The 72,089-nt window shown below is 40.0% G+C and overlaps 2 protein-coding genes across 2 annotated transcripts; one reads left to right on the top strand and one right to left on the bottom strand.

Annotated features, from left to right (window-relative positions):
• The first annotated feature begins 4,252 nt into the window (after positions 1–4,252).
• On the top strand, positions 4,253–42,616 carry LOC131677127 (protein Skeletor, isoforms B/C). The gene is made up of 8 exons (XM_058956748.1): positions 4,253–4,864; positions 29,144–29,299; positions 29,366–29,713; positions 29,797–30,056; positions 38,318–38,417; positions 39,331–39,999; positions 40,091–40,284; positions 40,344–42,616. Exons 1-8 carry the CDS (start codon positions 4,816–4,818, stop codon positions 42,480–42,482), a joined length of 3,915 nt encoding a protein of 1,304 aa, XP_058812731.1. The 5' UTR covers positions 4,253–4,815; the 3' UTR covers positions 42,483–42,616.
• On the bottom strand, positions 42,542–43,636 carry LOC131677130 (putative ankyrin repeat protein RF_0381). Its single transcript, XM_058956754.1, has 2 exons — positions 43,038–43,636; positions 42,542–42,981 (listed from the first exon to the last, which is right to left on the bottom strand). Exons 1-2 carry the CDS (start codon positions 43,602–43,604, stop codon positions 42,619–42,621), a joined length of 930 nt encoding a protein of 309 aa, XP_058812737.1. The 5' UTR covers positions 43,605–43,636; the 3' UTR covers positions 42,542–42,618.
• Between the last annotated feature and the right edge of the window lie 28,453 nt (positions 43,637–72,089).

A 72,089-nucleotide genomic window follows, 5' to 3' on the forward strand; every position in this document is an offset into this window, starting at 1 on the left:
CTGTGTTTTAGATGCATTTTCTGGTGTGTACTTCTAGTGAATCTGGCTGGATGTTGTTGGCTCGAATCAAAACTTGTCAAAAGTAAACAAAGTTCATTTCATATCGTCAACATGGCGCCCAGGAATTCAACGGGGTGCTGGAGCGTTGCCAGAAAATTTTTATTTCCAGATTAAATTTTACTAAACTTCCCAGTTGAGTTCAGCCGGAACGCTGGCTGGTTCTAATTCGTATTCCGGCTCTGGTGACACAACTGATTCTAGTTAGAATGTTTAAGGGGTACCATTTCGATGCGGCTTAGCCGCATAACCAGCGATGCCAGATTTACAGACATGTCTGTATTTTACAGACTTTTGATGTCTCCTACAGACGTAGCCAGAGATCTACAGACTTTTAAAATGGTAATAGTGTTTAGTAAAATTGCACTAGAATAACTATTTTCGAATACGAGTGATTCCTTTACAATAGAATTCTTCTTTCAATCTATTTTTAAAGTAAAAGTTTAGCGTAACTACAATTTACACAACCATCTACAGACTTTTACAGACATTTTAGTTATTTTTCTACAGACATTTCAAAAAAACATGTGGCATCGCTGCGCATAACCGAGGCCTAGGAACCGAAGCGGCGCAAAGCCGCTGATGATCCGCCGGGCGAGGTGAACACCGACCCGCCGTCGGAAGCAAGCGAACCTGTGATCCACTCGCTTGCCCGGCTTACTCAAATATAGGGGCTATCCTTAGTTTAACGGACAGCACGCGTAAAAGCGATGTGGTGTAGCCACATTGGGTGGTGGACACAAAATAAAATTGGCAACGCTAACAAAATGTAAACACAAATGAACACTCCGGATGAACCTATCGTCAATTGACATTTCGACGAGTTTTGATTCGAGCCAATAATATGGGCCCATGAGCGCTTCGCCGAAAATGGGGTTCGTTGGAATACTAATATCACTCATTGGGGCAAAGAAAAGGTGATTCTTTTTCAACTAAATATAAAGTCATGAATAGAGGTAGAATAGGTCAAAAAATGGCGAGTACGCTATTTTGTAAAATTTCACGAAATTGATAAAAAAAATTAATTTTTGATGCCATAAGTACTTATATCTTTTGAGTAATAGAAGCTAGATTGTTGATGAAATATAAAAAAAATGTTTCTATTCAAAAACTCATCTAGAGGATATGTTAGAAAAATAAATGCAAAAGTGTTATTAAAAATTTGATTTTTTACTAATTGACCCTCGGTAGTATGTTTAAATTACTTTTACGGTGGACAATATAAAAGATATAGCTTCGTTTTCATGATAAAATTTTGCACTTTACATGACTGTTCTATTATTTTAAATAGTGGTTTGGGGAGGTTCTAATTTATTTAAAACCATAAAATTAACTTTCTTATGGTTCGAGATACAGTTTTGTAATATTCCAGAAAATTGAAGAAACTCTAATTTAAAAAAAAACTTTGTCGAAGAACTTTGTCTTGTATTTTTCATTTTACAAGAAATTTAAGGAAAAAAATTATGGTGTTTCTTTAAATAAAACGGTGTTATTTATACAACTTTTGCAGTTGAGAACCGTTTGTCTTGATATACTAAATCTCTAGCTTCTTTTGTTATAAAGTTACATAGACTTTCTACTAAAAATAAATTACTTTTTAAGTAATTATTACAAGATATACAAAAATATCGCATTGGCCATTTTTTGGTAATTTGTACTACAAATTATGATATTACATATGACGGTATTTAATGTTAAGCGCCCTAATTGAAGATAATGCTATTTGAAAAAGTTATTATGTAAAAGTTCTTATAACTTTGAACGGAAAAAGTTTAGTAGTTGGTGAATATGAACAAATTATGCACCCTAAAATAATTTTTAAGTTGTCCAAGGGTTACTTTAGTGTAAAATAAAAACTACAAGAGTTATAGAAATAAAACCGTTTTTTCCAAGGAACACCCTAAAGCTTACATTTGGATTTGTCGTGCAATGGAAAGTATAAAAGAATTTTTTTTCTTCAATGTGTTATTCTACAACTTTACCGAAAACACTTCAGCTCTATCTCGAATCGTTAAAAAGTTAAATTTTAAATCTTGCTGAATTTAGAAACACCCTAGCCTCTCTTTAAACGAAAAGCACAACAACTTTCCCAAACATATTGCAAGGCTAGGTCATTTAGTTTTAGCAAAACGCTAAAATTCCTGCTAAATTTCTTTCTGGACAACTTTGCACTGCGGGGAGACTTGACCAAAAGATTTTTGAAATATTAGAACAAAACAAAATGGCATAAAAGATGCTGTAATTATTTTTTCCATATTATCTAGGTCTTTAAATAATAGTAAAAATTATAAAAATAGTTTTTCATAAATTTTTATTTTTTTTATTTTATTTTGTTATAGGGCTATATATTGCTTGTAGCATTAAAAACTGGATTCTATCCGCAATGCGCACTTACCATTCTTCTTGTATATTCTTATCCTAGATTGGTTCGTTCAACCAGTCTGTCAATGAAAACACCATCTCTATTATTTGAAATACACTCAGGTTTTTTTTTACGCGGGGGATACGAACCGCGTAAATGAAAACCGCGTAAATTTCAAAATCCGCGTAAATGAAAACCGCGTAAATTTCAAAATCCGCGTAAATGAAAACCGCGTAAATTTCAAAATCCGCGTAAATGAAAACCGCGTAAATTTCAAAAACCGCGTAAATGAAAACCGCGTAAATTTCAAAAACCGCGTAAATTTCAAAATCCGCGTAAATGAAAACCGCGTAAATTTCAAAATCCGCGTAAAAAAAACCGCGTAAAAAAATACCGCGCAAAAAAAAACCGCGTAAAAAAAACTTGAGTGTACATGTGTTTTGACAGCTCGCAGTTTTAAGATCACTGGCATTTTGAAAGTGCGGAGTCTAGGTTAATTTTCTACGCGGTCATTTTTCAACCGATTTTAAATTTTTTGAGTGTTCTGGAAAGAAGAGAGACCGTAACCTTGAAAGTTCATGCGAGCAGGTTTCTAATTTGAAAAAAAATATAACTTTGCCAATCTTCAACCGATTTTGATAATAAATAGGTCGTTGGATGCGGAATTAAATGTTCTTCTTAAATTTCTATTAAAAATAGACGCCTCCTAATAGAAATGTAATAATATTCGTAATTTTTAATGAAAAAAATCGTGAAATAAAAGATACTTTCAGATTGTTGTCCCAAAATCGCATAGTATTTTTAACAAAAGATCATATGTTAGCAAATCGTTGGAAAGGTCTGTTTTTTTTCTTTTCAGAACAAAAATCGGTTGAAAAATGACCGCGCCAAAAAGTTTCTGTGCCGAAAGTAGTTTTTTGCTATAAATCAAGATTTTAAGGGTATATGGTCGGTGTTAGGTCAGACCGGACTAAGTGACAAAATATTGATTTCGAAAAAAACGAGTTTAAAGTTTGAATCGCAGCATCCTTTACAGTATGATTGTAAATTAATTTTTGCCATAATTCTTGTTTATTGTTACATATTTCAAATCTGGCAGTAGTTGAATGTAGCTGACGATATTCTTTATCCAGTGCTATCATTATCTAATTTTTTGATGTTTTGCGACTTAGTCCGGTCTGACTTAACACCGACCATATGAAATTGATCAAACGTAGTTTTGTGTTGTATTTGACTAGATCCACAACCTTTAACAGATCACTTAAAAAGTATATTTTTTTTTATTTTGTGGCACCGTGTTGAATCTCGCGCTTGGACAAGTATTCTCCTAAATTGTTAGAATATTATACATTAAAACACGAATAACGTCATATAAAATGCAAATAACACTTTAGGTACTTAGGTTAGTATGGATATAGTGCAAAAAATATCCATCCCAAATAAGCTGAAGAGACATCACGCACATTATTTGCTTTGCCTTGTATATTTCCACAGCACCTGTGACTAGCATTTCTTTTCCCCCTACATGATGCTCATTTTTTTAGCTCCAGTAAAGGTCACTAGCAGGTCTTGTTACTTCATTCAAAGTTGCGTGTGTTTTTTTTGTTCTTATCGCTCGTTTCAAGTACAGAACTCCACTCCCGATAGAATGACTCCGACGTCAGCGACGAACCCGTCGCCCAGTGAGATAACCACTGCGTTGCGCGGTGCAGCTTCAACAGCACCGAGAGAGAGAGAGAGCCGCAATGATGATCGGAGCTTTCGGGGAGCCCGATTGATCAGCAGCGCGATCCCAACGCAGCTCGGCCGCACACGAATGTGTACATATTTTCCTGCAACCCGTTGGTAGGAGTTAGTCTGTTGTGAGCTTTTGAACGGTGCGGATCATCAACCTTCCCTGAAGTGAATCTCCGATCGAAGGGAGATCTTTTGGATTTGGTGCGTTGCATTGGACCCGAGACATATTGAGTTGGAAGTAAGCGCGCGCGGGGTAATTTTCCAACGGGACTTGAAGGGGCCCCACCAGGAGCTGGGTCCGTTCCGTTTCGGTGTGAACGACATAGGAAACTAGTGCGTAAACGATTGGTTGATTTGGCAGAGGGAAAAGTGACAAATTTGTGAAGGCCCCGGGAACGACCGGAGTGGAAAGTGAAGTTCTGCCTTGCGGGCAAAGAATGTGAATTGTCGCAGTTATCTTTCGGTCGGTCAAAGTAGCAAGTAGTAGGAAAGTGACAGTGAAAGAAGTTACGGCTGGTACTGCGTCGAAGTGAATGTGGTTTGGTTTGAGTGCTGCTGCCGTAGGAGAAGACGGTTGACCAGTGAAGCACTAATTGTGGGATTAACAAACGTTCCCCTAGAAGAACTGGAGTAGGACGGACCAGCGGAGAACCGTTAAGATGCTGTCGAGACGAGAGTTTATCGTTGTGGCTGGAGCAGTTGCGATATGTAAGTTGTTGAATGATTGGACTTTATAGCATACGCGCGAGTGTGTGTTTTGTCGGGATCGACCATTATTCATAGCCATGGGATTTGAACGGAATGGTGTCACTGAAAAAGAGAATCCACACTTATTTGGGTCAATTGCGACTTAAGCTGTAATGCACTGGCAGGGGGGCAAACACCGGGACGGCACACATTCGTACTGCGTTGCAGGGGAAATCACTATTTCAATTTCTCCGATGAGTTAAAGCAGCGGCCGATTGCTCTGCTGTCGGAAGCAAAACCGAGAAGGCAAGCAATTTTGCCCCGTGGCTCGCGCGAGATGGTGTCAAGGTAATTAATAGACTAACCGGGAGCTGGTGTTGTCCCTTTCCCCCTATTTTGTTAGCTACTTTGTTGAACATCACGTTGCTTTCGAGCCGTAAATCATGAAAGATATGAGCCTGGCCGAAATTATGGTAGTAAGGCGGGACCATCAAATAAACTAATTGAATCAAAAAAACGTAAGGCGGAATCACAAAATTTTAGAAATTAAAACATAAATCACTCCAGAGCAAAAATGCAAATCAAAAACTACAACCCTGCTATCGAAAGCGACCGGCTGCTTTTCGACGGACAGCGCGCGTAGAGAAAATTTGAATTAAACATTGGTTTTCTTAAATTTGAAGCTATTATCACCTGCTTTTCGGGTCTGCTGCTTAATTTTAACGATCTCGCCGCTGATCGCGGAGTTTTAATGCTAACACTGTACACAGCCGGCCGCGATAGAAAGGAAAATTATTGACCCATATTTTGCTGTCGGTAAACCATTTTACTCACGCGGGTTTTTCTGTGCGATTTTTAAGTCTTGGTGAGTTTTGAAGTTGAATAGGAATTGCATACTATTTGATGCTCAGTTGAAACAGAGCAATCGTATTCATTCGACAAATGTTTCTAAGCCAGGAGAAATTTCTTTTAGTCAATCTTCACTATTCTCAAGCATTACTCAAGCATGCTAAGACAAAAGGCATCAATTCATAAAGACTGTGTACTAAAATACTTCATTCTAAACAAATCAAACAGGACGTCTCTAAGTTGAAGTGTGTATCCGACGGTCGATGATAGTGTGTAGTACTCTCATCGACAAATTAATCTTTAGCGTAAACGTACAGTAAATTTGATTAAACGTGCCTTCTAAAATAAGGAAAAGCTTAGATTCAAGAACCGTTTGGCATGAACTTCTATGTTGGCCTCATCGTATATCCGACCGCACAACTCGCAATATTACAGTCTAAAAGGCGGCTGACGTAAACAGGGAACTCAGTTTTTGGACAAAACAATAAGACCGCTGCGGAATTAACATTTGACTTATCGCCACTAACCTGTACGTAATGATTAAGATGACACCATCTAGCAGCGGGCTCTGGTACTGATGCGTAAATGTGCGTTATCATCTTTGTGGAATGAAATATAATGTGATGCAAACGAGGATATCAATTTAATGAGAAGAAGAACTCAATATTCAACGAAACGTAAAATTACATCAAGTGATCCTAAGAGTAAGTGAGAGTCTCTATTTGATTACTTTCTCTTTCAGTATAGGTATATCGAAATACTCTGATCTCGACTAGCATATTATCGAAGACTGCGCATCCAGAAGACTGGCAACTCTGTCCAGAATCTGGAGACAGTAACAGCAACGCCATTTGCGGGTAAATGTGGTACTTCCCATAGTGATGCACACATACACACACACATATATATCAGGAGCGGATCCAGAAAAAAAATTCGGGAGGGGTCCGAAATTTTGATTTTGGAATGAACATTGTACAATAAATTATACGTCAAAAGCTCATTTAATGAAAATCAGTTTTGGTGGTAAAATTTGGTTTCAACTGATTTTATGTTTAAAACTAGTATAAAATTAAAACTAATTTAAAATTTCTCAAAAGGTTAAAAAATTTCGGAGGGGGTCCGGACCCCCAGGACCCTCCCCCTGGATCCGCCACTGATATATATATATATACACTTGTGCATTGAGCTTCCTACCTTCATACAATAGAGGTACTAGGTTTGTTCCAGTACATGGAAGTTACTCCCTGTTGCTCCGGAGCAAAAAATTCTTGCTCCTTTTCACTCCGGTTTGCTACCAGAAGAAGAAATAAGAGAAGAAGATAGTACAGGAACGATTTTCTCCCTGTTTGCTCCGGAGTACTTCCAGTTTCTCCTGGTACTGGAACAAACCTACTGTAACCTCTGTCGCTTCTCGTTTGTATGGGGGGGAAGGAAAGAGATATCAGTCTTCTTAATATGTAGTCTTCGATAGAACCGAACTGATGCCAAGTTCACGGCTTAGTGGTTACTGGGGAAATTTTGTATTTGGAATATGCCAATTAAACTTGCCCAAAAAACTTCTTTAATTACGTAAAAACTAAAATAAAATCGGATTATTTCCCAACAGAAATGCATCTTGATGGAAAGGTAGGCGATAACTCAGAGGAAATCTGCAATCTTTTTGCAACATTCTTCCAGGAAGTTTACACTACATTTTCAGAGAAGGATCGAGAGCGTGAATACTTTTCATTCCTCCCAGAACTTTCAAGAGATATTAACATTAAACAGATAAAAGTACATACAATCATGGATGCCTTAAAAAACTTGGATAGCTCTAAAAGCCCTGGACCTGATGGCGTTCCACCGGTGTTTTTAAAAACTTTGTCAATAGAACTAACCGCTCCTTTATTTTGGTTTTTTAACATGTCTCTAGAATCAGGTTGTTTTCCTAAAACATGGAAAAGCTCTTTCCTAGTTCCAATTTTTAAAAATGGTAACAAATCCGATGTGCGTAACTATCGTGGAATAGCTATCATCTCGTGCATTCCCAAGATTTTCGAGGCGATTGTTAATGAAAATTTATTCCACCAAATCAAGAACAGAATTACCCATGTGCAACATGGTTTTTTCAAAGGGCGTTCTACAAGTACAAACCTACTCGAATTCATTAACTACACATTAACAGCAATGGATAACGGAAACCACGTTGAAGCTCTTTATACAGATTTTAGCAAAGCATTTGATCGCATCGACATATCCATGCTACTTTTTAAATTAGAAAAAATGAGGTTTGAGCCAGGACTTCTTACATGGGTACAATCATATCTTACAAATCGTGAACAAGCTGTTAGATTTAAAGGGATAAAATCAATCCCAATTCAAGTTACATCAGGAGTCCCTCAAGGGTCTCATTTGGGCCCGCTATGCTTTATTTTATTTGTTAACGACATTTCCTTCATTCTAAAAAATGTAAAAGTTCTTATATATGCTGATGATATGAAACTGTTTCTAGAAATAAGAAATGGTGAAGACTTTCAGACATTTCAAAACGAAGTAAATATATTTTATACATGGTGTAATAAAAGCCTGCTGAAACTGAATGTAAAAAAATGTAATTCCATAACATTGAGTAGAAAGAATAATATACAGAACAATAGAATCTTATTGGGAAATCAACAAGTAGAAAAGTGTGACAGAATAAGAGACCTAGGAGTTATTATAGATTCCAAAATAACATTCATAGATCATTATAACACAATAATTAACAAAGCAAACAGCACACTAGGTTTTATTAAACGCTTCAGCTATAATTTCCAAGATCCCTACACAATAAAAACATTATATGTAGCCTATGTGCGTTCAACACTAGAATATTGTAGTATAGTTTGGTCGCCTTTTTCAGCAACGCATGCAAACCGGATAGAATCAGTACAAAAGCAGTTTTTGATGTTCGCTCTTCGTAAACTAGGTTGGACTGGACTACATTTGCCATCTTATGAAGCACGGTGCATGCTAATTGACATTCAAACCTTGAAAGATCGTCGTGAATTTTCTATGGTATCATTTGTAAACGACATTGTATCACATCGTATTGATTCAATCGAACTTTTATCGAAACTAAATTTTTATGCTCCTTCTCGACAACTACGTAACCGCAGCATCTTTTGTACAATTCGCCATCGCACTAATTATGCCAAGTTTGGCCCTTTAAACCAAATGATGAATATTTACAACAAACATTGCGAAAGCATTGACTTCACTATGTCGAAAACAAAATTTAAGCAGCAGTTTAAAGTAAACCAAAATTTCAACTAGTGTTAAGTTAGTTTAATAATTATTGTAAGAAACCGGTCTACATCTGATTGACGACTTGAAATAAATAAATAAAATAAATAAACGTTTTATAAAAAAGTTTTGAAAAAAAAGTTTGTTTATAGTATAATATGGACTTAATTTTTTTTGTGTGCTATAGAAAATAACACTAAATGCTCAAAAAACAATATCGCCCACAACTTCTATAAAACAAAATGTTAAGCAACGTAATCTCGTTGAAGAATGCATTTCACATTTCTTGGGCAACACAATGAGAGATAGCGTCTAACGGAAACGGAGAAAAGGGAGTCCGCCAACTTACTCCAACCACCAACTAGTCTTTTCTTATTCTTTTAGTTCTAGTTATTTTCCGTCTTCCTATTTCCGCTACGGGGCCAAACACCGACGCCAGAGAGGTGACTCCCACACTCTCTGGACTAGATATCGTCCAATCAACACATGGTCCAGGACCAACGGCTTTACTTCCCTTCCGAAGGAAGGTGAGACCACAGAATTTTATCATCTCAGAAAAATATCAACGACCTCGGCTGGGATTGAACCCAGACCAACTGGGGTGAGTGGCGGTCTCGCTTACCACTCAACCACCGGCACCGTCACCAACTAGCCTCGGGCTGCCCTAATTTCAACACAATGCAACGTCTCCCGGTCGAAAAAAAAAAGATGGGTGGGTAATGTCTGCGACATAACCGGAGAGATGTAGAATACATAAGGAACACGTTCTTCAAATATGTTGATACTCATTAGGATTTTCGGACAAAAGCTGATTTGGGCGAGGAATATTTCAAATTATTCTTTACAAAAATGATGGTGGTCCTGAAAAGGACCGGTTTTGTTGGCGTTGTTGGCCTTGGTGAGGGAGATGGCTAACGATGAAATTAATTGTTAGCATGAGGAAGTCGCGTAGTACTGGCCAATGGAAGAACAGATAATAATTGATTCCTGAAAATCAATTTTTCTTTATTCATGTAAATTATACATACTTACAAATCTAACAGAAGATTCCTGATCATATTTCTGTATCATTAGTGCGAACATTGTGTAATTTGGTTAAGTACAATGAAAGTTACAAACTTTCCAAACTCGACCTTCTGTTCCTTCAGAAATATTGAAATGGGGTGTCTATATTAAACCGTTAGTCGTGGTCACAATAAAAAAAGATGAGTGGGTAATGTCTGTCACATAACCGGAGCGTCGTGATTTCAATTCGAGACGTTAATTTAAATCTAATAATATTCAACAGAATCACGTTTGAATGGGAAATTTTCAAATAATTCTCTATGGTAATAATGGTGATTCTGAAAAGAACCTTTGGTATCGGCGTTGGTGTTGATGGTGATGCGCTGGATCGTTGGATATTTTTGGCATGATAGTTACGTGCCTGGCGAACTGTTTTGTAGCCTCGAACAAAACGACAAGACTGGCTTCTTCGGGTACCATTACGGCTGAACTTTATAAGCTTAGCTCGACTTTGAAATCCGGCACAATCTCACGAATCAGACACTGGTAGGGCCATTTTGTTTGCTACTAGCACGGAGCTGCACAAAAAAATCATTTAATGCAGTTAGTTCACGGGGGCTGCCAAAAAGCTTGAATAGAAGCATGCGACTTCAACGTTTCTCTTAAACACATGCAACAACACATTCGTTTTGGTAATACTTATAACAGTAGAAAGGAATGGAAAAGCAGTGCACGAAACGAGCGAGAGGATAATTTAAATTTTTGTTCCGTGTGCAAGCTACTTCTTTCCACCCAACGTATTATGTTGCTTGTTGAAAATTTGCTACACACCTTAAAATGAAAGTTTCAGTTTAACTCTCACTAGAACACAATTGATTGGTCCTGAAAAGAACCGTTGCTTTTATTGTAATTTACGCCCACTCCCACAAACCGACCAAGTAGGCACTGGCTTCATTACGGCTGAGTTTTGTAAGCGTAGCTCGACTTTGAAGTAATACACAACCTTACGAACCAGGCGCTGGAATGTTAGCCAGCGGATTAGTTGCTCCGTTGCCCTTTAGTTGGGGCGAAATACTAGCATGGCGACAGTTCCTGATCGGTAGTTGGTTGCGATGGGCCACCAGTAGCTGGGGCACTTTTGCGGACCGTCATCATCGCCAACTGCTTTCCTCCGGTGGACTGGCTGCTTGCTAGTGCTTGAACGAATACGAATGATGAGAAAAACCGACCGACCAATATTCATATATGAAAACACGAGAAAGCACTACTATCGCTCTCCCGCTCGTTTTCGTGCCATTCCTGTGCCTTTCCTTTCCGTTCGGCTACCAATACTAGCATAACCAAAACGAATATTCTGTCTTTCCATCGCCTTCAATCTAGTGGCCAGTGCTAGCAAACTTGCATGTTCAGTTTTTCAATAACAACATTCCAACAATATTTTCAAAGAATGTTGCAGATTTGAAAAGAAGGAAGGAGAAGATTTTCACAAATTTAAATTCTTTCGTGTTATTTGTTAGCGCTGATAAAGGCTATTTAGTTTAATCAACGGAGGCTTCCAAAAAGTTCGAATAAAAGCATGCGACTAGTGTACTTTGCACGTTCTATATTTTATCAATACTAGAGAGGATCAATAAAATAATTCAAATTGTAATAGCGACATGCAATTGTGGCAACACTGGTCATGAGATGGTGGGGGAACACGCACATTCCTTTTAGTTATGATGGTATTAGCAGCAGAAAGGAATGGAAAAGCAGTGCACGAAAACGAGCGAGAGAGGATAATTTAAATTCTCTTTCTTTCCACACATCGTATTTCTTATATTGCTTTCTGAAAATTATTTGTTATACACCATAAAATGTAAATTACAGTTTAACTCTTATTAGAACACAATTAATTGGTCCTGTAAAGAACCGTTTATTGTTTTATTGCGGGAGCATAATTCAGATGCACTCCCCGCGGACACGGTGAGCTAGAACGCACTATTTTGCATTCTCGAACAAACCGACCAAGTAGGCATCGTTGGCTTCTCGGGGCATCATTACGACTGAGCTTTGTAAGCGTAGCTCGACTTTGCAGTCCTGCACAATCTCACGACCCAGACGCTGGAACGATAGCCTACTCTGTTGCCCTTTAGTTGGGGCGAAATTCTTGCAGGGCGACAGTTCCTGATCGGGTTGCGATGAGTCACCAGTAGCTGGGGCACTTTTTCCGCCGTCGTCATCGCCAACTGCTTTTCTTCGGACTGCCTGCTTGCTAGTGCTTGAACGAATATGAATGATGAGAAAAACCGACCGACAGATATTTATATAATCGCGCTAATATGCACTACTATCGCTTTCTCGCTCGTTCTCGTGCCGTGCATGAGCCTTTCCTTTCCGTCCGGCTTCTAATGGCCTAACCAAAGGAATATGCCGTCTTTCCCCCACCAAGTGCTCTCGTCAAGCAACCCAATGCGAATAACCATACGAACAAACATGTAATGGACCTATATATAAACTTTTCATTATTTTATTGTTCGGTTGGTCTACCATAACGACGGCTCTGTGCGGGATGGGCTGAAAATTTTCACTTTTCCGAGTCGTTTTCGAAAGATTTTTCAAAACACATTTTTTTGTTATTAGTACATGTTATACATACTTCAAATTTTAATACAGCATAGAGGAACATATTTGCAACAAATTGGTCTAAAAATCAAATCATTCTGTTAAGTATGATAAAAGTTATTAACGTTCAAAATCTGACGCGGCGCCGCAGCCGATATTTTGAAACGGGACCCCTATATTGAAACCTTAAATGTATTCTACATTAAAAGAATGCGGACGAACATGGTCAGGCGATTTAAAAAGTTTGACTAATTGCCCCCAGGAACAAATGCAATTTGCGGATGCGATTTAAAGGCAATTTCAATACTCAGACAAATTTTCTGGCGGCTGAAATGGACTTTCGGTTGTTTTTCGCGTTTTTCCAACATGGCGGTTCATGTTTGGCTTAAGCTTAAATTTTTTTAACAATTGGCATGTTCTCGCATGAATTTTGTTTGTCTAGTGCACTTCATTAAGCCAACGTATGTGGGAAATTGTGAAATCATGTGTAAGTATAGTAGAACAAGATCTTTGATCTAAATTCCTAATGAACTTCAGATTGTGGTAAGTTTTGGTGTGCAATATCATATTCACCATTAATTCTTCATATAGTTTGGTGGTGTTTAAGTGAGTAGATAATGAACCCGAAAATAAGTATTATTTGTAATTTTCAAATAAGGCAACTAAAAGCGATGAAAAAGCGCGTTCCGTGGGCGATTTGGGGGCGATTTAAAGGCGAGTAGGTCGGCAAAAAAATGACGGCGGCAAATCACCCAAATGTTGCATTTGAAATAGCCCCCAAATTGCCAGCAATTTGCTGGCAAATTGAAGGGCAATTAGCGCATCCGAGTTGGCAAATTGCCCCCCGTTAGCCAGCAACTAGCCCTTTTTGACTGGGCTTATGCAGCCGGAGGGAACTGTCAGATGCAGACAGTTCGAAGATGCGAAACAGAATAAGAGGCTATGCGAGACGAAAGATAAAATGAACATGAAAAAAGAAAAAAAAATCTATCTGCGATTCCCGTTCCACAGCTGCTTACTACAGACTCTTTACACACAGACTAGCGAAGTGGCAAAAATTGCAGGCTAACGGACTGTCATAAATTTTAGCCAAAAGAGCATGATGTGGTTCTGTGAATGGCATTGTGCACACAAAAATAAAACAACCCAAATACTAAGTTCTTTTAACTTAAATTTTGGTACTTTTGAGATTTGCAGTATCTTTCGCACTTATTTGTGTTGTCAAAACCAAAATGAGAGAATCAACTCAGTCGAGTTATTCCGTGGAATAAAGTACCTTTGAGTTGTTTTCGGTAAGTTCAAAGTTTGGTAAATTTAACTTAAATTTAAGTATACTTAACTCAAGGTTGAGTATTAAAAAATCTATCATTGAGTGGTAATTATAGCCGTAGTTAAGTAGCAACCACCTTTAACGGGGTTCACCTAAATTTACCTTATTTATCGATTAAGTCAAAAGAACTCATTTTTAGCTAGTTTTAAGAACGATTTAAGAATATGCAAATCTTACACTGAGAAACTGAACTATTCGGAATTTGCAAATTTTCTATTTCCGTCTCGTTTATTCTGTTATCATTTTTATGCATTTTTCGGCATATGCTTCGAGCGTGCTTTCAACAAATGGAGAGCCGAATTATGTTCAATACATACATTTTACAGCAGTGGAGATGAGAGTAGTAATAGTAATGTCCGATTTTTGCAAATACTCACAGTTAATTTTTTCTGTCGAATCTCAGATTTTTTCGCATCTTTTGCCGAAATCTCAACAGCTGAGATCTCAATAAACAATTTTTTGCTCAGTGACGTTTCATCACTGAGACTCGGAAAATATTTCACAAAAAATCAGAAAACAAATCTTACCTAAATTTACTGACTTCACGGTTGCTGGGAAATTACCGAAACGAACCATAACTGTTGAGCAGAATAATAAAATTGCACGTGCCTTCGGTGCATTTTGCATATTTGTTTGTGTGCATCTACATGCATCTAAGCAACATGTAAAATATGTTTTCTAAATACACCTTGTATATTACGATCAGCCCTGGGACAACTTGTAAGGTCCCATATATTGAACTCATAAGCAAATTTTGTGGTGATTTGGTGATGTCATGGCGGCTCAAATGGAGCAAAATTTGAAAAAGGCGTATCCCATTTATTATTTTCCATATTTGCAAAAAATAAACAAGCATTTCTATCATCAAATTTATTTCGCTGTTGAAATTAGAAACTCTCCTCATTCCACCATACCTAAACAGAAACATAAATTCCATTTTTGAATGTAAAAAATCCAAAATAAAATAAATTGTTTATCGGAAATACAAGAAGATGACTTTCAAAATCATGCCACTTCCACTTATATTAAGATTTCCGAAAATCTTCCGGATCGAATCAACATCTCCTCAGGCATGAAATCGTCCGGTAGATGCCGCTCCGTTAAGTTTCTATCAGACTTGGGTCGAGTAAAACGCCAGAATAATTCCGGGATCCGTACCAAAACCATCGCAATATCTTCCGGACAGAATTATTGCAATAGTCTAAAAAAAACTCTGTCAGTAGTCGAACAAAGTTGTACATTTCTGGCAGCATTCTTGCTGAAACCGAGCACTACCAGTTTGCTGGCCAGAATTCCGATAAAAGCACACAAATTCTATTCAAAACCAATTTTGCTAAATGTGTCGAAAATCCTACATATACTGTTTATTTTTCCGATCAAAATACTAGAATTCTTGACGTTCTTAATGAACCTGAAACAAGGCCGTAGGTTTCATTGGCCAAAATGTTTTTTTTTATATTTCTTGAGAAATAAAATCACCAACGATTAACCGATTACAAACTTCACACAACAAGAAAACCAAAATATTTTTAGGAAGGAAGAGAGCCGGTTGCTAAAAACAACGACTGCCAGCAAAATTTATAGTAAGATTTATATAACTTTGCTGACGGTTTCCAGTTAGGGATAAATTTATTATCTAATAATAGTTTTCTTTATCTACATTCTGGAATACGCATTTTCTAAATGTTGTTCTAGCCACATTGACGGCGTTCATAACACACGTAACGAAACACGCTTTTCTCTTGAAACTTTTTCGTTTCGTTGTTCGTGGTACTTGTACAGACAATGCAGCGCCACCATCAAGTCGGTGGTACATATATGAAACAAGCACTACCTGTCAAGTTGTCCATGGGCTGATTACGATACTACCCAGACACTGTCCATTTCAAGAAAATGAAAATCGCCAAGAAAGGTCCGGTTCGCAATGACAGGCCATTGCCGGTTCGCGGTGACAGTTACTTTTTTTTCACTTTACACGTCCCGTCCCAGGTTGACACTATCGATCACTTCCAACTATCACAGCTCATATACCGGAATATTGTCCTTTAAAGCGTCATTCTCATGCCCATAAGTAAAAGTAGACAAATTGCTGACAGCACGCTAACAGTGATCTTTCCAAGTCGACCGATTTGTATCCTAAAACACTTGCAGAGCTTTAGTAACACAAACAATTACGGCTTGGACATTTTTCTCTGAAAACGTTTTTGAAAAAATTAAAACTAAGTTATAACTCTAAGAGAAGAGAAGACAATCGCGTAGCCAATTTAATCCAGTCCTAACCTCAATATTGAACCAGCTTCTGATTGGTGGTTTTGCCCAAAGAGAATAGTGAAAGAGACGAAGAGTGAAAATCAGTCAAAACGGCAACACTCCCTTTATGATGATTTCAACACTAGAATTTTGGCAACCGCTTCTACAGGCAGCACTTTAAATGACTCCTATTATATTTTGAAAACAAACCGTATGTCGATCGATGGATTTGTTTATCAAACGATGTGCATTTCGAAACAGAGATGAAATAATTCTAAAGCTTATTTTTACTCATACATATACTCTAGAATGCACCTTACAATCACGATTGAACTAAATTCTGACGAAAATTCAAATTTCTTTTTTGATAGAAGTTCAATACTTATCTCCTCCAACTCAGGCATGAGTAATGTTTATTTACATTGCACGATTGGTCTGCTCAATAAGGTATTTTTGGCTTCACACTATTCGTCTCTTTCCCTATTCTCTTTGGTTTTGCCAGTCAAGAGCGTTCATAATATTTTCAAACGGGATGAAAAACAGTGCTGCTGAATTTATTTTGGCTACTTTTCATACACATGAACATTTCATGCAAATTGAATAAATACCCTGAATGACGATATAACTACGTGTATTGTTAAGAGAGACACGAATAAACATAAAATTCAATTTTTAAATGCATCTAGTATTGTGAATTTTTGACAGCGGGTTGATATTTGAGGTACAATTATTTTCAGCAATTGTGAAAAACTTATAAATGGAATCTGGCAACGATGGATGCTTCTTGTCTTTGGAATTACGACAGGGCCTGGTAGATAAAATTAAGAAGAGCAAGAAGCCTGTTGTCGTCTCTTCTCTTAGGTATAACTCTTCATCACAGAAGACACCTTCTTTCGCAAAACTGCCTGCAACTACGCAGCCTAAGTAGACGGATAATTGCGCAATCGAGCGAGGATCTGCCTGCGCACAGAGCATGTCCCAATCTGATTTACCATTTTTGTTACCGACCAAAGTAGGATTCTGCATGTTCCAAAAGATCCCCGCCGTTGCCGGTTAGCGATGGAATTGCAGAAACTGTCGTTTTTCTGCGCCGAAAACTGGATTTCGACCGGTTCCAGTTTTTCACCACCGGTGGTTGCCTGATCGATTTCAGTAGACAATATGGCGCGGCGTTTGCATTAACGTGTGTGTGCGTGTAGTGCTTATTTTTATTCGTTTCTGTGATTCTTTAACATTTGAGGAGATAGACCTTGACTTTTGGCGATGTGATCTGCGCTACGATAGATCAATCAGACGAAGGCGTTGAGTTGCTGGATGAAATCGTTTGCTGATTAATGGGAACGATAGGTGGTATGGGATGTTAGATTTTTTATGCACGATTTTGACACAAGTTTAAGAGAATTGGGTCATTAAATAAAGAATAAAACTTTTATTTATTACACAGAGCACGACTTTTCAAATGTCCCACTCTTAAAGCTTTAGAACGATTTTTAATTGATTTTCTACATGAACACGCCCTTGGTTGACACTATTGGACTTGTTTTGCCAATGGTTTTAGCCTTTAGACACATACACGCAAAAGAATCAGGCCTTTTTGAAACAACAAAACGCGTTTAGTTGAATTTCAAACTTGACGAATGACTGTTTCAAACTGGAAGGGGCGTTTCTCGAAAGCACGTTTGCATTTTAAATAGAAACATTGTTGAAACAAAATAAAATTTATTAGATCTAACTGTTTCCTTTGTTAAAAACCAACAGAATCGATGTTTGATTTCAGCTAAGTTTGAGTTATTCTCTTCTTTGGTTAATACTAAAGATTTTTTTCGTTTCTTTGCGCCTGTTTGTTAGGGTACGCTTATCATGATTTTGTTGTTTCAAACAAAATATTTGTTGAAACTATTGAAAAGCCAACAAATGAATTTGTTGGTAATTTCATGCAACAGTATTGATTAAATAAAACCTGAATCTTTTTTGTGGGAAAATTGTTAATTAAAACCAAAATTTGTTTATTCTTACTGATTTTTATTTGTGTGTAGGTTAGGATCTCTGACAATTTACCCAGCGAAACGATAGGGGTCAATGTAGTAGAATAAAAGGTGTGGCTCTAGTGAATCATGTACATAAAATACTTTTCATTTATTACTTTACTTACAAAGAATAAAAAGAAAGGTTCGACTACATATCTTGGTCAGCTGCTTCGGCAATACCAAAAACAACATATGGCTTAATAACAAAATTCTTATGGCGTTTTGAATTGATCTAGGTATAATGTGGGTGTCGAGTCGAAACAGCAGACTTAATACTAACTCCGCAGAGAACAGGTGTTCATCTCGAGCTATTAACTAGTATAAAAAAACGTGCTACTGTCGCCATTTCGTTAAGTAGGTGAGTGTGACTGAATTGACAGCTGATCTCATAGAGATTTTAAAAAATGGTCGACATAGTTATACTTCTAGTTGGGATAGGCTGGTACGGCGGCATTAGTTTTTTAACGCATATTCGTTCAAATGTTCACACAAATATTTCCAACATATTTGTACGAACAAGAATGCTGTTCTCTGTGGTAACTTCATCGTGTCGAATATCGACAGGACATTTAAACCTGGAAAGCTTAGAAAGCATCTGATCTGATCATCCTTGAAGCGACACCCGTTCAACTGGTTATAAAATCGATTCAAACCTGCCACCGACAGAAGCTGGTCCCCCGGTTGCGCGGCTGCCTGTTCGAACCACCATACCACCGGACAGATGACGCGCAGTGATCGTCGCCGGGTGAAAGATGTAACGTGCTCTCCGGTGGTGGTGGGGATGGTGGCTGAAGAGGTACCTGCCTAAAACCTGTCTGTCCAGATGCAGATAAAAAGCAGTGATTCTTGCAATCATTAATATCCTACACTGGAGTGGGTATTACTTGCGCGAAATCATCTATGAATAGCGGTCGACGTGTTGCGAAGAAAAGTGATTTATCGAAAGGTTAAATGCCGCTCGATGCACTGTGCCAATATTTGGCCTACCGTGGTGGGATTTCGCGGTGACCGTATACCTAGTTGAAACTTGTCGATTGAGCGATGAGAGTGAAGTTGCATGGGCGAGTCCGGGTCGATAATGCTGTTGCTTCGACTCAAAACTCGTCGAATGTAAACAAAGGTCACTTTGAAGAGTCAAAGTGGTGCCCAGCTTTCGAAATTGATGGAGTTCAATGAGGGAAAAAGATCATTGTTTAAAAATTATTGTTCCACAGAAACTGTTTTGAAATTTTCAGAAATGAGTATAATTGGATCATTTAATGAAAAAAAAAACGCTTTTAATCCACCTAACAGTGCGCGAGACATTTGTTATAACTTTTATTATTCTCTTCGGATATCGATTGAGAACATTTCAAAATTGATGCTGGGCGATGTTTTTGATAACACATGGGATAGTGGACGGACTCAGAAAATCGCTCAAATCAGCAGAGGACAACATCAGTGCTAAAAATCTCAAACGCTAAACCAAATCAATGGAAAAGCAGAATAATAGCCCATAAAATAGATATACAAACGAATTATTGCTAATGCTCTGTTAATAACATCTAAATTATTCAATATATCCATCGTGTAGAGAAAACTGAATTTTCTTAAAGGGGTTATATATGTTGTGCTGAACCGAAAAAATCGGAAAAACATTTTTCAATCAATTTAAAGTTCATACTCTCGATAGCGTCTACTCAAACTTTCAACGCGACTGAGAACTAAGAACTGAAATTGCAGCTCTTGATATCACGCTACCTCTAAAGTGCATGCGTGCAAATAAAAAGCTCTTGAAAGCTTTTAGGGAAATTCATCATCATTACTTGAATTTTCTTTTCCACGAAACTTTTCGTTAACCTTTCGTCACTTGCGTTAGTGCACTGGGTGCACGCTGCTCTAAAAATCTATTAAAAATTTTCAAATACTTTTTAATTTTCGCAACCTTATTAGGGAAAGTTTCTTAATAAGCTTTTTATTAATATTGTGTAGGAAAAAAGCTGAAAATTTCTGTATACCAATTTATTTATTTACCCTTTTAACATAAACTATCGCAAGAATGGGAACAGGTTCGTCCACTCTTGGAAGAAGTCGATAAATTAAACCGTTGAAAACTACTTAAAATTGGTGTAGTTCGATGCAACTGAAAAAAATATCCTAAAAAAACCTATTAACCTTACCTATTAATGTGGAACATAGTGAATACTAAAGACCCGTTTTTATCAGTTGCGTGGTGTATTTTGGGCTGACGAAATAGGGACATTGACTAAATCGGGACATATTTTTTTCTTTTTGCCTTTCTCAATAGAAAGGTATTGCAATTGCTCTGAAAACCGACTTTTTAACGGAGGGCCGAGTGACATATACCATTCGATTCAGTTCGTCGAGTTCGGCAAATGTCTGTGTGTGTGTGTGTATGTATGTGTGTGTATGTGCGTCTGTGTGTGTACGCGAACACAATCTCACTCACTTTTCTCAGAGATGGATGAACCGATTTTTACAAACTTAGTCCCAAATGAAAACTGCAACGTTCCCATAGGCTGCTATTGAATTTCTAATGGATCCGACTTCCGGTTCCGGAATTACAGGGTGATGAGTACGATCACGCAGAAAATGTCGATTTTAAGAAATTCTACAATGAATGTATAATGGTGAAAATTTTTCCAAAATGTGACCACAACTGCTTCGATTTGTAGTACTAGGTCATTAACAGCCATTCAAAGTCTCTTTGGTCACATTGGCCATCATCATCGGTTCCGGAAGCCCCTGCGGAAGTATCCAAATTCAGACTAACAGTCACATCGGTTTCTCGGAGATGGCTAGACCGAATCAACCAAACTTAGTCTCAAATGAAAGATGTTGCGTCCCCGTAAATGGCTATTAAATTTTATCCCCAACCGACTTCCGGTTCCGGAGTTACTGGTTGTGGCGTGCGATCACATAGCAAATTGTGATTCAAACCGATACTCCGATGGAAGCAAAAAAGGTAAAAATTTCGCTAAAATGTCTCTCAAATAACTTAACTTTGCAGTTCTAGGTCACCGACGGCCAAACAAACTTTCGTTGACTACATTGACCACCATAGACGGTTCCGGAAGTGCCCGGGAAAAGCGGCCATCTTTCAAAATTTACGAACTCACATCAGTTTCCCTGAAATGGTTGGGCCGATTTTCACAAACTTAGTCCCAAATGATAGCTATAGTCTATAAAATTTCGTACGGATCGCTTATATGGGTCCGGAAATATAGACTAAATCGTCCGGTCACATATGAAATTCCCATATAACCCGGAACTCAAATTTTTTTTCCAAAGGGGGGACCCCATGAAATTTCAGAAATCGAATTCGTATTTTTGATGCCAAACATCTTTAAAATGCATGAAACGTCGAGATTTTATGTTACCTCGAAAAATTTTTTTTTATAAAAATCGACTTTTTGAGACTTTGCCGATTTCGCACCTTTTTTCAGTTCAATATTACCGTGGCTGTTTTTTCTTTTTCAAAATTTTAGAACTCGAATAATGATTTATTTTCCTGTATATAGTTGTCATGTGATGTATAATAATAAAATGTAATATATGCATTTAAAAGTTTTTAATGAATATAAACAACGCACACATTCTCGTGATTCATGATTGAGAAAGGCACAATTGCACCGCTAGGTGGATTAAAATAGGTTTTTTTTATAATAAACTGAAACTGTTAAAATATTCTTCCCTTTCCTTAATGTGGAATGCACAACTTCAATTCCACACTCTGGCAACCACGAGGACACCGAAGATGTTATTTGCATTTCCTTCCGTGGTTTCATGATATTCCACATCATTTGCGACTTCCTCATTTTCTTACCTCAATGGTGTCAATGGATTGCATGTATTGTTTGTGTTACGAATTTTTGAATAATCTGTAGTGTTCATATTTTTCAAATAAAAGTTGTACCACTGATTTTCTAGGCGTGTCACTGTTTTAGTTAACCTCGAATATAGTGACCTATCGTACCCTCAGACTTTAAAAGCATCCATCGAAAAAAGTACCTTTGCCTTATTAGATTTACGCTTGAAAATTATTAAACCAGCCATACAATTATTATTGCCAAAACGTGGCAAGATGTATAACCTTTCCAACGAATGCTTGTTTGTCACTATCAGTGCAAAAATACCATCGAACGAGCTCGCACAAAAACTGACCTACTTGACCCCACTCTACTCTTTTATTAGCAGAATTGAAAAGGATGGCAAAATTCTGACCGCCCCGCGTAATAATGACAACGTCAAAAGGTGCATCCAGTACTACAAAATCAGTCAGCACTATCAATGAGGAAACTACTACAACAGATGACAGAAATTTAGGCTAGAACAAAAATTCCTTAAAAATCTGTGTAAACCTTCAAATTGATAAACGTCGAACATCAGTGATTTACTATTGCCATCTGCGAAACTACACGCGTTTGACAACTGCGCTCAAACTGCGTTGCATCGATCACTGCGCCTTCTCAAACGTTTGTCAAACGTGTTTCAGACGTCTGATGTACATATTCTGAATATCTGTAGCAGGTATTTACACACATTTCGTTTTCTGCCCTAATACCAACGGACGTGGATGCACACTCGAGACCTGTAAGTGAGAGCGAAATGAATAACTCCCAAGACGCAGACGCGCATGAGATCGGGCGGACAAACTCTAATATTCGTTATTTGTAAAAGTTTGTAAAAGACCAACGGCTTCGTTGAGCTAGCTCATTTAACTGTGTCAAATTAAAGTTTACCATAAAGAATCCTCCATTTTACCCACCAACTAAATCAGTTTTCGAACACGTACGGCCGGACTTAGCAACCAATTAATTTGAGTCGACACCGACTCTTATGGGGGTAGAACATGAACGTCTGTTTAAAACTGAAACCGGACATAGCTTAAATTTGGCGATTAATATTATGACGAAAATTGTTCGCCGATGAAACCCAACTTAGTTGGTTAATGAATAGGTCGACCTTAAAGCACCCACTTTCGTTGTTCGACTGGGTAGTTTCGCAGCTGCCAAATTGACTATTGGGAAATTAAAAAAAAACAATGGCGTAGTACGGGGAAAGGGGGGTTTTGAGGCCAAACCACCCCTTCCGCGAAATATTTTGGAGATATTTGAAAAAATTGAATATATTCAACAAATATATACCTTATATATTAAATGGAATTCTCAAAATTTCACTTGCAATAGTTTCCATGTGAGAATATTTCCTTGTAGTGAAAATTGGCGACAGACCTCGACTACTATCGATCGGCTCGCTGTGGAGGTTAGGTCTACAGCCGAGAACTGTAGATAGCGGCGAAGCGTGCAGGTAAATGGATCCTGATATCGTGACAAAATTGGGAGCTTATTAATTAGCGAAAAAGATATAGGAAATTCCGCCACATTCCGTAGTTCTTGACTGACGGCGAACATGAACTGGAGAGTGTGCGAGTGTGTATGAGAATGTATCTCCATAGCGACCACCAGGCGATTCGCTACCGAATTAGCCAATGGAATCTAGCTGCAGCACGGAGAAGGACGACCTGCAAGCTAAAGTGGAAGACGAAAGTGGAGTTCAAGCGAGTTTGCCATAAGTAACTGTGCTGAGAAGTAGACGCCAACCCCTGGGGGACGCGCACTGAGTCGTCATGACGAAAATGAGGGCCGGTCGACACCAGCTGAAATATACCCGGGTAAGCTAAAGACAACTCGCTTTCAGCTACATTGGAGTCGGGCAATTTGTAACATGTAGAGCAAACAGGGGCAGCCACAAAAGATAACCTGAATATTCAGGTCAGGTCAGGTCGCAGTGGCAAAGTTTCCTCTAATAAAAAAGCTAAATCGTTGATGGTCTCTTCCCGAAGCACGATCCAACTACCTGGTCACTGACACCGTACGGCGAAGAAGAAGGAGCAAACCCAACAGAGTGGCAAGCGACTAACGATGAGCTCAAAGAAGCGTCGATGCGACTAAAAGCAAAGAAAGCCCCCGGTCCGGATGGAATAACAAACGTGGCGCTGAAAGCTGCGATCCTGGCATATCCGGACATGTTCAGGATGCTACTGCAGAAGTGTTTAGATAGTGGCAATTTCCCCGAAATGTGGTAGGTACAGAAGCTATTACTGCCAAAGTCAGGGTAGTCGTTGGGCCACCCAGCCTCGTTCAGGCCAATGCCGCAGCGCTGCACAGAAGAATGAGCCAGATCATGAAGAGCTTCTTCCACAGTACAGTACTGCTGTACGAGACGAACGAAGGGCAGAAGTCAATGCGAGTCGCAGCGGGCGTTCCTCAGGGCTCCACTCTCGGTCCAACTCTTCGGAACGGGATGTACGATGGGATCTTAACACTGCAACTGCCCGAGAAAGTGAAAATCGTGCGTTTCGCGGACGACGTGTCACTAACGGTGATGAGTGTCTACAGTGTCTCGGAGAAATGGAGGTGTTGGTTACGGAGACAATAGACGCGATCGAGAGCTAGATGAACGGGGTCAAGCTGCAAATAGCTTACCACAAATCGGATGTGTTGTTGGTCAGCAACTGCAAAGCGGTTGAGCGGATACAGATCGCCGTCGAAGGGCACGTGATTGCATCGAAGCGTGCACTGATAATCAACGACCGAGCTTTAACAACCATGTTGATTGCACCTGCGAGAAGTCGGTCTGTTATCTAGTGTTTCGTCATCGATACTGCGATATGGGGTTCCAACCTAGGGTGCGGCGCTGAAAACCAAGCGGAGCCTCGAAAAGCTGAACAGGACGTCCCGGCCAGTGGTCGTACGATTGTGTACAGAATAATATCTTCGGAGGCAGTATGCGTTATCGCCGAGATGACCCCCTTCTGCATCACCCTGGCGGAGAATGTCAAGTGCTACAATCAATGAAACGCGAGGAACGTGAGGAAGTTGATGAGAATCGACTCGATGGTGACGTGGCAGCAGGAATGGGGCAATATGGATAAAGAAAAGTGGACCTACCGGCTCATCCCAAACCTGTCGGCGTGGGTCAATAGAAAGCACGGAGAGATGACCTTCCACCTGTCTGGCCACGGCTGGTTCAGGAAGTATCTTTATCGGCTCGGGTACGCAACGTCACCATTGTGCCCGGAGTGTGAGAACGTCGAGGATACACCGTAGCATGTGGTCTTCGAATGTCTGAGGTATGAAGTGACGTACAGGGAGCTACTTAAAACGAGAGGACCAGACATCAGCCCGGATAATGTAGCCTACAGAATGACAAGCGACGTAAAGACGTGGAACGCAGTCAACAGAGTTATGATGTAGATCATGACCGTCTTACAGTGGAAACGGCGTGATGAACATCGAGCAACGGTTTCGGGAGAGAAATCACCGCCAGGGAACTCTCCACAGGAATAATCGGAATAGATCCACCGCCGAGGACTATTCGAATAGACTGCAACAGGGCAGCAAGTATGGGTCGCCGAAACACCAGGGAACTGGACGCCACGCTCCATCCGGAATCGCAAGACCGACCACGGCACCCCACCGATTATTCTGATCGAGATATAGCGCAAACCAAAGAAAAATCTGTATTGGGAGAACCTCTTTCGCCAGGGAACTCGCCGCCAGCATAAGCTAGATTCACCACTGGGGACTAGACTGAGTAGATAGCGACGAGACGCCACCAGTCGCCCCAGGGCTCCAGCAAACCGGATGCCCTACTCCACCGGAATCGTCAAACTGACCTCGGCACCTGGCTGGTTGTCACACTTTCGAACTTCTCTCACCGGGGAACTCTTCGTCGGACTGGGCTAGATCCATCGTCACTAATCGTGACACTAATCGAGACAAATGAATCGATTACTTCGATTATCTAACAGTTGCTAATATTTTAAAAAATATTCGATTACCACAGCTGTTAACCGATTAATCGAAACATAATCGGAACTCCTTATAACAAAGCCACTATTTTTTTCTTTGCTTGGCTAACGAATATTTTGTTTTATTTTAATATAGGTTACGTCATACTCGATTAGTTCTATAAATCGCTTATTATGGCCAATTATACAAACGAATAAATCGAAAATTATTCGATTAGCGGATTTAAAAATCAAACATCACTAGATATAGCGCACTTTTAAAATGCAGTTGTTTTGAATGTGACAGATAAAAGCCCGTCGATAAAGCAGATCGCACTGAAGGCAAGTAAATTATCATGACGCAAATTTTATTGTCAGGCAGACTAGGAAATACATGTTGCTTGTGGCAATAAAAATTGGGTCCCAACCGCATTGCGCATTTAACATTCATCAAATAAATTCTCGTATACTGGTTTATTCGACTGGTCTGTCTATGAGAATACCTTCTCTATCACTTGAAATGTGTATGATATTCCATAATATGCGTAGATAGTGGTACAGTCGTGATTTCGCTGGTTCATCCACACCTTCTGCCCAACTAACAAATTCGATTCACTATTTGGACCGACTGACAGACGTTCAAAACTCTTCAAATGTTAGTAGGAATAAGTGTGCTTGGTCGCGTTAAATAATTAGAAAAATAAGTCCTGAATAATTAACTATCTCTTTGGTGCGAGTTCAGCACTTCTTTCCGGTATTAGTCTCATTGGTGCTGCTGCGCGCACTGTCTAAAATCTGGAGGAAGCGTGTTTAGCGTGTAGGCCGGCTAGAAATGTTACTGCTGGGCGCACTGCCTAAGATCTGGTGTATGCGCTTTTAGCGTGTAGGCTGGCTAGAAACGTCAACGAATCTCAAGCCAGGCAGATTACGAGTTCGGTCGAGAGTTAAAAGTTAAATTGAAATAATTTATTAGTGCTAGTTAAAATTCTTTAATCCAACGGGGTGATTACTGCTAAAACGAGGCCTAAATTAATAATTCACATATATTTTTTAATAATTATATCTTCAAGCGAAATACTCCTGGTTTAAAATAATGTTAATATTAAATCATTAAATTTTTGCTCATAATTATAATCACATAATAACGATACTCCCCACGCATTCGAGGATTATTATTCTTCGTATTAGATAGGTAGATCTTTTGAGAGTTCGATAGGTAGATTTGCTTCAGTCTTTGTGCAACTCTTCTTTATAAACTGTTGTGCAACGTAAACAAACAATCTTCTTTCGGAGAACATGCAAGAAAAGTATTAGTGTTCAGAAAAATAATATCATGGCGAAATACTTCAACCGTCTAAATAAGACTACAGTGTCTTATTTAGACGGTTGACGGTCAGCTTATTATACTTCTTTGTAACAATGTAAAATAAATTACATGTAATAGTATCATGAATAAAGTGCTATAGGCCACAAAACAGTAGGTTTTCAATTCACTTCATATTAATTTATTGTGTGAGTTACATAAGTTGAAGTCACTCAAAGTTACAGCAAAAACTGTGGGTGCCAGAAACAAAGAAGAAGGCAGTGTTGCGCATTCCGCTGTACGGGACTCTATAATACCACAGACTCTAACGTCTACCTACCAGCCATGAAGGCATCCGAACCAGTGAGAATGAACCATGCCAGTCGAAGGCCACAGGCCCAACGCCATCCTGTACAGTTCTTGAGCTGTTCGACCTTAAATTATGTATATTAGATAAATGTGTTAGTGCTACTTAAACATTTTATTTTAGCGGTAGTGTGTCCTACTCACTTTTTTTAAAGCTCACGATGTGTCGATACCTACGAAACTGCAGCTTACCGCTGCTCGTGTCTTCTGTGTTTTGCTTACTGTTGTATTAGCGTCGAAGACACCTACCACACGAGCTATTATAGAGATGCCGCTATTGTATCAATGTATTTTTATTTAATTTATTGAGACAACACCTGACGCGTTTTTTGTTTCATGTGACACTTCAGTTCGCCCGTGTGACTACCGCCCACCAGAACATTGAACTGCCATACTGCCGATCATCAAACATATAGCTCGATCATTGCTTACCATTGATGCTCGAAACAACTCAATCAACCTTTCCGCAGCCAACGAGCACCCGATCAATCAATCACTCGATCAAATCGATTAACGGTTCGATTAGGCAATTCAATTTGCATTTTTTCCCATTATTATTATACCTTCTTTGGGACGATGGCGCCGCTGGCCGCCAAGCACCTTTCGAAATAAGTTTCTTTACTATTACACATTTCACGAGCAGTTTCTCACGATTCGTCCGACTGTTTTTTATTGGTGGTCTTGGGCATAGCGGCCGCGTCCGCCGTTTTCCGCTAGATTGGGCGCCATCCAAAAAGGTTTCCCGTGTAGCCTGCGGGCCGGCAGCCGCAACGGCCGATAGTGCTCTTTCCGCTAGCGAAAGTTGACGGAGAAGGTTGTAGGCGAATGATTGTTGAGCCCGCCACCGCTCAATAATGGAAACAATTACAATCAGCATCCGAAAGGGCGGTGATGAACGTGTTCGTGATCGTGTGTGTGATTGATGATTGTGCGCGTTCCGCGCGTCGAAGCTTTTAGATTAAAAACGGAAAGACAGCAGCAGCTAATCGGTTTCTCTGATTGAATAGAAATTACTATCCTCTCGCTTAAATTAGCCTTGCATCCGCTTCATAATGCAACCCTAAACATACTAAAAAGAGGACAAACGAAAGGGAAATGATGCTTGCGAAGCCAGCATCACGGAGGCTTGAAAAGTTTGACATTTGGGCACGAAACCCGTGTCTTTGTTTTGTTTACGAATGGTCGGCTTGCTGACTGACAATGTGTTGATGTCGGGTGGCAAGGTATGAGCGGCTTGGGGGAGTCGTTAACCCGATTATTTTATATTAGCGTGTGGCATTCGAATAAATGGCTCTATGCGGTCATGCGAGAGTGGAAAGGGAAAGTAAAAACAGAGCCAGATTTGATCACATATGCAGCTGGGTTTCGAAATACGCTCGCGCGAATATTCTGCCCCAAAATTAGAGCAAAGCGGTTTTACTTTCTACGTTACGCGCTACGGCGCGGCCACGGACTGTCGGATTGTGTTTTGATGGTGTTTTTTGTGTGTGTTTATTTTCGGTTGCAGGTAGCCTCATTTCCAGCGTGGATGCTCTTCAAGGGTACTACGGGACCAAGATCGGTGATCTTTCCCAGCTGCATCACGGTGTATCTGGATCGGTGTATGCGGTAGATGCTCGGACTTTGTTTCTGAAGAACTTCAACTATGACGGAGAAGGTCCAGGTAAGTGTTGTACTCTGTCAAATATCGAAAAAACCACCAGTAATTAATGGGAATGATGTACTTCAGCTGCTTACTTCTACGTGGGTAACACACGGGCACCAACTAATAAGGGCGCTTATCGATTGCGGGATGAACGAGGACGCGCCGGTGTTCTGAGGAAGTATCGCAATGAGGACATTACGTTATCACTTCCGGAAGGAAAAACCCTGCGGGACGTTCGGTGGTTCTCGGTGTGGTGTGACGACTTCAGCGTAAACTTTGGAGATGTAGTCATTCGACCCGATTTGGATTTTCCCAGACCAACCAAAATTGGACAACTGGGCGGGGTACATGACGTAAGTTCGGATAGCATTGTGATTGTGGATGCTCAAACTTTACTGATTCCAAATTTCAACTATGACGGGGAGGCACCAGGTAAGTGCACCGGCTTGTGGGGATAGACATAATCAACTGATCTTTCAAACCAATTCGCATTGCCTTCTTCCAACCGTTAATAGATGCTAAATTCTGGGTCGGTCGCGGTCCGAAACCTAGTCCTCAGGGTATACGCATTCCGGACGAAAACGGTAAGGAAACTCCACTGCGTCGTTACGATAAAAAGACCATCGTGCTGACCCTGCCCGGGGATCTGACTGTGTTCGACATCGGTCACTTTGGCGTTTGGTGCGAAGCCTTCACCGTTGACTTTGGACATGCTCGCATTCCGGATCAGATAAACGTGCCACCGTCTCTGAAGATGCTGGGCATCAGCCCACAGGTAACTAACAGTAGACGCCGGACCCCGGCCAGTAACCAGAATAACCGCAACCCGGGAATTCTCGAGAATATTGGGTCATTTTTCAACTGATTTCAGTAGACGTCGTTCGACCACGAACAACGAGTTGTAGTTTTGTAAGGTTTTTTTTTGTTTGTTTCGTTTCTTATGATTAAAAGTAAGCTGGCAGAGAATAATTGATTGCCCCCAGACGCATCGCTTTTCCTTTTCGTTCAAATTCCCACATACATGCATCTCAGCCAACGCTCAGTGAATTCAACTTGTTTATTGCATCATTAATCAATTAAAAATAAATTATGATAATAACTAGCATTAATTGCACTATTAGCTTGTGGTTTGAAAATAAAACACAGCGGATGTTTACGAGGAAGCGGAAAAATGGAAAATCATAAACTATCTGCCGACGCTTTAACGAAGAAGTTTTCCGCGCAGCTCACAAAACCACACAACCAACTCTGTAAATAGTTTGTAAAACAACCATACCAAGTTTCGTTTCAGGTGCTTTTTTTCTCTCAACTCAGTATTCTATATTTAAAAAAAGGAAATTTTCAATTTGTCCCATGAAAATCGGCTACAATAAACAGCTCTTGTACGATTCGTGTAAAAATTGTGAAATTGCTCGTTTTTATTGCTATACCCAACCAATTTCAAGCCTAAATAATACAATCAAAACACTCCATTAACAAAACAAACCGCACAACCGCATCGCCATCTAGAGTCAAGCACCCGCCTCGAGGCCTACCCATCCGCCAAGTGCACCCAGAAATCATTCGTAGCTAATAACCATTGCTAAAGCACACTAAACATGCAGCATTCAAATGCGACAGCATTTTGACGAGGACCACTTCCACACTTTTATTTCCAAACAAACAATGGCACCTTTCGTAATTGTCACTTTTTCCCCCTCCTTGTACCGAAACCCGTTCACATAAACCGACCGAATGACAATCGAACACAAACGAGCTATAAACGACCAATTAGCGCCAAGCCAGGGTGGCACACGTACCGACATACACGTGTGAATTAGACTGTTAATCACTGGTAGCCGGCTGCTGGCGCTTGCTGTTGGAGCAATGGACTCTTGTACAAAACTGGTAACTATGGTAGGCAATTAACAATCACGCAGTCCTGATCTTTTCCTGTAGGGCTACTACATACACTACCACTAAATAAAACTACTGTCTACATTAGAAAAACTTATTGTAAGAGAATGGCTTATTGTAGAAAAAAACGCATTTTATGTATCCACGCTCTGAGTGGCAACACTCTTCCGGTTGGATCAAAAATGGCGTCTTCTTTCTCTGACAATGAGTTTTTTTTTTCTAATCTACCTCTACTGCCACTACTACCTCTGCTGCATTGTAGCTCTAGTACTACCTCCGTCGGAGAACCACATCGGCCCTTTCCGGTGTGGAATGTGACTCGGACTGAAATTGTATGCGCTTGTAAGTATCCGCGATTCTAATGGTGGTGGGTTCAGTGCGTTGCATTACTACTGTCTCTGTATGTGATAAACCGTATGGTGTTGTGTAGATAGCAGCAAAATATTTATTTAATTTGAAAGAATTTGAACATACGTCTATTGTGGCTAATGGGATTCGCAAGATGAAAGAATTTAAAGTACTTGTCCTGCTTTTCGAGCGGTAATGGAGGGGCTTTACTGGTTGTAGTTATTAACCGCGAGAAAGCTCTCCTACACCGGGTGATAAGTCAAAGGGCCCGTTTGATCCAATTGTATTGAGTTTTACAAAATGCCGTCATCAATGAACTCTCAATGAATGAATTTTATGATTGCACCCAAAATCCAACGGGTATGTTTCTATTACTTTTGCGTAAGATTCTATTGTCTTTTCGATAACAGACCACACATTTGCGCATTACGGAATTAAACTCATATTCCCGCGAAGGTAATAAACGGCGGAATGACGTATTTCGGTTGTTGTACCAAACACTTTTTAAGTATGTGTCAGCTTCGGCTTTGTTCGCATGTAGGATAATTCGGTCGATTTCTATGATAGTGTTAGTGTCAGGTCAAACCAATCGGAATTCAGGCTGAATTTCTGGCCAAATTCAGGCTGGAAACTGCCCAATATTGGCAGAAACCAGCGCAAATTACGGATTTTTTTTACTGGGTAGGTTGGATAGCCAAATAAAAATTATAGGCAGTTTCCGGATCCGGCACAGTTCTCAGATCTGGACCAGTTCCCAAACTCGGTCTGGATTTAGTATTAAACGTCTTGCTGCTTGATTTACCTCCTGGGATGGTTCCTTAGTGCCTGCTTCAAAATTGTCCAGCATTTTTCGATGGGCCTTAGTACCGGTGCGTTGGAGGGAGGGGTTCATGTTTTATCGGTACGAAAGTGACCCCGTTGCTTTCGTACCACTTCAGGATAACATTTGAATAGAGGCACGAAGCTAGATCCGGCCAGAAGATCGCAGGGCCCTCATGTTGCTTCAGTAGACAGTACAGTACAGTACAGTAGGCGCTTCTGTAGACACTCCTTGAGGTAGATCTCCCCGATTCTAGTCCCACGAACGGTGCACTTCGTTTGCCACATGAGCAAATCGCTTGGTAAATAATGTATTTATTGGCAAACTGAAAGTTTCTGCTTCCTTACTTCCTACGAAACATTCTACAGGGTGGTGAAGAACAGTGGTGTATGGAGTTGCTGGAAGTCTCATCATCCATGATGAGACAATGAGGCTTCGTCGGCATCTGGGTGTTTCTGGGCCCGTGACTTTCCTAGTGTCTTTGACCGTACGTTATGATCTGGAGCCTTCTACATTTTGTACGTATGCAGTCCCTCCCAGTACTGGGCTCTCTGAATGAAAGACTGGGACAGATTCAACTTTTTGGACACATCCCTGATCGAAGCGTTGGGATTCCGCTTAAACGAGTTCACTACAGGCTTTGTGATCCTGATCACTAATAGAACATCCTTTCTGACCGCATTTCTCCTTCCGTTCGATGCGCAGAGTTTGATAGTGTAACGTTTAATCACATGACTCACCGTTGACTGCACGATCCCGAATTGTTTTCCGATGTTCCGATGAGAGAGTTGAGGATTTTCCAGGTGCTTGCACAAAATCAATTCGCGACGTTGCTTTTTGAGTGACGCCATTTTGTCCAATTTTTGAAAAACTGACAGTGTTAAAAATACATTGTAAACAATACACTCTCAACCACTTCTACCCAAATTTTCAAGACAAAATACCCAATGGGTTATTTTCCGTGATGCAATTTGATATGGGACACTCATTACTTTGATTGATCATCCAAAACACGAACCGTATGATTTATCTGTAAATAAGCATGATTCTAATGCGAATTCAGCATTATTACTAGTATAATGCGTATCAAGTGATTTTGGTCCGGAACAAATGGTTCATTGACAGGCTACACATATTGTGCATTCTCATAAAAAAATCAAGTCAATTCGTTGAATAATTTTTGTGATATTGTGTTCGCCAATTTGAAAAACGCGGTTTCGATAAAAACGCTATTAAAGGGTGTCCCGCATCAAATGGCATTACGAAAAAAACGCTGTAGAAATAAAATTTCTGTTTTCTTTTGATAATTTGGGTAGAATTCGTTTAGAGTGTATTGTTTACACTGTATTTTTATCGCTGTCAAATTGTTGCCGATAGTTTGAAATCTTTGTGTGTGTTATAGTTTTTTTATTTCAATTATAGAGGTTTTAACCTTAAGGTCATTCGCCTCTTCGGGTTATAAAAATCTTTTAGGAAAAATTTCTAACCCTATGTGCGGGGTCGGGACTCGAACCCAGGTGCGCTGCGTACAAGGCAATCGATTTACCAATACGCTACGCGCACTCCCCAAGTGTTATAGTGAATACACGTGAGGAATGCATGGCTGTTTAAAACTAAGACAAGACGAGACAACTGGCTTCTTATTTTCGGTTTTCTTGCTTTTTTGTGCCCTGCTGAATAATTGATGACAATTGACTGCATGCGACTAGCGATCGTGGCAGTGCAGCGAATTTCTTTTTCGTATTTAGATATGTTGCTATAAAACACAATGTCCGTTTAATTAACAAACATTTCGCCCAAAAATTTAGCTGGTACTAATTAATTTAACATTCCGTCATAATACAAATATATAAATTATTGATATGTCGAGTCTTTATTCAAATATTCAACGTTATCTAATGAATTGAAATTGCACGATACATAATTGACGAATTCAAATTATTTTTTTAGTCTAGTCTCACTGATCATGATGCCAACTCTGCGAATTGAGCCCTGTGGTAACGAAAACAGTATCCCATTAGTCAAATTCGAAGACGTCAAATTGGCTTCACGCTGGCTCCAGAAATCGCTTACTAGTTGTCTTGTCTTGTCATATTCTATTCTATTCTAACCCTTACACATCCAGTATTGAAAAGCATCCTGGAAAACACTGCAGTTATTCTGTAGTGTTTTTCTTGTCAATATTAATATTCGAAGCATATTTTCATATGTCGCGAATATTAAAACGGCCAGGCCTACTGTGCAGAGTTGGTCAATTAAATTATTCATTAATTGAATAATTTAAATAACGAATTGTTTTGAATCTTAAAGAAGGAAGAAACGAGGACAACCGTACCGACCGTTTCAGTTTAGGGGGATATAATAAATCGTTGGGTGTGACTTGGCTAAAAAAAATTAATGTCACTCCTTTGGTCCTTTGGGATGAGTTTAAAACAAAAGAAGTTCAGTGTGGCCACCGAGATTGCGGGAGACTATTCTAGAGGTTCAATACTAAGAATCAAGCGAATAAAAATATTGAAAGAATCCATTATCGGGATGATACTTCTGCAATTCCACTGTAGAACAGTGGCCAAATCCGTGACATCATTCGATGAGTTAGCCATTGAAGGATACAATCGCTGAAAGGAGCAGCCATTTAGCAGTCAACTGTTTTAAAATTATTCTTACTGTAGGTAGAAAAGCTAACAACAGACTTTTAATAGGATAATAATCAGCAATACTGAAAGTTACTATTATCCAGTTCACAATGTCCGAGAGTTTGATAATTTCAGCGCGGCGATTATTCTCAAACTGAAACTACTCCGGAGAGTGCTGAGAACTTCTTCTCTGATCTTAATACTCCGAGAGCAGGGGCTAATTGCTTCAGTTTGGTTACAGCATTTCCAAGAGACGCCACTTTTGGAGCCCCGTCTAGCGTATGGCCTCTACGATTATAATAAGAATGATTGCTGCAATAAGAAAGTTTGTATCACACTGACACATTAATCGATTTTTTAATGCGAAATTGGAATTTGACGACCTAATTTTTATCCAAATTTGCATCGTATATATCTGATTGCCTCCCTTAAGGAATGGAACTACCGTGGAACTTTTCGCAAGGAGGCGCTTTAGTAGATATCATGCGGAATCTCTGCACAGTAAGGACACATTTCAGCATTCTTACTGCACAAATCTTCCACGTGATTTTCATTGTACTTTCCACTGCGGTCCTTATTGCTGCAGTAGGTGGCTGTGTGTTTACAATTAGAGCAATTCATGACCCGCGGTACAAACAGACGGACGGGCAGACGAACCAGGTAAAGCGGTTCCAGCGAACGTCACCCGATAAGAGTTTGATTGGTTGTATGTTTTCAAACCATCTCCCACGATTAACACTGAATTCAAACATTTGCAATGCCATATTTTCTCCGACTGAAATAAGCGATCTCTACAACAGCCAACCCCGCACTACAGCAGATCCTTGCATGTCAAACTCTCATCGTTGACAACACCTTCAATTTCTACCCTTGCAGCTGGAATATATACATTACAATCTCGCGTAAAGTTCTCACAACAAGCAATATTATTCGCCTGCCTTGAGTTTACTCAAAATCCCTTAGTGGATCCTTAAAATTTTGGTCACATCCGAGAACCGTTCATTCAAATCTTTGAAAAGTTACTCTAATATTTGTATCTTAAACCTGATTATTTTCATTAGAACAACTATTCAAATCTTATAACTTTTTAGCAACACTGTTTCGAAGCCAGCAAATTTACTCTTCGAGCGTAATATCCGGTGTCAATATTAAGTGTTTTTCTTATAAGCATTAAACAGTAGGAATTGATAATGTCGATGTTACAGTTTCTCATGTCCCCAACAAGGGCGCCAAACCTGAGGGGGCACTAAAATCTTAATATACTTTATAAAATAAGTGAGGTTAAGTCATAAAATAAGTCAGGAGTAACATTCCCAGGTACACACAAAATTACTGTCTGAAAGTCGTGCTGAAAAAGAAAGCCAAAGCAGACAGCAAAAAGGCGCATAACTGAGACTCTACCAAAGGCTCCAGAAGACTACATTACGGTTCCGTTAGTCCGGAATAAACAACGAACAAGACAGACTTAAAATTTCAACAAAAGTAGCAAAAATTATTGCAAACGTTTTCCGCTCGTTTTCGCAGTTTCATAGGCAGAGATGCCAGATTTGCAGACATGTCTGCAAATTCACAGACTTTTAATTTTAGCTGCAGATTTTTCGATGACGCAGATATTTGCAGATTTTTTAATTTGATTGCAGATATTTACAGTTTTTTTTAGTTTGGTTGCATATATTCAGATTTTTGAAAATAGAGGCCTTTGGTTACACTAGTTTCAAATTACAGCTTTATTTACTTTAGGCATTTTTGGTACTTCACAGACTTTTAAAATTAATGTTGCAGACATTTGGAAAAAGTATCTGGCATCTCTGTTCATAGGCACAAACAGAAACGGAAATGTGTTTATGGGCAGTAAAGCAGGCCACCTTTTTAAAGCTGTAGCAAAAATCGTAGAGTAAGCTAGATCAATTATCAGCGAGAAGATAACCCTATACCGTAGCATGAAAATTGAAGTCTCCTCGATGCCGGGAGGAGTTTCGTAATATCACAAAATTGCTGATTCCCAGCTTAGGTCCAACCAATCCTACACTAAGTTAAATACCTCTAATCTCTGGTTGACATGTCACATAAGATTTCTGGTGTTCCTGGAAGCGTTGTTGTTTCTTCTCAATTGTCTAAAACCAGGCGCTGTTTGCTTCGGATTTGTGGCAGAGCTTTCTATTGTTAGTATATATGGCGGCTTTTCGAGAGAGAGAGAGAGAGAGAGAGAGAAAAAAAAATATTGTTACAAAGACCCATTTGCTTGTAAAACAACCGATCATGCAGACGATTTTGATCGAAGAATACGCAAAGCACTCTCGCTCGATGTGATTGTCACTGAAAAGCTTCGCTCACAGGAGCAAACAGCGATGCCACATGTTTTTTTTTTGAAATGTCTGTAGAAGAATAACTAAAATGTCTGTAAAAATCTGTAGATGGTTGTGTAAATCCTAGTTTCATTAAAATTTTACTTTAAAAATAGATTGAAAGTAGAATTCTATTGTGAAGGAATCACTCGTATTCGAAAACAGTTATTCTAGCGCAATTTTAATAAACACTATTACCTTTTTAAAAGTCTGTAGATCTCTGGCTACGTCTGTAGGAGACATCAAAAGTCTGTAAAATACAGATATGTCTGTAAATCTGGCATCGCTGGAAGCAAGAGGAAAACAGCAAATCCAGTCCCTCAGTAGATCCACGTATGTCAAGTTCAAATCAATAACTACACCATTGATCTCAACTTTGTATGCGGGCATGTAGAGGCGTTAGTTGTTCATAAAAATGACGTCATTTGTTTGCTCTAGAAAAAATATCACAATTCTGAGCTTACAGGAGTTTTTTAAATACATGTTTAAAATCGTCGAAAATTGGGCGATTACATATCTTTTCTATATGAAAAGAGCCAAAAGTACGCCAAATTTAAGTCGACAAATTATTTATCGCTTCACCCTTCAACTCTTGGATTGTTTCATTGCAACAATCCGTTCTCGGATTCAGCTCAAACATAGCTGATTAAAGGTTTAAAGGATCAGCTGTTGCAACTACATGACGTCAATTTATCACATTATTCTCCCGCACTAATTACACTAGACATGCCATTGTAAATTTCACCTGTAGCAGACTAACAGCACCCATTCATACTAACCGTTTAACCACTAACCCGATTTGAGTTCAAATGTTCCTGTTCCATATACATTCTCTTGGCCCCCTTCTAAACATTATCAATCTTTTTGTGTCCCATATCACGAGGGTCTAAAACATTTCCTCGTTTTTCTTCTTCTCCCTCTCTCCTCCATCTTCTTCCCAAATGTTGTTGTTGGATGTCTGCTCGCAAAAACCAACAACCCCCACGAACAGTCCAAACTGAACTGCGAAGTACTCCTGGATGACCTGGCGTTCGAGGTACGGTGGGCCGTCGCCGGCGAGAGCATCGTCATCCAGCTGGTGGCCAAATTAGGTGAGTAGATTTAGATCGACGACAAAAAAAAACATATCTTACGCAACGGGTCTTTGATTGACGGGCTGGTGCTTGAGTGAAATGACCGACTCTGGCCTTGGCCGTGGATTTCAATAGGTAATTGGGGTGACTTTGCACAAAATTGACCCCGAGTTTGGCCGGGTCCAAGGCTCTCGGCTACTCAACGGTTTCAGTTACGGTTGTTTTCCGAAGTAATCCGGTCATTGCAGCTCAATCCGTGATGGTTTTACTTGATCGGATCGAGTCATCACGTAACTTGATTATTCAATGCAGTTTTTTCCTTCCGTACGCGCGTCGTCTGCAATGAGAGGATAATTTATGTCTTCGATGCAGGAAATCCAAACCGATGCGGATAATGAGTATGGACACGGACGCCAACATGATGTGATTTTCGTTTCACTGCTTGGGGAGTTTCGAAACATTCGTCTCTTAACCTTAATGACACCACACGACACGACGTTCGGTTTGCAAAGGTCATTGGGAAATTTGCTGGCAGCGTCTAGCATCATAAGAAAGTGGTACTGTCACGTAATCAAGATCGCTTGTCGGGTACCGATAAATGTTCCAATCTACTCACATAATAAACAAGTCAACAACGTCGCGAGGTGACGGTTTATTACACTCGCAAACCGCACACCATTCCAGTCAGCAACGCCGGCGGCTGAATAGTTTAACACTTTATGCCCACTCGCGCAATCTGATCCCGGGAATACATGTCGGAGGGGTATGTTTAACGACATTGTAATTAAAGTGCGTTGACACCGTAGCGATTATCTAATTATTACTCAACCGCCAGATGATGCTGCATTACGAGCACCGCTCACTTACAAAACGAATTACTGTTTCCTTTTTTGTATCTACCTGGGGTCTGATCGTCTTTTCTATTTCGCAGAGGATGGCGAGTACATGGCCTTTGGTATCTCGCCGGATAGCGCAAAAAGTGTGATGGTTGGAGCCGATGCAGCTGTGGTCTGGGTTGACAAAGCTACCGGTAAAGGGTACGCTCAGGACTACTATCTAGATGCCAAGTCCCAGTGCTCCGGTTCTCGTGGAAGTTGTCCAGATACTCGAATCAGCGAAAACAGCAACTCAATTCGCCTGCTGAATGCTGCCATGGTTAATGGCTATTCCATCGTCACCTATCAACGTCCACTACGAGCAACAGATCACCTCGATCTACCAATATTTACCAACATATCTCAGGCTATCGTTTGGGCTATCGGACCACTGAATCAACGATACGAGGTATCCTATCATTCTCAGTTCCTCAAAAACAACAAGTTGGTCGACTTTGGACGACAGCCCTACTGGAACTGTCCAACGCCTGAATCCGACCAGCAGAAAGCGGCGCAAGAAAGTCCCCAGCAACGACCCGGAACTTCGGAACCCAACCGGCGGGCTGATGCGATGCAGCGACCCAGGGCACCCGCGACAGCACGGCCCGCAGCAAAACCGGGCGCCTGGGAAATCCCACCGATTCAATGCGACGAACCGGATGATGGTGTCTTCTACGCTCAGATGGGACCGACCGGTGGCAAGCAGGGGTATCCTTCGATTACCGGTGAGTGAGATTTAATGTGGTTGCTTTGTACCCTCGTAGGATCGAAGTCTTCTTTTGAATATTGAACTAACCGTGATCGTATACTCAACAGGTCACGTTGGTTGGGGTGTTTCCTGGTACATCAATGGGTTGCTGATTCCGGAGATCAACGTAGTACGCGGAAGAACCTATACATTTGTTACCGAAGGTGGACATGATTCGGAGGTGCCAGCCAAGTACCATCCGTTCTATATTACCGATGATCCTGTCGGTGGATATCATCACCAAGAAGAGGACGTCAGAAAGGTTAACCTTTATCTCGGATATATAGTAAAAATGTTCTAAACTTTCCCCTCTCATTTTAGAACATCACTATCTTTGCCGGAGTCCAACAGGATCGCAACGGGAACCTTATTCCAACCGGTGTTGGCCGTCTATGCAACTGGGTTCCGAATCCGGATGGACCACCAGCCGACTCGTATCCCTCATTTGGAGCATACCAGCGTTCTCTGACGTTGAAGTGTGATAATGGAGAGCCAGGGTTCATCAGCTGGACGCCAGATGCAAACACCCCGGATACGGTGTACTATCAATGTTTTACTCATCGTTATCTTGGGTGGCGTATCAATGTGCATGATTCTTGCGATATTGCAGCTGCCAGTGAAATCGACGAAGTGTACGCAGAACCTGACGATGACAGAATCAACGCGGAACCTTCGATTCGGCACGAATCGAAGTTGCTCCCATCGGATACCTTCCTACAACAGCACGAAAACTTTATTCAGCAATCAAGTGAGAAAGATGTGATCAAAAATCACAAAATGAACGAAGAGCAAGCGAAAGACGATCCCAAACTAGACCTGGAAAACGATCCGGAAATGACAAAAATCATCGAAGAAGGCATCCGAGCAGCGGAAGATTTGGAGGAAAAGCTGAAAAGCAACCAAACCTACGGTAACTACAGCGTACACGAGCAAGGTCCATCTCAAACCGAGGTTGTTCATTCCGCCAAACCGGTGCTGTCCTCTTCCGGACTACCGGTATATTTACGACCTCCCAACAGTGGTCCAATATTCCGCCCGGTAAAGTTACCAATGCGTCGACCAATCGCCGTCGAAAGACGGCCCATCAACGGACGCCCGAATCGCCCTTTCAACATCCCACAACCCTCCATGATCATCAACCATTACCAGAAACCGATGAGCCCACTGATGCGACCATTTATGCAGAAAAACAAACTCCCATTGAAAGCCATCGCCCCCATCCTGCTGTTAGGGGAACCGACGGAGATCAAACCATTCCGTAAAGTGCCACCACCTCAATCGATGGAAATGGTAGTCATTAAACCTACCAAAACAGCCCAGTACATGATCCCGGAAATGTCACCCCATCTCAGCATGGGGATGAAAATGGTGGAACAAAATCCCATTAGCCTCCCGATCCGGTACAACAGGCGACCGATCATGAAGGAACCCCTGAACATTAAACCGATCTTTAAGATGCCTTACGATATCCACGAGAACAAAACACCGGTGGACCAACCGCCGAATGCAGGATTCGAACCAAGTTCGGTTGTGGTGGAGAGTGGTTTCAAACCAATTTATCGTCGGAAAGGCGAAACAAACGCCGAGTTCGATGACCAGATGCGACATCATGGGAATTTGATTCAACGTCGGCAGGACTACGATATCGATGAAGCCATCGAAAGTGATGCACTGATGATCGGAAGTGGAGAGCCTCAGCGGCAGGCTTTTGAGCCGATGTTTATCCCTTCGCCCCTGGACAGTATGGCAATGGCGCAAAAGTCGGCTGAAGTTGACGGGAAAAAGGATGTGGTGGGCAGCAGATTAGAGCATTTGAGTGGCGATTTGAAACAAATGAACGTGGAGGTGGGCGAAGACAAAATGGCGATGGCCGACGATCGAGTCGATTCGTTTTATCTACCACCGGTGACACAAAACGTGATCAAGGTTTATCCCGAAGGTTCCGCAGTGTCCTACGATGGTAAGGCAGTGCTTGATGTTTCGCTGTTGAAGTCATCCAGCAACGTCCGACAGGAGTCGATTAAAGCAGTTTCGAAGACGGAACAGTTCGTGCGAGATAATCCTCAATTCGGACCATTCCGCGGGGACATCCCTCCCATCTCCGATTACGTGGCGCCTGATGTGCATCCGATCTACGGAGTGCGAGGAGCAAATCCGGTTCAACCACCAGTTTCCGAATATGCGAACCCGCTGGTCCCCGGTGGAATCAATTCACAGGACGGCAGCAAAGATCTAAGCGTGAAACCGATCTCCACGAAGCTGTCCATTATTAAACCTGTCGAAGAGCAGCCCGAACAAACTCGGAAGAAACGCGATGCTCATCACCACCCGGATCACGATGGGGACAAACTGGATGAAGGCTGGGAAGAGCAGCAGAAAACGAACGGTGCTACGAAAGAAACTGTTGCAACTCTTCTCTTTGCCGTCACTTCTCTGATACTCCTCCGAAGATCGCTTTGAAGCTCATCGTAGGCGTGTCTTTATTATCATTGTTTTGGTTTAAGTATTACTAGGTAAGTTTTATTTAATGCAAAAAAGCGACCGTTTCAAAATTGTGCGCAAAATTACACTGTAAATAATCGAACAAGCCTCCCCCTTAGATCTTAAGTCTGCGTTTAATCATTCTGATGACCTCCTCCTGACCCATCAACCGTGCGTAATCCAGTGGCATCAGTCTGTTGCGGTCACGGACCTTCAACGGGCACTTTTTCTCTATCAAATGCTTGATAATCTCAGCATCGACACGCATGAAAATCGCCCGGAAAATTAATGTCCAACTACATCGATCGCGTGCCTCCGAGCTACAGCCGTGAGACAGTACGAACTTGAGCGTGTGAAGATCATTGGCATCCACTGCGTAGTGCCCAGCCGTCATGCCAATGCAGTTAGCTGAGGTCAAATCAGCCCCGTGTTCGATCAGGTGCCGAGCGATCTTAACATTTTTGTTGTAAATTGCTAGCTGAAAGTAAGAACAAACGTTAAACCAAATATCAAATCGGTTGTTGGACGTCTTACGTGAAGGGGAGTCTCTCCGTTAATCGGCAATCCAAGGTGAACATTGGCTCCGAACTCCAGCAGAAGATCTACGATTTCCAGATTGTTGTTCCTTACTGCCTGATACAGTAGTGTCTCACCGTTGACCGGCACATTAACTAGATCCGGTTTGACACTGAGAAACTTGCGAACAAGAGCCGATTGACTTTTCTTTACTGCTCTGAACAGTGCCACCGCTGACGGAACATCCGGTAGAGTGAATGATTTAAATATTCTCGACCGACACAGGTAAGTGAAACTACCGTCCTCCTCATTCTGTCTGAGCACGTTGATACGGAACGAATAGCACAGATTTTGTTCGAGATTTCGAACCACAACCGACCATCCTTTGCCCCAGTGAACCACGTCCCAGCGGTTACGCCTGCAGCTGTAGCACTTTTCCACCTTGAACAAGTCGAACGGTTCGCACAGCTGTAATGGCTCGGGAAAGTCCCAACGCAAACCGATGGCCGACGTGGTCTGTTTCGTGAGATACACGTCCAGGCAGTCATCGGAATGGATGAGTTTTTCCTCCGGTGGATTGGCCATTGATGGGAGGTCGAGTTAAAGGAATATAGAAAAATGTGATTCTAAGAGTGGCGGGAACTTGTTGGATCGATAGGTGAGCAAAAAGCATGCGTGGAAAAGGTTCGAAGCGAAAATGAAGCTTTCTGAATTCGAAATATTAACACTGGTGGCGCATTCTAGTGGGGAAAAAACGAATAATCAACACGATGTACGGCTTTGTCTGTCTGTGGTGAGTGGTGAATTGTAATAAAGCTTGCAGAAACTGGTTTCATTCATTCTTTTGGATTTAGTCATTTTTTTTTTAGTTTTTTCGGAAATCGATCCTGACCATTAATTGCCTATTTTGCTGAAATTTTAACACTTGGTACTTTTTTAATAATTTAATAATTTAATTTAATTTTTAATTCATTTCCTTACGAATGATTTAATTTTTACATTTGAAAACAGGTTTTAACACTCGGAATACCAAGGGGGTAAAAAGTTACGCGGACTACCAAGGGGGTCTAAAAAAATGGGAACGCTTACTTTAACCGCTCATATCTCAGCCGTTACATAGTCGATTTCAAATCTGTCTTCACCAATAGAAAGATATGTCTTTTGTGAATACGTCAAATAAAAAAAATAGAAGAATAGAGTTGTCTACCGTAAGTTACAGTAAAAAGAGTATAACAAAGTCAGTGAGAAAAAAAATGGGAACGCTTCTTTGACTTGCCATATCTTAGCTGTTTGTTCACAAATTTTAAATCTTTCTTCACCATTGGATAGGTAAATCTTTTATAAAAACAGTGAACAAAGAATGATGGAAAGCAAATTTGTATATCTGAAGTAATTGTAAAAAAAGTAATTGAGAGTCAGTGCAGACGAAATGAGTTTTTCTGTTCAAACAATCGTATCACGACCATTTGTCAGCCAATTTCAATTTTCCTTACACCAATGCAATCCTTAGAGCTTCTAGACTTGTAATATATGCAATAAATAGTAGATTTTCAAAAATTACTGTACTTTTTCGAGTTTTTAGGAGTAAAGATCTTTACAATGTACGTGGCATACGGTTGATTGAAATTCTTTGCGACTTGTTAGTTTTACGGTTTGAAAATTACCTATTTACTCAATAGTTCTACATATTATACATGGATATTATTATATCAAAATGTTTGCACAAACGTGGAGAAACACAATATTGTATGTAAGTTACTTAATAATAGAGTGTGTTAGGACGATTCAGTAAATACGAAGAAGTTCAGAATTTAAAATATTCGTCATATAACTTCAAATTTGAAGCGATGGCCTATACATTTTAATACACCAATCGATTGTAATTGATGGCGGCTACAATTTCTGAAAAAAGACATTTTTATATTTTTCTCAAAAAATAGCCAAAAGTACGTAGAAGTACAAAAATTTCATTCAGTTCGCAAATAACGTCGAATTCAAAGCGATGGCCTATACCTTTTTATATACCAATCGATTATAATTGATTTTGGTTACAATTTCTGGAAGAACAATTTTTATATTTTCTCAAAAATAGACAAAAGTACGTAGAACTACAGTAATTTCATTTAGTTGACAAATAACTTCAAGTATTCAAATCTATCACCTATGCAATTTATACACCAATCGTTTGTAATTGATTTTGGCTACAATTTCTGAAAGAACAAATTTTTATATTTTCTCAAAAAAATAGCCAAAAATACGTACAAGTACAGAAATTTCATTTAGTGGGTAAATAACATCGAATTCTAAGGGATGATTTATACTTTTTTATACACCAATCGATTGTAATTGATTTCGGCTACAATTGTTGCAAGATAAACTTTTTATATTTTCTTTTAAAAAACGACAAAAATACGTAGAAGTACAGAAATTTCGTTTGATTGGCAAATAACTGCAAATTAAAAGGGATGACCTACACTATTTATACACCAATCTATTGTAATTGATGGCGGCTACAATTTCTGAAAGAACAATTGTTTATATTTTCTCAAAAATTAGCCAAAAATACGTAGAAGTACAGAAATTCGCAGTGCCAATCAGACGAAATTTCTGTACTTCTACGTATTTTTGTCGTTTTTTGGGAAAATATGAAAAGTTTATCTTGCAACAATTGTAGCTGAAATCAATTACAATCGATTGGTATATATAAAAGTGTAGGCCATCATTTTGAATTTTGCCTTATTTGCCAACTACATCAAATTTCCGTACTTCTACGTATTTTGTCTATTTTTTGAGAAAATATAAAAATGTGTTCTTTCAAAAATTGTAGCCGCCATCAATTACAATCGATTGGTGTATAAAAAAGTATAAATCATCCCTTAGAATTCGACGTTATTTACCCACTAAATGATATTTCTGTACTTGTACGTATTTTTGGCTATTTTTTTGAGAAAATATAAAAATTTGTTCTTTCAGAAATTGTAGCCAAAATCAATTACAAACGATTGGTGTATAAATTGCATAGGTGATAGATTTGAATACTTGAAGTTATTTGTCAACTAAATGAAATTACTGTAGTTCTACGTACTTTTGTCTATTTTTGAGAAAATATAAAAATTGTTCTTCCAGAAATTGTAACCAAAATCAATTATAATCGATTGGTATATAAAAAGGTATAGGCCATCGCTTTGAATTCGACGTTATTTGCTAACTAAATGAAATTTCTGTACTTCTACGTACTTTTGGCTATTTTTTGAGAAAATATAAAAATGTCTTTTTTCAGAAATTGTAGCCGCCATCAATTACAATCGATTGGTGTATTAAAATGTATGGGTCATCGTTTCAAATTTGAAGTTATATGACGAATATTTTAAAATTCTGAACTTCTTCGTATTTACTGAATCGTCCTAACACACTCTATTATTAAGTAACTTACATACAATATTGTGTTTCTCCACGTTTGTGCAAACATTTTGATATAATAATATCCATGTATAATATGTAGAACTATTGAGTAAACAGGTAATTTTCAAACCGTAAAACTAACAAGTCGCAAAGAATTTCAAAGCCGTATGCCACGTACATTGTAAAAATCTTATCTCCTAAAAACTCGAAAAAGTATAGTAATTTTTGAAAATCTACTATTTATTGCATATATTACAAGTCTAGTAGCTCTAAGGATTGCATTGGTGTAAGGAAAATTGAAATTGGCTGACAAATGGTCGTGATACGATTGTTTGAACAGAAAAACTCATTTCGTCTGCACTGACTCTCAATTACTTTTTTTACAATTACTTCAGATATACAAATTTGCTTTCCATCATTCTTTGTTCACTGTTTTTATAAAAGATTTACCTATCCAATGGTGAAGAAAGAATTAAAATTGGTGAACAAACAGCTAAGATATGGCAAGTCAAAGAAGCGTTCCCATTTTTTTCTCACTGACTTTGTTATTCTCTTTTTACTTTAACTTACGGTAGACAACTCTATTCTTCTATTTTTTTAATTCGACGTGTTCACAAAAGATATATCTTTCTATTGGTGAAGACAGTTTTAAAATCGATTATGTAACGGCTGAGATATGACCGGTCAAAGTAAGCGTTCCCATTTTTTTTACCCCCTTGGTATTCCGAGTGTTAATATGTACATTAAAGGGACTAATTGCGACCTTTACAAACAATTCATTAGACTAACAGCATTTTAAAATTAAATTTTATTTTTATGCAGCTATATCGTCATTCTGGATTTTTATTCAATATGTTTGAATGTTGATGTTTATGAAAAATAGTCAGAATAAATTCAGCTGCACTGTTTTTTATCCCGTTTGTAAATATTATGAACGCTATTGACTGGCTGAACGACCAATCAGAAGCTTGTTCTACATTGAGGTTAGGCCTGGATCAAATTAGCTACGCGATTGTCTTCTCTTCTCTTATGGCGATTTCGATTGAACCTGAAACTGAGTCAGGTTCTAACCCCAACCGCTGTCAGTTCATATATTTTGACAGCAGTTGGGGTTAGGAACTGACTTAGTTTCGCTTCAAACAAAAACCACATTAGGGAGAAACAGACTCAACAAATTTTAATGTCATAGCGAGCTAGAACGAAACTGTCATTCCGAGCCAAGAAAAGGTAAACTTAGAGGAAATAAAAGTATTGATATCGTATTCTTGCTTGAAATTGTTTCCGAACAATAAGTTTCCTTGATTTTTTGTCTAGATTGTGCATAATTCTAAGCATTGTTAAAGTTTTTTTTGTGGTTTTAGTGTCGGTTTTAGAGTAGCCAGATGAATTTTTGGGTAATCCGCACTGAAGAATCCTTTCAAGACATATGTTATTGCGATCTTACTATAAGGTAAAACGCCAATGAAGACTTCAAACAATCTATACATTTCAATGCAAAAATCAAACTACCTACCAGACGACTGTTTTTGACTGTAAAGAGGGAATGGTCTCTATGAAAACGACTACTGGGATGATACGACAAGGACGTCTTTTCCACCTGGATTTTTATAAATCTTTATGGTGTTTGAATGATGTAATTGGTCTATATTGTTATTAGATCTGTATTGTCGCTTGAAAATGGTCGCCTTAAATGTATTAAACGAACTACGAATAGGATAGATTTAATCGTCGTTATGGAACCAGTTATAGGAAGGGGACGACCTTGTAAATGTTCAGTACTCCAATAATTGGCTGCGAAATGGAACGGAATAACTGAATACATCCCCAGAATCATGAAATAGTTAGTGGCGAGCAGATTACCATTCTCGGAAATTAAAAAAAAATATTTTAGTTTTAAAAAATATATATAATCAATGTACTTAAAACACTTAAAAAGTGAGGGAGTGGGCGTAGCGTATTGGTAAATCGATTGCCTTGTACGCAGCGCACCTGGGTTCGAGTCCCGACCCCGCACATAGGGTTAGAAATTTTTCCTAAGAGATTTTTCTAACCCGAAGAGACGAATGACCTTAAGGTTAAAACCTCTATAATTGAAATAAATAAAAAAAAAACTTAAAAAGTGAAAGAATAATTTCATATCTATAGTATTTTAAAATTTATATCCTGTCTGTAGAGCAGAAGCTGCCAAATTTCGATGGTTCATATTAAAGACCCAATATCGTTTTTTGGCAACACTGGCACTGCACTAATTTCCGATTTCAAAATAAAATAACTTTGAATATTATTTATTTTTCAATTTTACTTCGCTATGTTCAGATGGATAATTCAAAAACATTTGATAGTTTCTTGGACAGAAGTAAAATTTCAACTTGGAATAGTTTTCATGTGTTTCAACTTGTCGAGTGTTGTCAGAAAAAAATGTTCGTGCTGTAATTCGAACTCAGAGTAACAAATATTCATCTTCATTGAATGAAAATTGATCCGATTCAACCGCATTCATCTTCAATGTTCAGTAACGCTCACGAAAACGTCAAATTCATTTAATGCAGGTTTTCACGCGTCTCCGAAAAATTGCACGAAACGAACATGCAAGAATGAATCAAACGCATCAAAGTAGGCCATGGCACAATGAAAGCGATGATAATTATTGGTTTATTTGCTTTACCAACTTTTGACAACATTTATCCACATATTTAGTGAAATGAATATTATTGTACGATATTTGAATTGAATGAAAAAAATTTTGAATGAATATTTTCTATACATATTCATCTTGATTCGCAGCAGGTTCATTTTCAGCCGGCAAAAAAACCTTCGTTTATTTTTAACTCTGATTCGAACTATTCAACATCAAAAGGCTATACATTTTTAGAGACATTCTAGCACGGTATTTTTTGGGAATGTTGTTAGGTACTTCATAGGCGATACTCTTACGAAATAAGTTACATACGTTAGAAAAAAAAAACGGTGATCTCTAGAAATAAAAACGTAAAAAAGTAGGTTTTACCGTATCAATTTTCATACAAATTTTAAAAGTCATGCGGGTTGCAAGTCCTGGTATAGTTGTTATGTAACGGCGTTATTTTGTTACCCCACTTAGGGGGCAAAACCATTTAGAGTGCATAGTTCGAAATCGTACATTACAACGCAATTATGGGTATCAAGAGTTAAGCGTACATTGATCGATAAGTCGATCAATGTGACGCATAAATACTGTACCTAAATAAACCGAGGCAGGACCTCTCATTACTTCTGACAGTTGAATTGTACAGTTGGTGTTTAGTCGTCCGAAAACCTTTACCGTGCTGAAGACTAGGAAAGTAAGTCCACAACGTTTACAGACCCAGTGAATGTATAATATTATAAGTGGCGACGAGGACGTTAAAAACCGGCGCTTGCACCTTTCATCCGTGAAAGGAGATTTGGCTAGACAGACGCGTTGGACCACCAGTAACAACATCCGGCGAGCAACCAGGAGGATTCCCCGAAAATATTTCTTTGTGCTGGCTAAGCGCTTTTGTAAAGAAACCGTAAGTGCAGTGGTGAAAGGTTTTGTTTGAAGCGCCATTGTGAGTGCGGAATCACATTCAAGTTTTTTTTTGTGGACTTTTCCTTAGGCAACTACAATAAAACAATAGTTTTTCCATAGATAACAGACGTTTAGGCTAGAACAAAATTTCTTCAAAAACCTGTGTAAATTTTCAAATTGATAAACGTTGAAAATCCGTGTTTTACTATTGCCATCTGCGCAACAGTTTGCTACACGTGTTTGACAGCTGCACTCTAACTGCATTGTATATTATCACTGCGCCATCTACAAACGTATGCCAAACGTTTCAGACGTCTGATTTATTCGGAATTTCAGTAGCGGGTATTTACACACGATTCCAATCAAGCCTAAACGTCTGTTTTCTGTGGTTTTTCTTTCAGTTCTTTTGTATTTTTTTATAATTTAAGCTTCTTTTAACCTTTTTCAGTATTATGGATTATACCGACGATTTGGAAAACCCTGAAAAACAAGACTATACATTTTTAGAGACATTCTAGCATGGTATTTTTTAGGAATGTTGTTAGGTACTTCATAGGCTGTACTCTTACGTAATAAGTTACATGCGTTAGAAAAAACGGTGATCTCTAGAAATAAAAATGTTAAAAAGGTTTTACCGTATCAATTTTCATACAAATTTTAAAAGTCATGCTGGATGCAAGTCCTGGTATAGTTTTTAGGAATCCCAAAAGGAATCAAAAAACCTTTCTTATGAAAAAAATCCATTCTGCCTCTTCCTAGTGTTAATACTTCTCAGATTCTCTATTTTCTCGTTTCTCTTTCTTCGTTTTTCAAATGATATGCTTGGCTGCGTTTGAAACATTACTTGAATTCACATGCACTTCTTTACTAACGGGACTGACTATATCCGTTACTAGTCTTATTAATGTGAACACAAATAGTGATGATATATGCGATCAAGTCGGCTGCCACATACTGATGAAAGTAAATATAACATTAATGCGAACTTACAAAAATATGTGTCACAACACAGTTTTAATCGATTTTTTTCTTGGGCAAAATATAACAAAATGTTTTGCTTTGGTCCCTTTTTACTTTGTTCTTGATTTCACTATTTCTATGTTTACCTTCTATTTCTGTTGCTCTGGATGATATCTTTTTTTTTAGTTTTTTTTGCTCTCTATCGTAGTACCCTGAGCAAGCGCCCTTCATTATATAGCAAACCGGGAAGCTTATTTTCCCCGAATCGCATTCCGTTTCTCATTTTTATCAGATTTCCTGCTGTCATCGGCAAAAGTTCGACCAGCGCTCAGACCCGACGCTGCTGTTGTTGATTATGGTAATTATCTACCCTTCTTTCCATCGAGTAACTTGAGAGAGAGACGGAAAGAAGCCTTCAGATCTGCAGAGGGTGTAAGGTTTCTGTTTAAGTCATTCCACTCGCAACCATCCAACTTCCGGTACTTCCGTCCATCCGGTTCTCAGTTCCGTACCCGAGCCGGTGACGAACGGAAGAAAGCAAATCACCGCTTCGGAATGGTGGTTGGTAGGAGTTAACCACAACATTAGACCACACGACGATGGTTTCTTTTCGGTTAAATTCAGCGGAAAATTGCCACGAGTGAGGAAACGCATTTGATAAAGCTGACGAAGTTGGTACTGACAGGGGAACTCTTTGCGCCGTTCCGCATATATTGAACGCGTACCCTACACAGTCACGTGCCTCTTCGAAGCAATTTCCTTGGTCTGCTTTACAAATGTGCAACCAATTGTTGTTCGAAACATTCCCGGCCCTAATCTGTTCGCAGCAGTTGTCGTTTTTCATTCCGAAAAGCTTTCAACGTGGGACGAAAAACCCTGACATTGTGCTTACCGTTTAAATTCGGCCATCGTAAATATGGCGCTAAACAACCAAGAGCATTGGTGTTTACATGCTTTTGTGCAGTTTGCTCCACATTTCCATTTCACGGGCTGGCTCTTTTAGCGCAGGTTCGCTACAGGAAGTTGTATTGAAGGGATTGGCGTGAAATGCACACAGTTCCAGGGTTTCGCCCGGCCCAAATGCATTGCATGAAAAACGGTCCACATTCAGATGCCGAAGCATTGCAATGCTCTAAGAGAATTCGTGTGTGTGTGTGTGTGTGCTTCGGGGAGATTAGGGAAAAATGTAACACGAAAGAGAAGTTTTCTTCCGTCGCGTTTCGCAAAACTCATGGAATAAAATAAAATTGATTGGGTGGACTAGTATAATATCTCTTCGTCACGGTTAAATTTCCCAAAGTATTTATTATTCTCAGTTTGTGATGTGCTTTACACTCCTCCGCTCTCAGTTCACCAACCCGCTGCACAGTTCTGAGTGAAGACTAAAAAGCTATAGAATTCCCTAACAGAAAAAGGTGGGAAATTTATGACCTCATTGCTGCTGTTAGCCGAGATGGAAAATGTTGGGAAATAGTTATTTGAGGCAGGCAACAATGCAGGTTCACTTTTTACGAGTCTCGAGAATCTTTCCAAGAAGAGTGGTACTACCGAATGAAACTGGCTTTCAATTATTTCGAGCTGTTAGTTGCTTCGATAGTTGGTTTGTGAAATGTGGTACAATCCAAATAAAGGATAAAAGTACTTCTCTGTCGCTTTTTTGCTTTGATTTATCTAAATTTTTGCACATTTTATGCTCTCTTTTAAAGGTGTAGTTTAATTATATCAGATATTCATAGAAGATTATAATAACATTAGTTTGAATTTTTAGAGGTAAATTTTGTCTAGTATGTAATGTTGAAACAGTGCCTGAATAGCAGATGCCAATTGAAGTGAGAGACAAATGCAACATTTTTTTTACGTTGTCGAATGAATTCTTTAACGATATCAATTGCAACCAGGGCTACTACGAGAGCATTTCGTCGCTGTTGTGCTATCTTATGACAAACGCCATTTTGGGGTAAACTGAGTTAGATATGCCACATTACTCGTCTAAAGAATCTCTACAAGATGGCGTTCCCAGAATTTTGAAATTTTGCTTGGTTACTGAAATATAACGAGAAAAGTTATTAGAAATTGTGAGTTTTTTGCCTCGAATCATTATATCTTGGGATTGGCTCAAGTTATAATGAAGTTTTAGTTGCTTTTATGTGTAAAAATGTCATAGGAACACAATGGCATAATAATTTTCAAAAGAAAAATACAGGTATTGGGAGAAAAACGCAGTTTTAGCTTTAAACTGTAAATATTGCATATTTGGCAACACTGTAACCAAAAATAGCTATTTTTCTAGATTCCCTGACTCATTTCCTTCAAAATGCATCCAACCGATTGTTTATAGACCAAATTAAACCGAAGATATGAATAAAAGTTCATAATTGGTGATGTTTTTCTATGGAAAATTTTTCATGCACGATTATGACACATCATACAAATTTTGTCATCAATACACACCTATAACACGTGTGAGTGCGACTTTTGTTTACATTTTTAGTAACAACTCGCAACATAGTCAACCGATCTTCGTAATATTTGAGAGATTAATACAGAATAGGTAGAAGCATCAATTTTCTTCTCTGAATTGTTTCTACCATTTATAAGTTTAATGATATTCAATCTCAAACTTTAAAAATCGTTTTTTCTCGAAATGTGCAACATGGCGCTTGTCATAAGATAGCACAACAGCGACGATTTAGAGAAATTATTTGCATACCAATAGAATTGATTTAATTGAAATCTTTCAGAACAAATGACCACATTAGAATAAGAATGCCTGTACAGTGTAAGTGTACTAAAATTTCCTCTGGTTATGTCTTTGTCATTACGCTTTCATCTTTTTGTGGAAAACAAAATAATAAATAAAAATTATTTTATAAAATGGAATTATCACGACCTCACCTTCCATTGAACTACCTTGATCCCTACACTTTTGCTGGGATAACTGTCAAAAATGCAAACCCACGTGGCTAAATTCACATTCGATAGTGTTGAACGGGCCCCGTGGTGGTAGAGGAACGCTATGTGGGAAGCTGAGCTGCAAGCAACCGGCGGGTCATAGGTGGTGGATAATGCGATAGCAACTAGTTGTGATTCGCGACCTGAACCAGTAGTGGGGGCTGACTGCGGGTGTGGCAGGACGAGGTAGCGGGCCCTACACGTTCTAGGCCTAAATACTACATGCCCTAAAGCAGCCCTGACAAGGTGAGCCAGCGCCGCCTTTAAATAAGCGCTTAGCCCAAATCTCTCTCCTCCCGTGATCTTTCAGCGTTACTGCAAGGTTGGCGCAGGCCTAGCTAGCCGCTCATAAAAATAGCATGCTCAGGAAGTTCAACAAGAAACTTCTGATGGACAAAATTGGCGCAACGGAAACGGACAAGAGGCTGGAAACTTGGGACATGGAACTGCAGCTCGCTTAACTTTATCGGGAGCACTCGCATACTTGCAGATATAGTGAAAGACCGCAAGTTCGGTGGCGCTACAGGAGGTGTGTTGGAAGGGGTCTACGGTGCGGGTCTTTCGCGGAAACCACACCATCTACCAGAGCTGCGGCAATACACACGAGCTGGGAACTGCTTTTATGGTGGTAGGGGAGATGCAAAAGCGTGTGATCGGATGGTGGCCGGTCAGCGACAGAATGTGCAGGTTGAGGATCAAGGGCCGGTTCTTCAACATCAGCATAATTAACGTGCATAGCCCCCACCTCGGAAGTAGCGATGACGACAAGGACGAACTCTACGCGCAGCTGAAGCGTGAATAGATCGCTGCCCAAGACATGATGTCAGCATCGTCATCGGCGACCTTAATGCTCAGGTTGGCCAAGAGGTGGAATACAGACCGGTAATTGGAAGGTTCATCGCCCACAAGCAGACGAACGAGAACGGCCTAAGACTAATCGATTTCGCCACCTCCAAGAACATGGCCATAAGGAGCACCTTCTTCCATCACCACCTCCTGCACCGATACACCTGGAGATCACCGCAACAAACAGAGACGTTAATTTATCATGTTCTGTTTGATGGACGGCACTTCTCGGACATTATCGACGTTAGGACCTATCGGGGCGCTAACATCGACTCGGACCACTATCTGGTGATGGTTAAACTGCATCCAAAACTATCCGTAGTGAGCAGTGTAAGATACCGGTGCCCGCCGCGGTATAACCTGGACCGACTGAGGGAAACCAACGTCGCGACAACGTACGCGCAGCATCTTGAAGCAGCGCTGCCACCGGAGGAGGAGCTCATCGATGAGGACTACTGGACCAGGACTAAAGCAGCCATAAGCAGCACTGCGGAAAGCGTCCTGGGATACGTACAGAGGAATCGACGGAACGATTGGTTCGATGGCGAGTGCAAAAGAGATATTGGACGAGAAGAATACAGCACGCGCAGCGATGTTGCTTCAAGCCACTCGTCAGAACGTGGAGTCATATCGACGGAAGCGAAAACAGCAGACTCGTCTTTTTCAGGACAAAAAGCACCGTTTGGAAGAGTCTGAGAGAGAGGAGATGGAGCTGCTGTATTGCTCCCAAAAAACGCGGGCGTTCTTCAAGAAGCTGAATGACTCTCGCAACGGTTTTGTGCCACGGGCCGAAATGTGTAGTGACAAGGAAGGTGGCATCTTGACGGACGAACGTGAGGTGGTCGAAAGGTGGAGGCAGCACTACAATGAACATCTGAATGGTGCGCAGGCGGACAATCGGGCGTTCGAGGAGGACGATTATGTCAGTGTCGCAGGCGACGGGGATGTACCGGCGCCCACTATGAATGAGGTTAACGAGGCTATTCAACAGCTCAAGAACAACAAGGCAGCGGAACTCTTCAAGGTAGGTCCGGAGAAACTGACGGAGAGCATGCACCGAATAATCTAAAGAATCTGGGACAGAGAACGGCTACCGGAGGAGTGGAAGGAAGAGGTCATCACCCCGATATACAAGAAAGGCGACAAATTGGACTGTGAAAACTACAGAGCGATCACAGTGACAAATGTCGCTTACAAAGTGCTATCCCATATTCTGTTCCGGCGCCTATCACCGTTGGTAAATGGACCTGTCAGGCCGGTACGGCAAATCCTCCAAAAATGCCGTGAATACCAGGTCCCGACACATCACCTGTTCATCGACTTAAAAGCCGCACATGACACGGTGGACCGTATAGAGCTATGGAAAATAATGGACGAGAACGGCTTCCCTGGGAAGCTGACAAGACTGATTAAGGCTACGATGGATGGTGTAAGGTGTTTTGTCAAAATTTCGGGCGGCCTCTCGGGTCCGTTTGAAACACGCAGGGGACTAAGACAAGGCGATGAGTTGTCCTGCCTGCTGTTCAATATAGTGCTGGAAGGTGTCATGCGAAGAGCGGGGTTCAACATGCAGGGCACGATTTTCACGAGGTCCGAGCAGTTCGTGTGCTTCGCTGACGACGTGGACATAATCGGTAGAAACAAGGAGACGGTAGCAGATCTGTATACCCGACTGAAGCGCGAAGCAGCACGAGTAGGACTGAAGATAAATGTGTCTAAGTACATGCAGGCTGGCGGAACCGATCGCTATAGGGAACGCTTGGGCAGTAGTATTACGCTCGACGGCGACGAATTCGAGGTGGTTGACGAGTTCATCTATCTAGGCTCATTGGTGACTGCGGACAATAACACCAGCCGGGAGATCAGAAGGCGTATTATCTCTGGAAGTCGTGCTTACTATGGGCTCCACAAAACTTTGAGATCCAGGAAGCTTCACCACCGCACGAAATGCGCCATGTACAACACACTGATTAGAACGGTGGTTCTCTACGAAACGTGGACAATGCTCGAGGAGGATCTGCAAGCACTCGAAATCTTCGAAAGAAGGGTGCTGAGATCGGTGGTGTGCAGGAGGATGGCGTGTGGAGGAGAAGGATGAACCACGAACTTGCGCGACTCTATGGTGAGCCAAGTATCCGGAAAGTAGCTCAAGCTAGAAGGGTGCGGTGGGCGGGGCATGTTGTGAGGATGCCGGACAACAACCCCACCAAGTTGGTTTTCACCTCCAACCCGGCAGGTACAAGACGGAGAGGAGCGCAGCGTTCCCGGTGGCTGGACTAAGTGGAGCAGAAACCTGGCGAGTATCGGGCACCTGAGAGGTTGGAGACAAGCAGCAACTGACCGAGTGACGTGGCGGAATATTGTGGAACAGATTAAATCATGTTAATATGATGTATAATCAGGAAATATAGTGTCAAACGAGGACGTGTTTACATATTTTTAGAAAATCGACTAAAAATCATTCTGAAGTTTTAGATTTTCGTAAGTTTCGTCACCGAGTCGTTTGTCGATATTTTTGCAAAGAAAAATTACAGCGTATTTTTGAAATGATATACTATAATGTATAAAAGTTTTGATAAATTTGCTTCACGCAAAGTTCTAAAAAAATTCCCATAAAAAGTGTTTTTTTCACGCTGTAACCTTCAACTCATACCCCCACCCCCTTAATATTCCTGCTTTGGTAGGCCTTATCCTTTATAACTTCGCCCTCTCTAATTCCAAGGATATCTAAAAATTACATGTAATTTCTTCAAACTGAAAGAGAAGATGAGAATAATGCTATGCAAAACAATATCCTCCCAGTACGCTTCTGATCTCTTCAAGTGGCTTCAGGTTCTAGAACAAGGCAATTATTTAAATTGCATGTCTCCTACTTTTATACCAGCAAGAAGAGGAGCAAAAGAGTCGCATTTTGTGTGCCATTCACGTTGGAATTTCTTTCATATTCTTCCTAAGCGGATTCCCCGGTGCAAGCCGCTCCCAGATTCCGAACCAATCTCATCGGTACCGCAAGAACAGGATTCCCGGTGCCGCTTGAATACTTATGAACCCCTTTCACACGCTGGCAGTTATTTGCAGTAAATGTGAATTAAGTTGCAAGTAATGATTAATGGCATTTTTCACTTAACGCCTCGCACGCCGCCGCCGGGTGAAACAACTTCCGGCAAAGTGAACACTTTAGTAGTTAAGCAATTGCTATCCACCAGTGGGGGTTTGATTTACCAGAGCCTTCCAAGCTCGCTGAAGTATAACATCAAAATGTTGATCCGTTGAAATCGTCAGGCACTTTTCCTACTAAGTACTCCCTTTATGTTTGAGACTATTCGCTGCTTTTGTCTTTCATTTCCTTGAGTTCTCACTCAAAGAGCTCACTCATTCGTGAAACTCCCCGCTGGCCAAGTGTTGAGCACTAAAAACCCCGTCCCATTCCATCGCTCGGTTCTGCGTTAAGCAATCTTCCGCTGCAATCCGCAATCAACAGCAGCAGCAGCAGTGTACCGCGATGGTGGCGGCGGTGGTGATGTTTTCCGCCCCTTTGAAGCATGCACTCCATTCGTCACTGGCCCGATGGAGACGGTCGGTGGTTAGTTGAGGCGAGTGACGACAAGCTCCAACGGGATGGCACCTAGAATCTTAGTTATAAATTTCCGCCTTACGTCAGCGACAACCGGCAACCGAGAGAGCTGACCAGAACGAATGAATTGTTCCACCCCTTGTTAAGTGGCTTTTCTGCCCGTTCCATCCGGAACAGAACCCGGGTCTCTGTCGGTCGCACCCATAGAGCGATGGCATCCGAGGAAGTGGTATGGGGGTACGAGATCGGCGAGATTTGCCCACCAAAGCGCCTTTGACCAGCTTTGTCGAGGATTTGTCTTTTTCTCGGCTTCCGGTTGCTCCAAGCAGGAGCAGCCTTCTGCTTGAAATAGACTTCCTTTGTCAAGCTGAAGTGGACGTGATATTAGGTGTGTTTTTTTTTTGCTTTACTCCAGGAAAGAGTGATGGCCAATGCTGTCCGTGTTGGGAGACCGAAATTATATGGAGCGATTTACTGTCAATTGAGGCGTGCAGTCCTCTGCAGTAAACGATTTGAGATTGTGATCGATCGTAAAATGTGTCCGTCGTATTTTAGGTGCACCATCAAAACTCCGACGTAATCGGCTTATTGAAGTGAAATACCGTATCGATAATGGGTCCAAAGTTAAAATTTCATTTAATGTAACCAAAACAGTCAGTCATCATCGAGCATTAAAACATGCTGTGATCAAAAAGCCCCTTTGAACCTTTTTAATTTTCCCTTCCTGTGAACTCAGCTTTCTCTACAAGCGATACTCCCAGAAACTGTTCTGTCTTGGTGTGAGCAAGTCTCCGGGTAACAGGTGCTATCCCAGGGGAGATAAATTAAATTGCACCCCTTCTACGGCCGGAACAGCTGCGAGCAGCAGTTCCATGTCTTGCCAATAGTTCAACATCGACAAACTGGATCGTAAAAAAAGCTTTTCCCATCGAATATCGACCAGAGCAAAGATATGGTGGCATTTTGGCCGTTGGCCGTTCAGATTGTTCACTCTTCATTCGTCTTCGAGCAAAGAACATCCTTCTGAAGGGGGGGGGGGGGGGGGGGGGGGTTCAAGAAAGGAGAGACCACGCGGTTTTAAATCCATATTTAATGAACCAATCAAAAAGTATAATAGCAGAGTAGCAAACTGAATGTATTCCGTTTGGGCGAGGCAATGGACAGCAGCAGGCTTCCGTTTGGAAAGGATTGAACGTCCTCCATCGCATCGCATTACGAAAAGGGAGCAGAACAAACGTAACCATCTCCTCTAAATGACTGCGGGACATCAGCTGCTGTGTGGGTAGGATTGATGGTGTAAAATGAGTGTATTACTCAAAGTGATTAGATGATTAGCTAGAGGTAGTTGGCTGTGCGAAGGGTAATGTTAGTTTCATTTTGGGAAGTGCGTTAAAATTTAGATGATGTTTAAACAGGTAACAACAGTGCTCTGTTTCATCGCCTATGTAGCTTTTCTTGTATTGTTGGGTAATATTCTAAATGCTGGAAGCCAATTCAATATAGACAAAGTGAAATTTATGCCTATCATTAAATTTGTAATGAGAGCCTCTTACAGTGAGACAGACAAGGGTTCTGGGTTCTGAAACTCTGGTCTGGACTTTTTCCGGCATCGGATCGCTTATTCCGATTACCTAATCTCAAAACATGGAATTATCGAGTCTGACTATCTTAATTTTGGTTTTTTCATTATTCATGACCAAAAATGCTTCTAATATTCAATAAAGGGCTGGATAAAATTTTAAGAAAGGAATGCCATTATTTTGGTTTACGTTTTCTGTTGACGAAATTGTTATGGAGGAGGATATCAAAATAATACATTTAGCCTTTTATTATTACACCATTGAAAATACTAGGGAAGAAAGTATCCCTAGTCTCAACCGAATCGGATCCCGCCTTTCAAGTATTAAGTGACATGCAATAATTAATAGGGTTTTGTATCGGCTTCTTATTTTTCCTTCGACTTTTGCAACTTTTACTCCTCTCGAAATCTTCCTAACAGTGTTGCTACTTTTATTATTCATTCATTTTTTTTAAATTGAATTTTTTTTTCTGCTATATTGTGTCAAACGGGGTTTTCGAACCGCGCATCAAAAACATTTCTACAGGCCATTGTTTGAACATGGGACACTCTCGGCTCAAGAAGCGCGCCTCAGGTAGAAACCTTTTCATGGTATTATGCACGTTACCAGAATGCTTCGTGTTGTTCTGTACATGTTTACAGGTTACGAGAACGTTCCCAAGTAACCATAAGCATTAAGCCATTGTACTATATTGGCTATAAGCATTTGCACTAATGTTGCATTGAAACTCCATTACAGCATTAACAATGCAATAAAGTTCTATATTAGCTTCAATAATGCATAAATGCCCAGCCGAAATACAGCATTATCGCTTGCTCTATATGCGTATATAAAGCTTTACATGTTCATTTGGTGCCATTATGGAGCAAATAGAAAGCCGTTACAATGCTATTGTAATGCTGTAGGTTTATTTGTTATACAACTCTTCTTGAAGATTATATTCGGTATATTTCATTTCAATCGAACATATGCAATATAGTCCAGACAGCAAACGCAGCGCACTTACCATGAATGACGAGGCAATGTACCTCAGTTCGAGACTGACTAAAGGAAATTTTCGGAAAAACATTCATATCATGTTGAGAACGAAAACCTATTAAGAATATTCATTACACTTGTAAGTAGGGGTTTGCCCACTACTCGGGTTCTTGTTTGCCCGGCGTACCCTTCTTTTCAGGGCGGCCTAGGTGCCTCTACAGAATTTCGGATTTTCGTAACACAACAAACTAACGGAATACCAACAAATAAATTTAATTTTACCGTGTTTATTTTCCACTGTCACTCTCCTCCACCGTCCGTTTAACTGCTGCTGCTACTGGCGGGTTCCCTCCGGCCGGGACAACAACGGCCGTGTATTTGGATTGTTTCCGTCGGCTGCTCCGGCAGCGGTCCTTTTCGATTAGCTAGGGAGGTGAGCAAGGCTCTTTTGTTGGAACCTCCCAAGCGACAGGGCGACTAATCGCCGGGTCCACTCACTCCCCGTGAATGACCCTGGTAGATACCGCAGTAAACTACCTCAGGTGGATCCGTTGTCCTACCTGCTTCGCCCTCCTTTGCGATTAACTGTGGAGGAGAGCAATGCTCGTTCGGCTGATCCTCCACAGTGAGGGTGGCGTGGTATCACGGGGTCCTTTGTAGTTAGCCGGGGGAAGCGAGTGGCTCCTTTGCAATTAGCTTCCCTTCTCCGGCGACCCAAAACCACAAACTTACGCGCCCGAACCACGGGCCGGCACTTTCGACAGGAATCTACCGTCGCACACGCGCACTAAACTTTTCGTTACGGTGGCGGGAAACTGTCCCGAGAAAAAACAATCTTCTGGACGTCTGATCACTACCGTGGTTCGTCGCTTTCTCAAAAAAACTCGATGGCCGCCTTCCACCTCGACCGAAAACACCAACACCAAAAAAACCGTACCGCTGCATAGCTGTCATCACCTATGTGCAGCATAGCCAGTACACGTATTTCAGCAGTAGGAGAGCGGTGGCCTATCTAAGCCCTATGTTAACTATGTACAATTGTCAAACAAAAATTACTACACCTATCTGAACGCACAAAACCGTTCACAAACGCGAAACTATATAAAAATTTACAAGAAATAGTGAACGATATCGAAACAGCGGTGAGCATAAATTTTCGTAAACAATACACTCTACGGAGAGAGTACGCACGAAAGGGTATATTTCCACCCAGTGCTAAATTGTTACCCTGACGGGTTACACACTGCATTAGAAGAAAATCAATTTCGGTTTAAACAGAACGTTTTATTTTAATTTTTTTCCTTTTTGCTCATCATACCGAAAGGAAACATAAGAAATGGCGGACAATACAATGACAGCCAACCGAAGCTTTCTAATAGCAGTAGTAGTGCCAATACTAGACTTTAAAATTTAAACAATTGTACGCTGGTGCTATATAAGGACATTAGTACTGCAAGAACGAGCTGTCAATCACTACATTTCGCCTTTAATGGCATAATACCAGCATTAAATCAGTATTTAGGGCTTTGCGACTCTTTAAGACTGCCCTATATGTGGATCTAAAGCAGATATTACGCTACGTTATAATGCTTATTGGTTACTTGGCATTCACGGGTTGATCTATACAGGCATCGCAGACTAATCGTGAGTTATCACGATGAAAAACAAAAAAAAATTAGTCAAAATTGTTAAATTCATATTTTAGTCCGCAATATCGAAATCGCCATTTTTATTTATTTTTTTTTATTTTGATGCATATTAACTCAAATTCGTGTTCTTAAATGACAAAACTTTTTTTCTCGATTTTAGCTGAAATGCCACTTATTTTTAGTGGGGATCCGTCATATTGGATCGGTCATTTTGAATTGCGAAAAACTGATTTCAGATTCATAATCAGCGATGTCTAAAACTCGTAATCCCATGTAGTCGTTACAAAATATTGACATTCTACCATGAATAATTCATCGAAAGTGTTCTCAAAACTTTAAACGCATTTATCTCAAAACATGATTTTTCAAGACTGCGCGCAATCTGATTTGAAAACGGTTCAATTTAAAGACTTTTGACTTCTCGAAAGAAAACCTTTTACATTGTAGGAATGACCTATAAAATCTACATGTTTTTTTGCATTCACTATTTTCAGTAAAGACTTAAATTGGGAAAAAGGGCTAAAAAATCGATCTTAAAGTTTGAGATCGCACCACCACATCAAATTTGAAGTTTTTTTTACCCGTTATTAGGTCATTCCTTCAATAAATTTAGTTAACTTTAAAACCTTTTTATTAGTTTCGTGTTTCAGATCGATCCTAAGGAAACAGGCTGTTCGTAGTTTTGGAATTCCACGCGAATCTAACCTTAGAGCGAACGTCACCACGGGTGCCACTTTGTTTTTTTCAGCATCGAAAAAAAAAATCGAATGGAGACGAAAATATAACCTATATAAACTCTTTTCTACTATGTTTTGTCATACACACTTAAATATTTCTGCCGAATCTCAGCTTTTCGTACCTTTTGCCGAAATCTCAACAGCTGAAATCTCAGTAAACAATTTTTTGGCTGAGATCTCAGTAAAAGTGGCGTTTCATAGCTGTTGCTCGGAAAATATTTAACCGAAAATCAGCAAACAAAGCTCACTTTACTGGGATATCAGTTTCTAAATTTGGTGACTACACAGCTGTTGGGAAATTGCCGAATCAAATTGAGTGTGTAGGCCCACACAAAATCCAAATTTTGCTTATTTTTTACTCATTTGAATGAGGACCTCCCCTTAATGAAAATGAATTCTTGTTGACTTTGTTTATGTCTGCAATATTGTGTGTCACTATATTGATGAAAAGCACTGTTTTTCCCATGACATGTGTAGAATGGTTTTCTGAAGCCATTTTCTGAAAACTTTTAGATTAGGGATTGCTTTCTTATTATTATATTACCGAGCGCAAATAATTGAAATAATAGGTTCACCCAAAATTTATATTAGGCGACTTATACGCACAGATGTACGAACAATAAACAATATCTCAGACATTCAGCTTATCAAAGCATTCAGACAAAGGACGAACTATATTTTTACCCTGAAGATGATGCCAAAAAGCATCGAAACGTCGGACAAATATTAAAATTTGTACCATTAATTATCAAAATACTGACAAAACCGTTAAAAGAAATCTTATTATTATTGAAAAAAGCTATTCCAACGATCTGTCAAATGTTTTAATTCTTATGTAATTTTTTGACACATTAGGGACTAAAAAATTGAACAAAATAAAATTTTGCAAATCGTACTCGGGAGCTAAAAGCTCCAACTAATCCATTTTCAGTAAACAAAAACCTAATTGAATCCTCCAGTGCTTTAGAAATATCTATAGAAGTATGTAGTCAGCTTATAAAAAAGGCATTACGTATATCCTAGAAAAACTCTAGAAAGAGAACTGCGGAGACTCCACTTTGACTGTACAGGCTGTGTTCGATTGGATCCGATTTTTTGACAGCAAAACCCGAATCCAATCGAACACAGCCTGTACAGTCATGATTCGCTGGTTGGACACTCTTCAACTGGACCGCTTTTTAGTTGGAACTCCGCTAGTTGGACTATTGTCCAACTAAAAAGCATCTGAACGTCAACATCTCATGTCAAATTGGCTTCCTCTTGCACTTTCCCTCTCAAAACCCTCATGCTCGTTTGGCTGCACTTTTTGGCAGTCCGTTTGGCTGCAATTTTTTTCACACTTCGCTAGTCAGTGTTAGTTGGATAGAGGCTGTGGCCCAACCAGCGAATCACGACTGCCCAGTGAGCAAAATTTTCTGGCAGAGACCGCTCTGCTAGATTTCTGTAAGTCTTGGTTTGGCAGCCCTGTCAGATTTCTGCGCGTACCCTGTCGGGTTAGTTGAGCCAGGGCGAACTCGGTTTCGCTCGCGTTTTCTGGCAAATTTTGACAGGAACCGAGCTAAACCCTGGCATAACTCGGACATAAACTGTGCAAAGATCCTGGAAATTCCTACCTGGTAGAATTTAGCACGAATCGAGCAAAACATCTGACAAAGATGTGGCAGGAAGCGTACAGAGATCTTGGCCGTACATTTCTGGCTCGATTCTGGATAAAAGTGAGCAGCATCGGTTGGTTTAACCGCTTCTGTCAGAAACGGTTGTTGCATTTGAGCGAATTCGTTGCCAGAATTCTCGCGCAAAATGCTCGCAGAAACTCTGCCAGCATCAATTTCACTTTGCTCAACTTTTGCTTTCTGCTTGCCACGCTGACCGGGTACTATAGGTATCTACACGCTGCCAAAACCACTTTAACATGAAAATAACCAGCCCAACGCACACACAGCCACAAAAATAAATTTTTCCCGGCGCAACGCGACTCACTAGAAGCACACACACACACGTCGGACCGCACCATGCAGTGTGTTGAAATCAATCCGAAAACCCTCCCTACCCGTCCGCATTGAGAATCGACGTGCGTACGTACACGCCTCGATCTTCTCGCTTTTCTATACTCGTTTGTACCTGGGACGGGACCTGGGGACTCAAGACGGAGAGGTGGACACATTTTTTTTCTATGTGTGAGTGCGGTTGTCATCTTCTTCGAAGAACAGGAGGAAACGAAGAAGAGAAACGTAAATGAATGACGTAGTGGGCTTTTTTGTTGTTATACGTTCTGTTTCGGTTCGGTAGCGGTAGTAAATATACTTCTGTTAACCGTTGTGTGTCCGACGCGGTACCCGGGTACCTTTTTATGTTTCAATTAATTAAATTCCTATGTTTTATCCATAGCTGGAAATTGAAACTTTGTGACATCTTAGAACTTAACTAAGTCAAGCTTTTGGGTTAATAATATTGTTGATATAGTAAGGGTGGGAGTGAGGAGGGGCTCCTGAATTTTTTTACTACGTAAAAGGCCGACGTGGGTACCCGGGTACCCACAAAACTAAAATGCCCATAACTAAGGTAATATTCAACCGATTTCGATACTTTTGGCCGTTTTGGATTCAGGAACTCATCCACTTTTGGACTTGGTAAAAATGAATCGGGCTACTTCATTCGGTTCCCGGGAATCCGGGTTTCCGGAAGCAGGTTCCCGGTCTGGGGTACTATTTGCGAACTTCAATGGAATACTAGCAATATGGGTATCAAAATTCTTGGAATTGTATCAGTAGTCTGAATCTATTGGTTTTGGAACCTTTTAGTGATTTGACCCCGGAACGGACATTCCGGAGCAGGTTCCCGTGGGGCCGTGAGCGGCCATTCCATTCCAATTCCATTTTTCAAATTGCCATAGGGTTCTGTAACAATAAAAAGACTTCCGAGACAATTTAAAGAGTTTTGATACTCATATTGCTAGGACATGATTAAAATTTACAAATCATATCCTAGTACTGGAACATTACTCCGGAAAATCCGGATTACCAAAAACCAGATCCATTATTCCGGTTCTGTTGTACAGAATCAAAAAGTGGACGAGTTCCTGAATCCAAAACATCTAAAAGTGTCCAAATCGGTTGAAGGAAGCCATAGTTATGAGCATTTCAATTCGTGGGTACCCGGGTACCCACGTTGGCCTGTTAAAGGTGTTTTTTTTGTTGGACACATAACTGTTAAAGGAAATTTTTTAAGTGCTGATACGGAACTGTGCTTTTATAGTAAAAATGTGGTGTTTTGTCCCGAAATGTACAAATCGTGAGATCCAGGGTGAAGCTCGTCCATCTGTTTCCTTTCATCGTGCACCAAAGAATCCGGATGTGCGAATTCAGTGGTTTTCGTTTTGTCGTTTGAAATATGACAGAGTGGTAAATTTGCGAATATGCTCTGCACATTTCAAGAGCGAAGACTTTGAGTCGAACGATTTTCGTCGAGCATTTTTTCGGAAAACAGCGCAGACTTAGTAAAAAATGGTAGTAGTATTTTTCAATTGTGAAAACCGTTCTATATGTATTATATTACAGCTAAACCATCGATTCGTTGCCCTCCCTTTATGCGTGATTCCGATGCCGATAAAGCTGAAACGCAAGTGAACGGGCTTAGTTTGCTGATGCAAGCGGTATCCTACGTAGAGCAAACTTGACAACGACGATGAAAGTCAAACGAACGATGTGAGTATTTTAATAAAAGTAGCTGCATATATCGAAAACGAATTGGTTCCCGACAGTACACTATTTCCACGGATTGAATCGGACGCTGTCGCCGTTTCTACTGTCAACAGTAGGATCTTAGGCACTTTATTAAAAATAACTCGACAAATCTGATAAGATTTCCAGACAATTACATAATTACGCATCCTCAATTTTGTAACTTACTGTGAATAATAATTCCTTAGCTGCCTCAGCAAGCAGTGCTGCACGCGATAAGCCTGCTAGGAGTGTTTTCGATTTACTATAATTCTACAAAATATAGCAACAGTCCTGGAATCTTACACGAGAAACACGGATGGATCGTTCCTTTAATAATCTATTTCTTTTACGACTTCTGTTTATGTTTACATCCACGGGCCCGGATGCCATGTTTAATTTAGCAAGCATAAAACTAACACACTCAAAAAGGCCAAATGTTCCCACCTTTACTTCTATTCATCTTGCTGCGGACTCGTGTTTTCTTATTCTTTCTTTTTGTTTGTTATATATTACTTCTTCGATTCACACACACTAATACTTGGTGTAGTTCAAGAAATGACATGACTTTTTTAAAGAACAAACACGCATTGAACTTTCCATTTATTTTTTTTCGTGAATCCATTATCATGAAGTGCAAGGTAAAAAATTGCGGTCGTAATAAAGCGAAAAATCCGGAGATAACTTTTCAGCATTTTCCGGTGAATCCCGATTTCAGAGGATAGTGGGAGAATTTTACAAGAATTGACGATCTCGAAATTAATGAAAGCACTATCATCTCCACTATCATTATTGATCTAATGATTAATTTATAGATATATTTGAAAAAAAAAGTTAGCATTTTCTCAATTTCAAATATAATATTCCCCATATTAATCACTCTGAGGACAGCCGGTTCAATCTGACATTTGCGTGCTGGATCAATTTGACACGCGTTTTTTTTTCTTTCCGCAGGTCCCGTCCCAGGTTTGTACCAAATCGCGCAGTTCAGCAGTGTGAAGAGCGCCCGATAAACGTTGCACACAGCACAGCAAAGAAACGGGTGCACATTCGTAGACGGTTTACGGTGTTTAGCTCTGCTTATTGTATAAACCGTCACAGGGTCGAGAGGGTCTACTTCAAAGAGAAAAAGTGCGTATCCGAAGAAGAAGCGAAGGGTTGTAGATTTGATAAACACCAAACTGGTTTAAGATAATTTGCATAAGGTGTACGCATATGCATAATAGTATTTTAGCTGGCAAACTCTCTGAAAACCGCAAAAAGCTTGAAAATTTTAACTTTGTATGATAACATAAATTTGTTTTAATTAATATTTTTCATTTGTTTTCTTTAAGCGATGTGCAGTATTTACGACTCGATCTTACCAATCGCAAACTCAAACCTCTTGCGTTATATATGCCAATACCTTATATTGATAATCATCCAGAGATAATGCTTATACGACAACCTAGGGTGGTTCGAAGACGAGAACTATATAAACTCTTCAACACGAATACTTTGTGTGTGAACAGAAACAGTTTAATTTTGTAGGGTGCTTAGTTACGATTCAGCCAGCGTGGTTCCGATTATTTCAGATTTTATTGAATGGAAAATGATTGCCGTTCGTTTTTAAATGTAAACCTCGACGATTTGGAAGTGGATGATTGAAGGAGGTTTTGAACTTGACCGTTGGTTGTGATAGATTCAATAGGAATTTGGCACTTGAAAATGAATTTCGCATCACTGGTTATTATAGGCTTTTAAAGTTCAGGGAAGCAGTCACATCGCTGAAAAATATGATAACCTATGTGACAAGTCTATATGGCTTCACTGCAGAATTCCGGATGTATTGTTAGCTATGGTAACCAAATTCTGTAACCAAGATAAATATGCAATGCCATGTTAGTCAAGTACGAGGAAAACTAATAACACCCGCCAATTCAACGTTACTTGTCTGTGATGGATTGCACTTTGCGTCGACCTGCGTTCTCTCAACCGGAGTTGTCAAATAGGCAGCAACTCACTTCAGCAAACGTTTTGAGCGTAAACATGTTCTTCTATAGAGTTGTATGCAAATGATTTCACTCACACTACTTGGGTGTTTGTTTTCCTCCAGCTTTCATATGTAAAACTGTCAGTCAATTTAAACGTTTGAAATCGCTTGCCTAAAGTATTGATAATGGTGTTTAAATGCTATGTGTCACTGTGAAACTTATTGTGGAGACTAGACCTGTGCGCCGCCGCGCCACGCCGCCGCCGCCGGTAAATTTTAACAAACGCCGACGCCGAAAGGTAGACCGGCGGCGCGCCGCCGACGCTTTTTTCCCACGCCGACAATTCGCGAACTCGAAGATCGTTGGCTCATAATATTAACCACAAATCTAGAAACATTGTCTATGGTCCGAATATACGACGTTAACTGATTCATGATTAATCACATATTGATGTTTATTTGGTATTAGTGGTTGTGAATTAGATCACAAAATTAACAAAGTCTTGATATTTTCTCGCAAATCATTACACGACACTCGGAATACAATTCATGGATCCATTCTTGCTTCGTCAACTGGTTATGATTGCGAGCGTATAACTTACAATTCACCATTCGTGCGCGTGGAAATGTCCACAAATTAAAAAAAAACACTTCCACTTTCAAGATATAAGTAATGATATTTACGATAATGTGCCTGATCTTAATCTTTGCACGTAATCAATTTCAATGGAATACAGTGTATTATTCATCGATTTATTAAGCGATTCATGATTCCTAGTATGCTAGACACGATTACCCGTCGAGCTCGTGAAACTGATCATGATATAATTCATGAAGTAATCAACTTTCCACATAATCTTAATATACTTACGAAAACAATTTCAAGGAACTCAGACTATTATTCATGGATTATTCGCTCTGCTCTTTGGTTTTGAAATTTCTATGTGAGATATTGTGTACAAATGCTAGCAACTAGTCTCATAGGCGCGAGCATTAGATACAAGGAAACTACCAGGACCTATAACCCTATTATTCTTTTGTTAAGATTCAGTGTAATGTTCGGAATTAAATGAAACTGCGCTAAGCATCAAAAATACATTACTTAGCCACAATTCAAGTCCGTGAAATAATTAAGAAAACTATAAGACACGTGACTCTGTGTAAAAAATCCGACGATAAACTCAAGACTAAAATATCACGTTAACACGTGATATTAATTTACGAAAATCGTTGCACATCATTCAATTCTTGACTTTTTTAGTCAATAAAGTTAATACAAATCAATGTATCATCAAGTTATGAACTAGAATCATAAAAATATTAAGCATATCCAGACACAACCACCTACTAAACATTTGAGTATAATGCCATCTTTTTGCATGAACTAGTTTTTTGAAAACACAAAAATTATTTTCAATGCGAGGTTTACTTATCATTGATTGAATCGTGACCTATTTTAAAAAAAATTTCTCGAAGAATAGTTGGACAGAATGATCTTGACTTTTCGCGACGCTGGTGCACTGATGTGGCGGGTAAGATTTCTGGTCTCAAAAATTATTCATCGTGTGATCTAGCCCCACTCAGGAAAGATTTTCAGTGTCAGTTGCATCAACCCGGTATCACAGACAAAAAAGACGTAACACGAGATGAATTTTCATCACTCGTAGAAAAAACGGTCGTTGTAAATTACAAAAAAAATGCGCCATATCAGCGAGCGTGGTGTTAGTGAAGAGATTTTGACACAGAGCTAAATGCGTTACTTAGTTTCCGCACCCACCCAAAAACGTTACCGTCTTTTTAATCTCATGCAAACCAAAACAAACAAAATGGTCCGGAAATGTGAAATTCATTCTTGTCGAAGTGCCCAAGGCGGGAGTTATTCACAATTATTTCTTAAGTTACAACACGATGCCGATCGCCGAGTAAGCACTTAATAGGATGTTAGTAATTTAATTGATTCGGTGTATCGAATCTGACTAGATGTATGCAATGGATTCGAATTTGTTGGTCCCCGGATCTGCTGGAGCAATTGGCGGAGTGCAGGTGCTACGAAAACTAGAGATACGCTCAGACCATTTTCAATCAGACTTGTTTAGTAATCAGTTTCAACCCAACATCAAGTCGTGGAATTATTATGAATGATAGTAACTGTATATTTAGGTTTCGTTATGGTGTAGATCTGTATGACTCCAGCACATCGAGCATACTTTTCACTCTAGATAGAAGCAAATCTTAAGTTGAAAGAAAATGTGGTGCCACGGAATCGTATGCGTTATTTTGTACTTACAAGAAGCAAAAGTAAATGCCAACCAGGAAAATGAAGTAATGTGTATACCTTGAAAAGTCCTTACATGACCATTAAAAGTGACATTTCTGCGCAGTAATGCCATTAATGCCATTAGGAACGCCTCGTGTTAGGGTACCCGATATCTGTGGGATTCTTAAAGAGCGACGGTAAAGAAGACTAAAATGAAAAAAAAACAATGAAACGACAACTAGAATTAATTTCCTCAAACAAAACAAAAACTATTTTACCGTTTTAATTTCCCAAACATAGAACAAAAAATAATTATTATGTGTCATTGAAATACAGTCGTTACTCTGCATTCTTTAAATTTGTCCATTGCAATCATTATTTCATGCGAAGTCGTAGTATGCGACATCGACAATTTTTCTATTTCGTTCTTTAAATTTTGCAACTGTAAAAACAGTACCGCCATTCATTTATTATCTTGCATTTGGCAAGCAGGGTGGGCACTTGTGACGCATCAGCGAAATTAAATGCATTTCTTTCCACAAAAATAGAAATTCATAATGCATTTTGCGTTGCGTGTAAGACGTCAAAACCCTACAAAAACCCAGCCCTACATTCAACAAAACATCTAACAAAGTGGATCAGCGTAGGACGATTGTTAAACAATCTTCTCTGCAAAGGAGTGCAAAATTGCTGCAAAAATGGAAATTAAATGCATTTTTTCTAATTTGAAGCAAATTTGTAATACATTCTGAAAGTGATCTGCCCTAGGTGGGCACTATTGGAGCTTCAGTTGAAAAAAAATTACTTGATATGATTGCGAGAATTCCATTTTGTGCAATGTGTTCAACAGATGTCGCTAGTACATCGTGAGTGATGATTTTTTTTTAGAATTTTCTTCAAGCTGGTAACGTCTGT

Source organism: Topomyia yanbarensis, chromosome 1 (genome assembly GCF_030247195.1).
Source record: "Topomyia yanbarensis strain Yona2022 chromosome 1, ASM3024719v1, whole genome shotgun sequence".
Lineage (NCBI taxonomy): Eukaryota > Metazoa > Arthropoda > Insecta > Diptera > Culicidae > Topomyia > Topomyia yanbarensis.

Coding starts and splice junctions, on each gene's coding strand:
- LOC131677127 (XM_058956748.1), top strand. CDS start 4,816: ATGCTGTCGAGACGAGAGTTTATCGTTGTGGCTGGAGCAGTTGCGATA. Junction 40,000..40,090: donor GGGGTATCCTTCGATTACCG/GTGAGTGAGATT, acceptor TATACTCAACAG/GTCACGTTGGTTGGGGTGTT. Junction 40,285..40,343: donor AAGAAGAGGACGTCAGAAAG/GTTAACCTTTAT, acceptor CTCTCATTTTAG/AACATCACTATCTTTGCCGG.
- LOC131677130 (XM_058956754.1), bottom strand. CDS start 43,604: ATGGCCAATCCACCGGAGGAAAAACTCATCCATTCCGATGACTGCCTG. Junction 42,982..43,037: donor ACGGAGAGACTCCCCTTCAC/GTAAGACGTCCA, acceptor TCTTACTTTCAG/CTAGCAATTTACAACAAAAA.